Here is a 72,089-nt window from a genome sequence, read left to right as displayed (position 1 = left end):
AATATATCCTTAGGGATTACACTCAAGAACGATGGGGGAATGGTACGGCCTAGTTTCCTAGCTCCTTAGGGCAGAGGAGGGTAGAGTTCGACCAGGCCCAGTAAGTAGAGTCAAGATCCGATTCTAGCTAAGGTTCCATCCTTCTTTCGGATGGGCTAGGAGAGAACAGTTGATCCAAGAATGATGAATGAGTTAAAGAAGAGCTCCAGGTCTTCCTTCTCAGTGCTCCATAAGGTAGGTCTTTTTCTAGATTGGGTAGATGGTGTGAAATGGCCCCCTGGCCCTCTAGGGTCTTTATCATCTGGCCTTAGTCTTCGTCTTCCCATCTTTCTTTTCTTAACTTTCATTTTTTGAATGAGTGGCAACAAGGGGTGTGAGATTGCATTAGCTGGGGGAATCTGAACTCGGTCTGCTATGATCTGTTTGAGACTCTCATTCATTAAGTGTGGAGTAGGGAGAACTAGTGGATGATGAATTCAAGGGTAGCCTAGCTCTGAAAGTTAGCTAGATGAGGCTAGCCCTCTCCTTCATTAGTCATAAGGGAACTCTCGGGTCAAATTGCCTCTGTAACTGCCCGGATCAGATGGATAGGATAGTTTTGAAAAAGAGGTTCTAAGTTCGCTAGCCCGGCTCCTTCTGTCTATTTCTTCCCGCTCTTGGCTCTGTTAGCTTACCCTAGTGGAAGACCTTACAAACGAAAAGACTAAAACAAACTAAACAAAGAGAGTAAAAACCAACCATCTTTACTTTATGAACCAAGTCCTAACCAGCACGAGTCAAAAGCATCTTGACAACCTTCTCACACCACCTCTAAACTTTGAGAACGAGCTAGAAAAGCAGCTCTGCAGCCCAATCGAAGAAGCATAGAGTACAACCAGGACTAATCAAAGCCCTTCATCCCCATCCCTGTTGACTTGACGGACTTCATTCACAGTAAGTCGCAGCTAGAGCGAAACGGACTTCTTCTACCAGATAAATGAGCCCAATGCCTGACTTGAAGCACCTGCCTCTTGCGTGGGTCTCTTAGTACGGCACGAACCTAGGAAAGTCCCTTGTTCTACCAAACGAGCAATCTTTTACTTCGCACATCGTTAACTTCCTTTCGGAATATCTGCTTAAAACCCGAATTCAACGAAAATGAGCTTAAGACTCTCCCGTTGATTGAGTGCTTTACTTCCTTCGGATCTGTCAGCTGCACTTGTATCGGAGCAGTCCGCTTGACTTCAAGTTCCATTGGAGAGGTGAGTCAGGTGGGCTTCTATATACGAGATAGTCGATCCGCTAACTGATTTTTCATTGATTCTGACTTCAAGTCCTGGTTCTATCTTAACTTGACCGAGATGAGATCTTATTTTTAGCTCCCTTCTATTGGTACTTCTTTGCCTTGGGAAAGCCTCTTAGGCCTTCGAGTGGACCTTCCTTTCATCGATAGAGCTAATAAATAAGAAGGATGTCCGATAGCGACTCTTTTGCTATGGATTCGAGTAGGGGGCCTCTTGACCTTTACGCCTTAACCCCCTTGATCCATAGGACTTCAAGCCGGCTGTTGACCTTGGGCTTCCTTATCCGAAGCTACTCGACATCCTGGGGGGGAGGGATAAGGCCTCTATTTCCCTTTCTTGCTATTCCAGTCACTTTGAAAGTTGTTCGGGTCTTTGTAAGTCTATAGAGTAAGGTCAGGTGAGACCGGGCAGGAGGCTCATTCGGGTCTTTGAAGATAGTTTCCTAATTGGACTCTTCTCTTTTTTTCTTAGACCAAGCCTTAGATCAGAGCACCAGGCTGATACAAAAGATCACGCAGGAGATAGAACAAGGTGGCAAGAAGATGGGTTTGAGTGATAGAAAAATTCTCTGTATCCAGTTCAAGAAAAGGGAGCTCAGTTCAGTCCCGGTTTGTTTGAATAAGGATGTAGGGATAAAGAAGAGCCCTAGGGGGAAGCAGGAGATTAAGCTAGACCAGACCTTGATACTCACCTTTGTCGGGAAGATATCTACTTTATAACTGCCTTGATCTTGATCTAGCACTGACCTTTGACGGGTGATCTCCCCTTTCCCAAATAGAGGACTTGGGTGAGTTTGATTGACTGATTGATCGGGAAAATATGGGGCATTAATTAAAAATTTCGAGAATAGTTTACGTACAAGGAAGGGAGAAGGAATCTCTGAGTTCTGGATCTGGATCTCATTTCTTGACCATGCGAATAGAATGCAGAAAGCTCCGTTGGCAAGATTATCCACTGATGTGCCCAAGGCCTAGTCAGGGTTGCTAGGTCAAAAAGTCAGTGCCAACTCCTTCATTGTCCTGTGCCCTTTACTTTAAAGCAAAGCTCGGTGGCCTGTCATTGAATATAAGTCTTCTCTCCTTTTGGTATGGGATGCAAAGTCACCTACTTCTTGGTTGAAGGAAAGCATTTGACCGACCTTGGTTGGATAGCTTTGAGAAAGATAGGATTCTCTGAGAAAAAAAGTTGACAATTAACTCCCCAAAGAATAGGAAACCAAAACAAGAGTCTCAAAATTCCACTAGTTACGAAAACATCCAAAGTGGAAAGATACCATCCCAATGGAGACTTGTCAAAGAGTGCAGATCACCTGATTTGATTGTCGAAGATGACCTTCTGTGAGTCTGAAGTGAGGGCTCATGTGCACAGTGATCCCCGAGCATTTCGATTGATGAATTCCACCGGGATTCAAATCTTGGTTTTTTACTGAATCGATCATGGTCCAAAACATTCTTTGGATGTTTTAGTTCAAGTTTTACTCCTTGAGGCTAAAAACCACCCATGACCCCCATTTTTTAGCCCTCGAATTGACATCTCGACCACTGGACCAAGAGCAACTCAAGTGGAGTCCGCTCTCCTTGCCTTGAAATAAGTCTTTAGCTTTGGTGCTATCCTTCCCTTTTACTCCCGATCTCCTTTTTCCCGATCCACAGATCGGGTTTTTGAGGCAGTCGACTTTCTCATCCACCGAGCAAGCGGGTTCCACGGGTTAGGGAAGGTGGGTAAAGGCAAGCAACTCTTTTCCCGACGGCCTTAACGGATAGAAGGCAATCACTAGTCTAGGGCCCTCGCTCGGTGGCAACTATTTCCTCGTCCAAAGCAATCCCATTCCAACAATAAGGGAGAGCTCTTAATCTGTCTTTTATACCATGAATCGCCTTTTAGAGAAAAAGATTGTAGTAAGGTCTTTGCCTCACCAGTCCCATTTTGGATTCTTTTGACTATTGGGATAATAGCTTTACCTTTCCCACGCATTCCTTGCCCAATTCTTATACTATTGATCAAACGGAAAAAATTCCATTTTCTATTTCATAAGGGTCACCTATGCCTATTCTGTGCTGCTCTATGATTCACTTCCTCACTCGGAGATAGCCTTTGAACCCCTTCTTCCCGAACTTGAAAACACACGCCTTTCTTTATTATTATATTATTCTTCTCTTAGCTTACCTCACTTGACTCGAGATAGCCTATCACTCTCTAAGATACAATAGAAAGTGATTGAGAAGAAACTGTGAGGCAAGACCCTAATGAATAAAAATAGAAGGTGGCTGAGTTATTAGCTACCATAAGCGCTCAAATTCCTTCATCCTTATTTATTGCCTCAGGGTCAGCTTCTATAATCGATCAACCCCACAGCACGCTTAGGTTTTGATCGGAGGCCATCCTGGTCTGCAGGGACCTAACACAAGTATTCATCATTAAAAAAAGATGAAAAAAAGGTGTTGCCGAAAAGCTTAACCTCTTCCATACGGATGCTACAACCGCTATCACTTTGGCTGCCGGAGGGGAATGGAAGAGAAAGCCTCTCGATATCTTGTTTGGTAAACGGGATTTTAGCCCAGGCGCCGTAGTCTTGGCTAACCGTTTGGCCGGGGATGTCAGATGCGAGATCTTTAGCTACTTGTATCGATTTCCAAAAGTATGGTTAGATACAATGCACTGGCAACCTCAGCTTGCTTGGCAGGATGGGAGTGAAGGTCGAAGGAGCAGAATCCGCTGTTGGAGCGGAAGTATGAAGTTAAGGTTGGTATGAGGTATGATGTAGTGTGTTCTGGGGATTTTTGTGTAGCATCAGACGAAGGAAATAAAAAATGTAAAGAAAGTTAAAGGTCTTAGTTCGCCGAGTCTTAGGTCTGATGAGGCTTTCACTAAGGCTACTTGTTCAGCTGGTTGTGTGTGTAGTCCTGTATGGTAGTAAGCTTGCTCGAAGATGGCAAGTCGAAGACTGAGGGTGCACCAGGAATAATGGTAGAGCAGTCAGCCGCATATTGAATAACGGTGAGGTGGTACGCTTAAACAGTCGCAGCTATTCGGTTAGAGCAGTCAGCGGTAGTGAAAGGTAAGCAACCTCTTGTAGCAGTGAGGAAATGAACAGCAAAAGGGTGAAAGAAACAAGGAAATAATCGGGAAGTTATGGCCTTCCTCGACTCGGGGTCAGATTATAACTGTATTCCCCCGGAATTGGTTCAAGCAGTATTTAGGTAAAAATGCTGCGAGCAGGCCAATGCCTTTGAGAGATAAGAAAGGGGTGCGCCGCTCTTTCTCATTTTGTGCTAAAAGAGAGAAGGGCCAACAGCTCTACACCATGTAGTCTTAGCTTATTCAAGCATGTCTGATCGGTCATCCCTTCTGTAGATAGCTAATCTATGGTCTGAGACTCGTCGATGTTTATTGATACACGAGTTAAACACCTGCGGAAATTCCATCACAAACGGGGACATAGACGCCCAACAATCATACCAGTAAGAACAAACTCTCCCATTGCCTACTTTAATCAAAGTGTTCCTGAAAAAGACCTCTTCGCAGCCTCTCCAAAATTGTGAACACCTTTTTGGATCAGCCCTTGAGGTATTCCTGAAAGGCCATCTAGAGTAGTATTTAGTAGTGAAGACACTCATACACGGCAGCTGGGCTTGGAGCAAAGTCTTTCCCACCATTTGCTTAGCAGACTGATAAGTGCTTGTGCGATATGAATGCGAAGCATTCATTCCTTATGTTGTGCATTACTTTTCTCAGTTTTTTAGATTAATATGTGTGTTTTTATGTTACTTTTATGCAGTTAGGGTTGTGAGGCCGAGTATGAAGGAAATGGGCCAATGTGGATCATAATGCACCTATTTTGGAGGAGATCTTGCTAAGGTTCAAACGTGAAGACATAGGACAGGTGTGAGATGCTAGAGTGTGTGCCAACCTCCTCGCATTTGAGTGCGTACATCCATTTGGAGGGGCACAAAGGCAGCCACACTCGAGCATTCCGTCTTATGCATACAAGAACAAGAACCCCACCAACATATATATCATTGAAGAAGCAAGTGATTCACGACGTGAAAGTGTGCCCGTTTGTGTTACCCCGATGAAAGTATGGAATTGGGAAGTTATTTAGGTCGAAGACAGTAGAAGAGCACTGTAGCAACACTGTAGCAATTACTATAGCAACATTGTTGACAGTCGGCCGAGAAATCAGAGACACAGAGAATCCACATGGGCGTGTGGAAATTATCCACGCCCGTATGGAAATTCCGCACGGGCGCGTGTACCGTCCACGCCCGTGGAGTTGCCCGATTCCAGCCCTATTTCAAGCCGATTCAGCCCCGATTTTGGTATTCTTTTTCTCCATCTTTTTCCCCAACTTGCGAGAGGGCTTCGGCTAGGGTTTCGAGGAGTATTGGCCAAGGTTTTGGGGAGGTTCTACATCTCTGACATCGTGATTCCATTAGGAAGAAGGTTGGTAGGGGAGCTTCGATCGAGGCGTATCCTATACCGGATGAAGGAATCCTTGGACGACGAGTAGAGGACTTTCCACAAGACCATCGACACGACCATCGAGGGGGTTTCTTTATGGATTCATTGCTTTTACATTCGATTTCTTTGATTGTACTTAGCTCCATGGAGAGCTAAACCCCTAGTGGGTACTTGGGTGATTGTGAACCCTAGGATGTATTCGTTTCATTGAACTTCTTTATTATGCTTTCAATAAATTGATGTTTATTATGAGTTCTAACCTTGAATGCTTGATTGTATGAACATTTCCCATAGAGTGACACTAGGGTTGAGAGTTCTTGTTGGTAACCTTGTGAGTGAGTGACACACCACGAGTGTTAGAGAAAGCTAGGTTGGAGAAGGTTGAGAGGGTGAGTCGAGAGGTACAGGAGCGTCCTCTTTCCCCTCCGACGTGATAGATTCTACCTCCGTTCCTCGAGTTCTTTGCGGCCATAATAGAGTGAATGGTCTAAGGGATGAACCTCCGCTGGGGCCTAGTTGCGCGTGCAATAGAGTGAAGCGTTGAGGTGATCTTAGTATCTAGGGCTTAATTGTGGCTAGGGACCTTCCGCCTGGACCAAAGGGTTAGGTCTAAATCTAGGAAGAGATTTATCACTTGGAATCCCTAGAGCTCATTGCAACTCTATGCGAGTGCGAGGTGTTGAGATTGTTTGATTTCTCCTCCGGGACATGTATAGAGTTAGGCATAGTTGACCTTAGATTTGGGACTATGTATGTAAGGATTTCCATGACTCACCATTGCATTGATTAGGAAGCATAATAGAGAGTTCTTGCACTTGAAGTGATTATCCTAGGTGAAACATCATCCGAGTACCCCATCTTTATTGATTGCCTTGCCTCCTCCTTACTTTTGCTCTCTTACTTGTGGCTTTTAATTTCTGAGAATTGAATCATTACCACACTTATCATTGTTGATACTCCACATAGCTAAGAATCGAATTAAGTGTCTTTACTCCCTAATCCCTGTGGATTCGACCCAGCTCATCCGGGATTATTACTTCGACAAACCCGTGCACTTGCGGGATATAAGCAAGGGGAGCTTGTCACATACTAATGTTGAACAACTCCATGTTAATAACCCCTAGACCATTAAATTGTTTTGGCCTACACACCCGACCTCAATTCATAGGATTCAACCCGCTTACATATCTAGATAAATCTGCTCCTTACTCTGTCCAAGTATTGAACCAACCACTTTGGAAGTTTGAAGAAACCCATGAAATGAATAGCTGGGATGAGAGCACTGAATTAGTGAGTACCAGTCTTCCTCAAAGAGAAAGACATGAACCTTTCCAACAAGCCAGCCTCTAATCAAACTTCTCTTTAACATACATCCACTCCCTTCTTGTAAGCCTGTTTGGGCTAATTGGGATTCCCAATTATTTAAATGGGAACACACTAACCTTGCAGTTCAGCCAAATAGAAAGTTCAGCTTCCCTGACGCCCACCGAGATAGAATACTGAGCTTTTACTAAAATTCAGTGACAATCCATACATTGCTTCGAACCCCAAGCGGATGCATTTGAAAGCAAGCACCTGGTCCATCACACAATTGCCGAAAATTAGTGTGTCATCCGTAAACTGAAAAATGAGGATCTCGGTACTCTGATTATGTTTTATGTGAAACCGCCCTGCCTGCCTGGCTCTATGCAGAAATAGAGTCAATGAGTCAGCTACCAGAATGAAGAAGAATGTCGCCAAAGGCATCAATTTTTGCCTCTTGAGAATCTATGAGTTGGTATCCCATTCACAGAATAACAAACATCAACCGTCTAACTATTCCATCCATCATATTAGTCGAGTCAATCTGATTCGTTCTTATCTATATATAACGCAACAGAGAACTTACGACCTCGCGGATGTAGAGGGATTCAAACCCCCGGTATTCCTATCAATACTTCGTTTTTCAAGACCGACTTTTTCAACTGTTCAGACATCCATCCCTTCGCGCTTCATACGCCCTATCAATCTACACGCTGGCAGGTAGGGGCAACTCTATGTGATTCGCTAAGCTTACTTGCGCCCCACCCCATAAGCTTACTCTATTGCCTGTGCCGGTTAGCGAAACTTTTCTGGTAGTATGAATCGCCACGCTTTGCTTATTTCTATATGATAATATGCATCGTCGCTTGCTACGCTCCCTGCGTGTAATAGCAAGCAAGAGAGTGAAGAACGAACGATCCAGCCTCCAAAAAAAAAAGAGTGATTGAGTCCCGACTCAAGCGAGTAAGTAAAAGGCGTGGCAAGAGAGCGAGTTCGACTCACGTAACGATCCGCGAAGTGAAGGACCCGATCCTTTAATGCCAGATCTGCTGTGAAGGACCGATCCTTTAATGCAAGAGAGTGAGTTCGACTCCCTCTCTCCATTTTGAAGTCCCACCGCTCCCCCTTTCATTAAGTACCTATCCCGGCTTGAATTTTGGGGTGAGTACTAAAGTGCCTTCATAATCGCATCGCTGGCCCGACTGCAGAGCGACTCTCTCCCGTGCCACAACAAGGTGTGGAATCTGGATCTACTATGTGTTCTGACTCTATTGGATCAAGTTACATACTCAGCGTTCTACTACCACTACTACTATGGATAGAAAATGTTCTCTGAAAGAGATTGGACTCTCTTACTAAAATTAGTCTAGGTTGTTCCTGAGATAGGTTCCCTGGATCCATTCTAACCTAAATGGATGAATGAAGAAGGGGGCGGGCAGATATGACGGCCATACACACTTCTTTTTAGCCGAAGAAAGCCAGATCTACTACACAGCTAGGATCAGAGAAAGATTGAGAAAGCAAGATTAAACCTACTCTACTATCCATTCCAAAGGCGAACAACCCCCTCATAGTCGATCAATGAACGGATCAAAGAAGGAGGCTCTATCTATGTCATCGTATATAAGGGAAGAAGCCCGTCCCTGATCGAAGAATGAAGAAGCTAGCCCGGGTAGACTTTCAGAGCTCTTGCTCTGCGTATCCGTCTTGGGGGTTATAGAAAGATACGAACCGCCTACTCTTTGAAGCTTGCTAAAAAAAAGCAATCCCGAACTCAACCTTCTGTTACCTACTTTGACTCATATCTTCTGTATGCCTTAATACAAGACAAGCACAGGAAAGGATATTCAATAAAAACCGGGCTATCACCCTATTTAATTAAGTTTAATCGAGTTTCCCCTCTCTTCTACGGAAGTCGTCTTTTAGTCTATTTCTGTTCTTGTGTCTATCACTATCACCCTATTCTCTCTTAATTGCCTATCCTTTATAGATGAGGAGGAGTACTTTAGCAGTAGTTTCCATCATGAAAGATTGACCTCCTCAATCAAGTGCCAGATATGAATTTTCTACGGGACTACTTACTTACCTAAAGTTCACTTCTAACTTACCAAATAAGTTTACTGAAGGAACTGACCTAAGCATAGCTCTATCTCTCAAATACAAATACCTTCAAATGCATTCCTTGGATAAGCTAATCTCTTTGAAGTCCTTTGTTTGTTTGTCCTACTTATTTATAGTCTCAGTCCTCCATCCTATCTTTACTCGTGTTTTTATTAACCAACAACACATGCACTTTGTTGTCACTAAAGAAAAGGTTATTCAATTCAATCCACTAGTGCAACTGAAGTGAAGGAATGACCTATTTTGAACCGGAACAAGAAAGTGCTCATAACCACTGCTTGTGAACAGCTCTCCTCAACTAAAGGCGCACCTACTGTTACTAGAAGTCTAGTCTCTCTGAGGGACTCTTTCGATCTCGAACTAACTTTCTTAATAGGCAGGCAAGGGCAGAGGCCGGGAGAGACAAAAAAAAGGCACCCATTCTTTCAACACAAGACAATTGGATTCATTTATTTGGTTATAGGAAAAAAAACAAATTTCTCATGCTGACTCTATAGTTGAACTGTGGTTTTCATCATTTCTCGGTATATGAGCATTCAAGTTCCACAATAAAGGAGACTGTCTCTAGCAAAACATTTTAAATCCACGTATATGATAAACAATCCAACTGGATATGGGATGTTCAGATGTAGGCAAAAGAACCGAACAATAGCTATTTATTTATGAGAATTTTGAAAGCGGATCCGATTTCAGAGTCGATGTTAAAGAGTCAAGATGCAGAGGAACCACCGCCCCAAGTGCCCTATAGATAAAAGAAGAATTTTTGCTAATTCGATTTATATATATAAGGCCTCGTCTTCGATGGCTAATTGTTTTTACTTTTTTGGACCAAAGGAAATGAAACCCGAGCCTTTCCTAAATGGAGATTGGGTTGATGTGAAGTCTTTATTACGAGAGTAAATTCTTTCCTTTTTTTCTCATCGTCCCATTTTTGCGCTCGCTAGGGAAGGGTTGGTGAGAAAGACGGAGGTCGTCCGACCGGGTAAAAGGGGAAACTAATGACCCGTGATAGCTTGGTATTAGAGCTACCTTGTCAGAGTAGTTGGCTTGTGAAGCACACAATGTCGACCTCGGAGATTCTCATAACCGACAGACATGCTAACTGTGTACTGTTTATTTAAAATAAAATATCTTTTAGCCAAGCCAATAAATTATACTTACTAAGTGATCACAATCATACAGAATGGGGCTACAATGGTTGTTGTTGGTATGGCTTTCCCTCATTCTCTTTTTCTTGGACGCAGCACCAAGCCGTCCTTATCCAGTCCCTCCCAATTTCCTCACCTTAGTGGTCCCCTTAACACTCTATTCTTTTTCTCTGCCCAGCTCCAACTATTGGTTGGGAGGGATACATGTTCCCATCCCCACGGAGTGGAATTGAATAGATTCGGTTGGGTCGACCTTATATATTACCTAGTTGCTCATCTTTCGTCCTTATCCCTCGTCTGGAGCCACTATCCAAAATTAATAGTTACTCCATTCCCGGTCTGGCTAAAGCAATGAGGGGAGTTAGAGTGGGGTCTTCCCTTGCGCCCAACGCATATCACTACAATGAGTATGAGGCTGCAGCTAGCGATGACTGAGAAGAACATGTTTTATCCTACCCATCACAACCATATTCATTAGTCGATCCCATCCCGAATCCAGCTGACCCGACTCCCCTCTTTTCATTCCCATCCAAAAAAACCCATTTTTTTGAGAATCGGACAGATTCCTAGCCTCGAATGACTGGAATGAAAACAAAGAAAAGCAACAACAAGGTCTGCCTTTCCAAAGAAGTTTAAGGTCCGAAGAAAGAATGCTTAAGATGAGCGGTAGAAAGCATATAAAGTTGAGAATCCACTAAACAAACAAAGAAATCCCCCTTTAGGGATCCTCCATTCGTGCCTAATGGTAGCTTTTATAAAGTAGTCTTTACTGATTGGGTGTCGATTCAAAACAAAACCTAGATAAGAAACGGGCCATTAAAGCATAACTTATTATATCTCATTTCTGTGTTCGAGGATTCTTACTATGGATTGTTAACCTCGCATAGATAGATCATCTCGTTATACTTTATGTCTTCCAGTTTGAAGTGAAGCCTAGGTGATCTCATTTTACAAGTGTGCTCAAGTGAGAATAAAAGCATGGGTAAAGGAAAAATCCCCTACTATTGAAGTGAAGCTGGGTGGCTGCCCTTTAGCTGGTGAGCGATCAGAGTATATTAGGGCTATCACTTCACACTACGACAAGGGTGATCAAATCTTAGAATAGCTTGATCTATCTAAAAATCAGAGCTCCCAATGAGTTGCTTTTGCACCTCTTATGATGCTCCCTCCCAAGTCATATATATCAAATAAAAATCGTCACGTAAGTTGTGCACATTGAGCTAAGCGATAAAAGGGAAATAGCGAGAAAACGGCCACCCACCCCACTATAGAGAGTAAGCTTTTTTTTGGCGAGCCTTGCTAGCTTCTTTCTCAGTATTCTCAAGTGCCTCAATGAGTTCAGAATGACACTTCTTCTATTATTTTTTGTTCCGGAGAAAGAAATGGATTCAGCGGATATAGGGATTCATGGGATTCTCTTGATAGAAGCCTAAGTGCATGACTCAAATAGTCTAATTATATCCAATAAATAGGTCTTTCCCTCTATCAGACTCTATGGAAGCCCCCCTTCTACCCCGCGGGACTCCTTGTTTGGATAAAGCCCTAGTCCTTGGCTTGGTACACTGAGGTAGATGATTCACGATCGGTTATGAGAAGTAGCCTAGCCACCCAATCCCTTGCCCTGAAAGGAAGCAGGCGCAAATCGGTTTGGCAACTGTCTAAGCTAAAGATTTGACTATCAGAACATGAGTTTTATTTGCATCTTACAAGTCAAAATTTTGAAACTCAGCTTGATCCCATGCTAATGATTCTGACCTTGGAAATCAGGAAGCGGTAAAGGCCCCCTATCATCCTACGAACCAAGATCCGTGGACACGGAATGAGAGTTCAAAGGCCTTTTTCTTTGTAGCCGAATTCGACTTTGATCGGTATTGTATGCGCTCGGCGGACAGTCTGACCTCACATCATAGCTTTCATTGCTCTTTCCCTTTCTCTTCAGTAGGAGAGCTTATTGGGAGTCATTATTCGACCCCGTCTATGGATAGGAAAGCACTAGTTCCGGGTAAGCGGTTTAGAAAGTCTGTCTTTCTTCTCTTGGACCTGGACCTTGGCTTACATCTTTGGCTTATAAAGGCTTTACGAGCCCCCCTATAAATCGAGTTTCACTAGCACTTGAGCTATTAGCCTCAGCTTTGTCTCAAGATTAAGCCCATTCTCTTTTTCATCCTGCTGGTCATTCTTCTGATGAGTCAAGGTGGTTTTCAAAAAGGCAAATTATGCGTTATTTACTAGCTTTCCAAAAACATGACAGTAAAGTCAAAAAACTCTTAAGCGGTATGAGACTTGACCTTCAACTCTCGTTCTCGGGTTATATTACTCTAAAACAACCGAGTCACGCATGAAACTAACTCGATCGGTCTCGAGATTACTTAAAACTACTTTATTTCAAATCAAATCATTAACATTCTTTCTAAAAGGATGAATGGCTTCAATCTTCATTGTCTAATCTTAATCTTCTCCACAATGCACTTACCGCTATCATTCATGTGATTAAGACTCATACAAAGTGTTCAGGAGGTGAATGAAGCAAAAATATACACATGAGTCATGCCTACTTCCTCTGTGAATGCCCACCTCATTTGCTAATTGATAAATATCTGGTTTCAGATGAGTTCAAAGAAAGACTGCCTTCGAAGAAGCTTTTTTTCAAGACCCCTTTTTCCATGTGGTGATGGCCTGTTAGAGCTCATAGAGGATCCTCCGCAATCATGCATAAAAGATCCGCCTCGGGAGGTCATTGTGTTCTCCCCGAAGAGGCCATTCTGATACAACCAATGTCTAGGCCTGACATATATTCTTTCTCTCAGCTCTACAGTGGAGAATGGCAGTAGTAGAATGTCCTTTCTAGGTCTTGAAAGCTCCTATTTTTGCCTTGACAAATGACATGACTTTTTGGTTGTCGGTGAATTGGTCGAGCAAAGAAGAAATCATCATATAATAATCGAGAAATTGCAATAGAAAAGAAAAAAAGGGAGGTTTGCGATGATTTTTGAAATCTTTTTCTACTAGGTAATCTATTATCCTTATGCATAAAGATAATAAATTCGGTCGTTGTGGTCGGACTCTATTATGGATTTCTGACCACATTCTCCATAGAGGCCCCTCTTATCTCTTCCTTCTCCGAGCTCGGGTTATGGAAGAAGGAACCGAGAAGGAGGTATCAGCAACAACTGGTTTTATTACAGGGACAGCTCATGATGTTCATATCGATCTATTATGCGCCTCTGCATCTAGCATTGGGTAGACCTCATACAATGACTGTCTTAGTTCTACCATATCTTTTGTTTCATTTCTTCTGGAAAAAAATCAAAAAAAGCTTTTAACAGTATTAGAAATACCAGTACCAGAAACTCAATGCGTAATCTCCGCAATCTCAACATTCAATGTGTATTCTTGAATAATCTAATCTTTCAATTATTGAACCATTTTTATTTTACCAAGTTCAACGTTAATCAGATTAGTCAACATTTATATGTTTCGATGCAACAACAAGATCTTATTTGTAACAAGTAGTTTTGTTGGTTGGTTAATTGGCCACTTTTTTTATTCATGAAATGGCTTGGATTGGTATTTATTATTCGGATCCGGACAAAAATAGATGAATCGGAAGAAATCCGAGCAAATGGAAAGGAAAAAACAAAGGATGAATTTGACTTTCACTTTATAAAGACATGCTAGAATGATAGCCCTAGTTACGATCTTATCTCCCTAATTGGCAATTGGGAAGACTTAACAAAGATAAAAAAGAAAAGACTTAAGAGTTCCGTGCAGCGAGCCACTCCCCGAGGCCAAGGATGGGGTCGAACCGTCATTCCATGATTTGCAGTCTGATACATTTCCATTATGTTACCTAGCCAAACCCACCACCCCATGTGCCAAAGTAAAATGGTTGTTCTTCCTTCCCCGCTCCTTCTTTTTCTACATATGCAGTGGTGGGCTCCGTGCACTATATGACCGGTGGCGGGTTACCGAGAGAAGAGAAGAGGGATAACTTCTTTTCTCCCTTGTCTTGCTCAATCTTCCTTTTCTCGATTGAAAGTTGCAAGCCACTCCACTCATCTGGGTACAGAGGCCAGATAGAAGGTGGCTTCTTCTAGATGTATGTTCAGGCGAAGAACAGATAGAACTTGCTCTTCTTTTGGTTGCAAAAATTGATGGTATGGGCGACCTTTTCGCAGCAAGGAAAAATGATCCATCTTTTCAACCGGATTCACCGATAGGAACTTCTGCCAGGTACGTTCCGACAAAAAATGATTTCCACGCCTTTTTCTTCTGTCAACAACAAAGCAAACCAAGGAGGGAGGGAGCGATAATGGCTGGAGGGCTCCCTCGTGGCGCCCCTTGACTATATTCCTTTAAGGAATAGCAGGGACGGTTGGATGACTTCGAGTACTGTTTAGTAGCGATACCCTTTGTAGTCGGGAACCACTTGTCGCTTACAGCTTGCCAGCGGTATCATTGACTGGTTGTCCCTGAAGCTTGGGTGCCCGGGCAGGGCAGATGCATACATCTTCCTTTCAGCCGGAGCTAGCATAGACGCCTGCGATCGAATCCACAGCTTCCACTGGAGAAGCATAATTTCGGTATTGATGCTTACCCACTCTCCTGATACCCTTCGAAGAGAAGGAAGCAAGACTTACTGTACTGGCAAAAAGCATGGCAAATAAAAAAGAACGCGCGCTCTCCGCTCCTTATTTCCTGAAAGTAGACAACAAGTCAAAAACCAGTTAAAGGGTGTTCTGTGGAAGCACATGTTATTTACAGACCGTCTTTGTGGGTTCGGTCATTGGTTCTCGCGTCCTTGTGCTCCCCAAAATGATGAAAGTCAGTACCATCCCGTTAAGGACAGGTTTTTTATAGGAGATTTTTGTCTGTCCATAACTCCGTAACGCTCAATCATTCCATTGAGACGCTCGGGTTCTTCAACAACCAAGGGATCCTGTTGTTATCACTTGATACGGACGACTTTCTGCTCACTAAGTCGGAAGCCAACGCTATATCTCTTGCTATGGCCTATAAGGAGCGAATTCCAATAATTAATTGGTAAAACCACCTCCCCATCTCAAGGAGGTCCTCCACTCTTCCATCGATCGATATAACCGATCCATTTGTCGTAACGTAAGGATGAAAAATCGTTAAAGAGGGCAAGAGAGAACTTGACTTCACTCTTTTCAGATGGTGTTCCGGGAGGAGGGGGTTAGACCTTTTTAATCTTACCATCTGACGCAGTCCAACTTCTCCCTGCTAACCTACAACTAAAGCACCATGACTCTTTGATTCCGAAATGCGGCCGAGGGCATTCCATCGGAAAGGACCCATCACACACCCTAACTCCACGAAGGGATGGAATAGACAGGCACCGTTGACCCTACGATTAGCCCTTGCTAGTAGGAGAAGACATACCTATTGCACTTGCGAAAATGCAAGACAAGAGAATGAAAAGAATTCCTCAAGTTAAGTTCTCATCTAAAAAGTGACATCTCTTTCTTGTTTGAAGAAAACACAAAGAAAAAGAAAGAAAAAAGGTAAAAAAAGACGCAGCTGGATCGACTATTTTACTCATTTTCTAAGAACTCTATAGCGAGAAAGAAGAACACGGGGCATCGCAAGATGAAAATCAAGAGTGACCGGCCATTCTAACAAAAGTCGTAGTATAAGTGCTCAAACGAGCGCTACACTTTCCGCTCTTTTTCTAGCAATGGCGCCTTTTTTTTTTTCTTTTTTCTGAAAAAGGTCGCCAGAGCCGTCAAAACAAGAAAACGAAAAAGTGGTTTTGGCAATAATGCCAGGAGAAGGGTGAGCCAATGCTTCTCTTCGTACGTAACAGATGCTTGCTCTATAGAGAGGCAGATTCACAAGCAAAGTTACATGAAAAGCGGATTCTTCTTATTGATAGATACCCGAGGCCCAGTCAAAAATTTGCTTCGGAGATGGGAGGAGTGACAGACCATAGAACCGAAAGCGGTCAGGAGATATGCCGTTAACGGGAATCCCCCCAGATTAGCACGATTGGCATTCCGACTGATATTTGCACATCATATATAGTTGGTTGCTTGTGTCAAATCAAATGGTTGCTCCTACACGTGACCCGTGAGCTTGGCCGGTAAGTGCGCCCGAGGCGACTGGGGAGCGAAGATGCTTTCCTCGACCGGAACAGATACCTGTTACCTATGGGCAGAAGGTTGTTTCCTATCTTTGCTATTAGGTAAGGGTAGCCAGTAGTAAGAAGCTATCTCTTTCAAAAGTGATTTATTTGACAAGACCAGCCCGTAGTCTTCTTCGGGTGTTTCCGATAACGCATTGACGGGTTCATTCAATGCGGAAGGATGTGACTGATTAAGGGCCTTAATTAAGAAGTGATTGATGGAGTAGATGCTTATCTTCATTCATACGCGCTCGCTGTCCTTCCTACCCCACCCACCTAGCTGAATAGGCGTAATAAAGCTACCTGAAAAAAGACAAGGTGCACCTTGGATTGAAATCGACGAATTGCGTTTTGCTTTAGAAAGATTATCCGGATAAAGTATAATATTGAGAATCTAAATAAAGGCGCATACGTGGGCGGGAAGGGGGTCCCACTACTTCTTCATTCAGGGGGGGACTAGCCTCATGACTTCCCACTGGGCGAGAGGTGCACGTAACCCACTCATCAATCACGGTGTTCAGCTTACTTGCACAGATAGACCCCTATTGTTTGTATAGTAATTAGGCGCCGCATCTTTTGACTCTTGTCAACTAATCTTTTCAATGTTCGATTCTACTCTATGTTAGAACATTTCTGTGAATGCTATTCCGATCTAAGTGGTCCTATTCCGTGTCCCGTGCTAGGAAGCATTACTCTTCTTTTCATTCCAAATTCAAGAATACGACCGATACGATTGATTGGTCTGTGCGCTTCTCTTATTACTTTTTTGTATCCCCCTGTTCCTCGGATACAATTCGATCCTTCTACGGCCAAATCTCAATTTGTGGAAAGCCTTCGATGGCTTCCTTATGAAAACATCCATTTGTATATGGGTATAGACGGTCTTTCATTATTCTTCGTGATATTGACCACATTTCTGATCCCTATTTGCATTTCAGTGGGTTGGTCTGGTATGAGAAGTTATGGGAAAGAGTATATTACAGCATCTCTAATTCGTGAATTTCTAATGATCGCCGTGTCCTGCATGCTGGATCCTCTACTATTCTATGTTCTTCCCGAAAGCGTGCCAATCCCTATGTTGTGCGGAGCTGAGCATCTTCTATTCGCTGGGATAAAGCTTTTCCTCTGCAGGGGCCTTGTGCAGTAAACCCCCCACGGGCGGTCCTCCGTCGTCGTAAATAAAGAGTCAAGTCGTCTCCGCGAAGCTTTCGGGAAGAGGGGTAGTCTTGTGCGTAAGCATAGCATTTCTGGTCAAACCACCGAACCACACATCTCTTTTTGGTGGGACGGTACTCCGAGTAGTGGGTACCTCGTAGTACCTCGACCCTCCTACTCGGGTCTTGTATGGATATACAGGAAGGGGTGCTAGTAAGGTGTGTGTAAGGGGTGTGTTTGTTCACGAGAATGGATTCCTCGTCAAGTTAAGTTAGTGGGTGTGGACACACTTGCGCCAATTCGGATAGTTTTTTCAACAATTCCAGCGAGGTGAGATCAAACCTTTCTAAAAAGCATAGCTCTTGCAAAGCCATTCAAAGAAGATATGTACTAATGGAAAGCTGGCTCAATCTCGGTCGGGAAATCACTTAATCACCGAAGTCTGAAAGTCATGAATGCAGAAAAGACCTGAAAGTCTGTTAGGAGGGAAGATCATTCTTCTTCATATATGAAGCTTGGCACCTTCTCTTTCTTATAGAGGCTTAAGACACCTTGATTTGGAAAGCGATCGATGAGCTAAACAGAGGATCCCTACTTGATACGAAAAAGAACAGGAACTTCACTCATACTTAAATACTTCAATTGAAGAACTCCTTGCTGCATCGATGCTCGAGGAAGCAAGAGTGGGATGAGGGCCAACTACAACTACTAATGCTAATGGAAGCCCCTTTCTTGCTCTGCAACTCTCGAACTAGAGGAAGGAAAGCGCTATACCGACCCACGGAAGAAGCGAGGATGGGAATCTTGTACGGAAGACCGATCTATTTCATTAAAGGAAGAAGGGGATTTGCAGGCAAGAAAAGATCAATAAACAGAAGGCCAAAGAGCCCACTCATCAATTGCTTTTGAAATGCGGATAAGCATGGGCAGGTTATACACTTTCCCGAAGCGGTAAAAGAAAAAACAAGAATATATATATAATTTTTTTTTTCTTATGTATATATAGTCATAGACGGTTCGCAAGCCAAGATAAGCAGGACACTTATTCGCCACAGAGCGAGATCAGATCAGAAGGAGGAAGCAAGGCCACCAGGAGCCTCGGTAGCTACATTCTGCTCACTCTCCACAGCAGACTTCGGTGCAGGACAAACGTTCCCCCTACCAAGCATTCTTTCATTCATTTCATTGCCACCTACTCCAATGCTCGACCGGATCATTTTGGATGCCGACACCAAATGGGGAGTTCCACAATGCCCTACGCTTTGAATTCGAACAAAAACCTTTTGGTTCCTTGGTCCGTCGCTTTGTTTGCCCTAACGCCCAAATTTGCCTATTGTACATGGATTGCTTGCATGGACAGAGTTACTCGACTCGAGATCGACGAACTCAAGAGAGGGATTCTATTATTCTCAAGATGCGTCCTCTGCTAGTCCACTAGTGAGAATTCCGAACACTTGTTCTTTAAATGCCTATATGCAGCATATGTGTGGATATGTTTGCTTCTGAAATATGGTCATCCGATGAAGGTCGAAACCAAATATTTTAGTAGAAAGAACTCTACTCCTTCTGCTTGAGGCTGGTAAGAACTTATGCATCTTCATTCTCTCTTTCTGGATTGATTCTCGACTCACCCTGCCTGATAGTCGGCTTGGCCCATGAGACCTATTATCTTATTGTCCCTGGCTCGGGCTCACTACTTTGGAGAATGGGTTTTTCCCCTTTCTGGTTCACAAACACTATAACCCATCGGGAAGCTCCATCCAAATTCTAGTTGATGTGAGCACTTCCCCAGAGGCAGAGTCTGAATCGAGCAATGAAGTCTTGGGTCTTTTTTCTAAGGGCCCTTAAATTCCACTAGCCTTAATTCACTTTTCAGAGTTGCCAAGGTGGCGTTGGTGGTCTCGTTTTATCATAAATAGATAGAAAGAAAGTGCTATTCTTCCAATTTTTAAAGAGCCTTAGCTATATGCTTAATATATGCAAAGAGGCCACTTACTCGCCTCTAAAATTAATTATTATTATATTTAGTAAACTAGTAAAGAGGATCTCTCCCTTGACTCTATCATCGTCTTTCTTTGTTCAAGTATGGAATTATCTCCCAGAGCTGCGGAACTCATGACTCTATTAGAAAGTAGAATGACCAACTATTACATGAATTTTCAAGTGGATGAGATCGGTCAAGTGGTCTCAATTGTAGATGGGATTGCACGTGTTTATGGATTGAACGAGATTCAAGCTGGAGAAAGGGTGGAATTTTCCAGTGGTAGGTATTGTTGTCTTTGGTAGTGATACCGCTATTAAAGAACAAGATCTTGTCAAACGCACTAGATCTATTATGGATGTTCCTGCTGGAAAGGCCATGTTAGGCCGTGTGGTCGATGCATTGGGAGTACCTATTGATGGAAGAGGGGCTCTAAGCAATCACGAATAAAGACGTGTCGAAGTAAAAGCCCTAGGAATTATTGAACATAAATGCATACGCGAACCTATGCAAACAGTGCTTAAAAGCGATGGATAGCCCGGTTCCTATAGGCGCGGATCAACAAGAAGTTATAATCGGGGATGCATAAACTCGAAAAACAGACTATAGCTATCGATACTATATTAAACCAAAAAGCAAAATGAACTCAAAGGGCACCTCTCGTAGTGAGACATTGTATTGTGTCTATGTAGCGATTAGACGTAAAACGCTCGAGTGTGGCACAATTAGTTCAAATTCTTCCGTGTCTAATGCTTTGGAATATTCCATTCTTTGATGGCGACAACGCTCGGATCCCTCGCCTCTCGCAATTTCGGCCCAATATTCGGGTGTGCCATGGGGGAATATTTCCATAATAATGGAATGCACGCATTAATAATATATGATGATCTTAGTAAACCGGTGGTGGCATATCGACAAATATCATTATTGTTACGCCGACCACCAGGTCGTGAGGCTTTCCCAGGGGATGTTTTCTATTTACATTCCCATTTCTTAGATAGAGCCGCTAAACGATCAGACCAGATAGGTGCAGGTAGCTCGACTGCGTTACCCATCATTGAAACACAAGCTGGAGACGTATCGGCCTATATCCCTACCAATGTGATCCCCATTACAGATGGACAAATCTGTTTGGAAACAGAGCTCTTTTATCACGAAATTAGACCAGCTATTAACATTGGCTTATCTATCAGTCGTGTTGGGTCTGCCGCTCAGTTTAGAGCTATGAAACAAGTCCGCGATAGTTCAAAACTAGAATTGGCACAATATCGCGAAGTTGCCGCCTTCGCTCAATTTGGGTCAGACCTTGATGCTGTGACTTAGGCATTACTCAATAGTGGTGCAAGGCTGACAGAAGTACCCAAACAACCACAATATTCACCACTTCCAATTGAAAAACAAATTATAGTGATTTATGAAGCTGTCAAGGGATTCTGTGATCGAATGCCACTAGACAGAATTTCTCAATATGAGAGAGCCATTCCAAGTAGTATAGATCCCGAATTACTAAAATCCTTCTTAGAAAAAGGTGGGTTAACTAACGAAAGAAAGATGGAACTACATGCTTCTTTAAAAGAAAGCGCTTTGCCTTACCTATGATGCAAGAAAGATAGGAAGAATTTCATTGACAACAAAAAACGTGATGAGTGTAGCATACTTCTTATAGGTTTATAGGTAGGGGCGTGCTACAGCTTTCTCATTCTTGTACTACACCAACCTCTCGATATGCCCGGGAAAAAGGATGGTGGGAAATCGACCATTTCCCTGGGTATCTTAGAACCCCATCTCTAGGATACCTCCGCATTGCCATGCTGCTGGGACGTACAAGTGCTATATATATATTCTTATAAAAATATAAAAAAGTCTTTCTTTTATTTGTCTTATCATTACTTTAAGAAGTAAGTGATTAGGGAATTAGTCTATGGTATGAACAAATCAAAGGATTTTGAAGTTCTCCAATTACTTCTCTCTTTACCCACCAAAGGCCTTAGCATATGTTCCATCATGGGTTTGCACCTTTTTCCGGGGTAGGAGCCGGCCTCCTACTCTCTTATGCAGCATTTATTAACTTAGCGGGTGGATCATGCAATAAGCCTCTCTCGAACTTCCCTTTCTCATACGTCTTTATGAAAGCCTCTCGGCTTTCGAGATCCGGTCCATCATCAACTCAGTCAGATCTTCTTGTTTGCCCGCTTTAATTAGGCTTCCTTTTATCAGCTGCATCCCTGCAGAATTCAACCTTTTATCAGCTGGGCTGGTTCGGTAGTGTAGTTGTTGTAAGGTTAGAGGCTCGGGAAAGGTGATAAAATGCTCTTCGACAACAAAAATGAGAAAATCGAGTCCAAAATAAACCAAGTGAATATGGACTTAAAGGCTTTAGCAAAAACAAAAATGTAGTTGTGGATGGAGTGAAAGAAAGTAATCCAGTTCAATTATGTTTGTTGAGCAAAAGGACGGAACACTTAAGTCTTTTCTTTTTTATCTTCTATAAGTCTTCCCAATTGCCAATTAGGGAGATAAGATCGTAACCGTGGGCTATCTTTCTAGCATGTCTCTATAAAGTAAAAGTCAAATTCATCGTTTGTTTTTTCCTTTCCATTTGCTCAGATCTCATCCGTTTCATCAATTTTATACTGATCCAGAATAATAAATACCAATCAAAGTCATTTCATGAATAAAAAGTGACCAATTAACCAACCAACAAAACTACTTGTTACAAATAACATCTTGCGAGGCCTGTTTGAGTCCATAGAGAGCCCTCTAAAAAGTGAAAAGACTTTTGGATCTTGTGAATCAACAAAGCCCGGTGGCTGAGCTTACATTAACTCGTCCCTCCCACCACTTTCTTTGTTTGATAAGCACAATGTTAGGCGTGCAATCCAGTCCAAAGTTTCGATCGGAGGTCGCCATTTCTTCTCCCTGGACGAGGGATCACCGAAGACGTCTCCTTGAAGTCGAGTCCTGATAAATGCTTGAGTAGACATATTTTTATATATGTTTTACATGCATTGAGCATCATTTTTACCATGGTTTATGTCTCATATTGTGTATTTGGTGTTCTTTTTATGCATATAGGTTGTGAATGCCTTGAAGAGTAAAAAGGAAGCAAAGATGGGCTATAAAGACATAATGTTGGGAGTTCTTGTTCAATTCAAGGACCAAGACACGAGAGGAGTTCATAAAGCGTGGAGATGTGTGCCAACTTCCAAGAAGATTCAAGTCAATTCACTAGTTGGAAGGGCACAAAAGGCAGCCACATCTTCATGTTCCTTCTCTTTGTGAAGATTGCAAGACCTCTCAAAGATACGTCGATGAAGAAAAAGTTTTTACTGACCTAACACATGGACGTGTGCCCGGACATGTGGCCTCAAGAGAAGAGTGATTGGACCGTGTTTTGTGAAAAGCAATGTAGCAAAATTACTGTTCACGCGCATGTGTTGAAATTCCACGCGCCCGTGTGAAAATTTCTGCAGCTCACGCGGCCGCGTGGAAAATCCACATTGGCGCGTGAGGGCACGTGACAGGTGCGATCTAAGGCCTATAAATTGCCGTTTTGCCCTATTATTTCTGATCTTTTGTGCGGCTCTTGAGGGGTGAGACAGTTAGGGTTTGGAGAGGAGGCCTTTGCGGCCATGGAGGCGCTTCGTCACCAACTTTGATCGATTCCTCCTCCGTCATAGCATCAAGGAAGACACCGGTGAACCTAGCTTCGGAGTGGGTCCATCAAGACGTCGAAGCTCTCCATCAAGGCCATCAGTTCATATATAAGGGGGTTTATTTCTATGGTTTTAATGTACTTTCATTCATTGATGGTGTGTTTTTGTATGTTGCTCTATGGAGAGCTAAAAACCCCGAGAGGATATTTGGGCTTGTGAACCCTAGGATTCTCATCTTTTTGTGGATTTGCTTAGTGTTTCTATTTAATCCGAGTTTGATTAAGTTTTAATCTTGTATTCTCATTAATTACTTGTTTAATTAATCCTTGTGGTTGATTGGATTTGCATGATTTGTTACTTTGATGTGAGAGAGGTCTCCATTAGAGTTAGAACTTCAAGGTTAAAGAGGGTTGAGAGGGTGAGTTATGAGATAGTGGAGTGTCCCCTCTCCATTCCGATTGAGTTTATTCTATCTCCGTTCCTTAAGCTCTATGCAACCATATTTGGTGTGAGGCGTGAGATTGAGAGATTTGTCCACCGGGACCTTGTAGGGGGTTAGGATCCTTCGCCGGGAATTAGGGTTGGATCAATCTTTAGGAATCGGATACAACTCTTGGAATCCCTATAGTGCTTTGCAGTCATATGTGGTGTGATGTGTTGAGATTGAGCGATTTCTCCACTAGGACCTCGTAGGGAACTATTATCGGTGATCGGGAGGCCGGATCTGATTATATTTGGATTTCCATGACTTAACTTACTCATTATAGAAACACTTTGCTTATTCGGTACCTAATACCTGAATCCTAGGGGGAGTATTGCCCGAATACTCCACTTTTACTGATTGAGATCTCCATCCATTTAACCCTTGCATATTTGTCTCTCGTATTCATTTCTTCGCACATTAGATCACCACACCTTTCCATTTATCATTAGGTTAGAAAGCAGAGAATAAGTTAGTACTAGTATCCCTGTTCCCTGTGGATTCGACTACCCACTCACCGTGGTAATTATTACTTCGACACCCGTGCACTTGTGGTTTACATGCATATTCGGACACGTGTCATGTCCCATACATATGTGGACGCAGTGCGGAAAAGAACTAACTCCCACGATTGGTTGGGTTCGCCAAGGGGGAAGGAAGACGAATGACATCTTAGCACTCTTCCACCCTTTCTTTAAAGTAAAGTACTTTCCGTTTAGTCAATGTTCCAGTTGAGTCAAGGGGGTGGCTAGGTGATCCAACATTCCTTTCCCTACCATGCTTAGAATCCTTTGTTGGGGTCTCTCTATCCAGTGACTTCCCATCTCATCAACCCTTATTTCTTTCGTTGAAATTTTTTTTTTTAATATGAAATTCTGCACAGGTTCGCGGACGGCCCTTCATTCTATATACACGAGCATTGGATCACTCTCTGGGAGCGATGCTCGCGCAAAAGAACGACGAAGGTCAAGAGGTTGCGTTAGACTATCTTAGCCGGATGATGGTCGGTGCTGAGCATCGATATCCTCCGGTTGAGAAAGAATGCTTTGCCCTCATGTTCGCCGTCCAGAACTACTTGTTGGCGCATATGGTTTACCTAATCTAATCTCTCGGGTAAACCCGCTAAAGATCTTAGTCGCTAAGGCAGGATCACTTAGCGCGAGACTTGCCATTCTATTGTCTGTCCCAATTTGACTTACATAAGGTGTATGTGCCACAAAAAGCTGTAAAAGGACAAGCGCTAGCAGATTTCCTTGCCGCACATCCGTTCCGGATTCTAATCTGAATGATGATCTCCCGGATGAACCAGTCTTCCACATTTTTACTTTTCCCGGACATCCCCGTGATAGATGGGAAATGTACTTCGACGGTGCAACGCGTACCAATTCCAATGAGGAGTTTACTTCTGGGGTCGGTATTATTATATTCATAACCCCGGAAGGGCACATGATACCACACTCCTTCTCATTAACTGAGTCGTGCTCCAACAACGTAGCCGAATATAAGGCGTTATGGGTATGGAGATGGCTCACGAAATCGAAATCGATCATCTTGAGGTTTGCGGTCATCGTAACCCAGATGAACGGCAAGTATGCAGTTAAGAAACAAATATCCTCCCCTACCATAACTCGTCGCCTCGCAAGGAACTTCAGATATTTCAACATCGAACATATTCCTCGCGGACGAAATGCCCGAGCAGATGCATTAGCAGGCCTAGCAGCCTCAATGTCCCTCCCAGACGGAGAAAGCCTGAACGTGGTACTTTGTGAAAGAAAGATTCTGCCACCACTAAACACGCACCGCAGCACCAAGTTTGGACAAATCGATTGACGGTGAATGAGGTTGTAGTTGGTGATTAGTGTGATTCATTCATCGACTACATCCTATTTTTGTTTTGATCCAACCTGAAGATCCAAAAGAAAGAGAAAGTGTCCGACGAAGGGCCCCTAGGTTTCATTACGATGTTAAGACAAAGACATTGTATAGGAAATCTTATGACGGCATCATGTTTATCAGACAAAGAAGCTGAACAAGTTCTACACGATATGCATAGCGGTACTTGTGGAGCCCATCAACCCGGTCCAAAGTTGCACTTTAGTATTAAACGAATGGGTTACTACTTACTGGACTGGCCAACTATGATAAGGGATGCAATGGAGTTTAGTTCGCAAGACGCTGTCAAGCTTGCCAATTTCATACTAACTTCATCCACCAAGCACCTGAACCGCTACACCCAACGGTAGCATTAAAGCCTTTGTCTTTTGCCTGGTATATAATAATGCTATCCCTAATTAATAAGAGTTTTTCCATTCTTTTTTTCTCTTGGTATCCACTATCGTGACTCCTAGGGCCCTGAGCTTGTTGAGCCCTTCCTGCGTGGAATCTTGGTAGCCTCCAACTCCCTCATAGTATCCAAAAACATTGGTAAAAAAACAGCAGACCCAGCGGGTGGAGTCGTTAGCGCAACGAGCCAATAGCGAGTGGAGTGCATAAGCCCCGATAAGCTATAAGGGAAGGGCGAGCCAGCTTTGAACAGCCAGCCTTCAATCCACAATTGAGTGTCTCAATTTTCAATAGCAAGACTGATTTAACAACTGCAAGATCAAAAATAAGCCATCCAACTTGTCTTATGACCAAGAGCTAATTGAAATCCCTGATAAGTGCTTGTGTGATATGAATGCGAAGCATTCTTTCCTTATGTTGAGCATTACTTTTCTCGTGTTTTTACACTAATATGTGTGTTTTTATGTTAATTTCGTGCAGGTAGGGTTGTGAGGCTGAGTATGAAGGAAACAAGCCAATGTGGATCATAATGCACCGATTTTGGAGGAAATCTTGCTAAGGTTCAAACGCGAAGACATAGGTCAGGTGTGAGAAGATAGAGTGTGTGCCAATTTCCTCGTATTTGAGTTATCACAACCACTTGAAGGGGCACAAGGGCAGTCACACTCAAGCATTCCGACTTATGCACATAGAAAAAGATCTCCACCAACTTGTCCGTCATTAAAGAACAAAGCGATCCACGACATGAGCGTGTGCTGTTTGCATCACCTCGATGAAAGTATGGACTCGGGGAAGTATTTTAGGCTAGGAAATCGTAAAGCGAACACTCGTATCGAAAGTAGTGTAGCAGACCCTGTTCTACAACGGCCGAGAAAAATAGGAATTCGGAGAATCCACAGCTGGCGTGTGGAAATTATACATGACCAGTGGAAATTCCACATGGGCGTGTGTAAATCCACTGGGCCCATGTGATCGCTCGATTCGACCCTCTATTTAAAAGTCGATTCAGCCCGATTTTTGGCATTATTTTCTCCATCTTTTCCCCAACTTGAGAGAGGGTTTCGGCTAGGATTTTGAGAGATATTGGCTAAGGTTTTGGAGAGGTTCTATGGCTCCGACATCATCATTCCTTAGGAAGAAGGTTGGTAGGGGAGCTTCCATTGAGGCGTATCCTATACCGGACAAGGGAATCTTTAGATGACAAGTAGAGGACTTTCCACAAGACCATCGACACGACTATCGAGGGGGTTTCTCTATGGATTCATTGCTTTTACATTCTATTTTTTTGATTGTACTTAGCTCCATGGAGAGCTAAACCCCTAGTGGGTACTTGGGTATTTGTGAACCCTAGGATGTATTTGTTTCATTGAATCTCTTTATTATGCTTTCAATTAATTTATGTTTGTTATGAGTTCCAACATTGAATGCTTGATTGTATGAACATTTCCCCTAGAGTGACACTAGGGTTGAGTGTTCTTGTTGATAACCTTGTGAGTGAGTAACACACCACGAGCGTTAGACAAAGCTAGGAGGCAGGTTTTTCCACACACAAGTGTATTTGTATTTCGAGCTCATCCAGAGAAGGCACAAGGGCATGCACCTACCCCTGTGAATGACCATGCGAATATCGTACGCCCGTGGGTAATTTCTACACAGGCGTATGAATTCATGCAGATTTTGGCTAATTATCCCGAGAGCACACAAGGGGCGTGAACTCGCCTCTGTGGGTGACCTTGTAACAAGTGCACGGGCATGGGTAATTTCTGCACGCCCGTGTGAAACTCTGCAGAGGAGTCCTCTTCATCCCGAGAAGACACAGGGTCGTGTGGGTGCCCTTGTGAGTTGGGCATGTGAATGTCCACGCCCGTGTGGAATTTCTGCACAGGTGTGTGGAACACTTAGCAATTTTTCTCGGATGTCCAGAGAAACCACAGGGGCAGGCGGTGCGCCCTCGTGGGTCGGCGCACGGGCGTGGGTATTTTTCTCACGCCTGCGTACGCAGTGTTCGTCAGTCGGGTGAGAATTTTTTTCCCGAGGCGCCCAGGGCGTGCACCGCCTCGTGGGTCTCTCCTATGGGGCGTACGGGCGTGGGTAATTTCCGCATGCCCGTGTGGATGTATAGAATCCCAAGAGGCGCGAGTTTTTTTTAAAGAATAGTCATTTTCTTCTCCCTCACATCCTCCATTCATCTGGGAGCACTTTCACATCAACCCCCGACCTCCTAGCGCCGATTTGGTAGGATTGTTGCAAGGTTTTCCGGCCGATTCATAGTTCTTTCATTTTAACTCGTCGGTAAGCCCTATTTATGATTTCCTTCATCAATTCATGATTTTCATAGATGAATCTGGTTAATAATGCTTCGTTTCTTCAATTAGAAAGATTATTTATGTTTAAAACGAAGTTAGAAGTATTTTTAAGTTGTATTTTTGGATTCTTGTGGTGCGGCCGTACGACTTTCACACCCCGTGGATCCACATGGGCGAGCGGAAATTCCACATGACCGTGTGGATTTCTGCAGCGTTAGTTTATCAACTTGTTTGATCGATTTCGTATCAAATTTTGCAGATTATGGCACCTCGGTCGAAGAAGCAATCTGATAAGAGGCCGCGTGTGTCATCCCGTGAGTCATCCCCTGAGCCTGAGGGCATGAGTCCGGAGCATCCCGCACAAGACGCACAATTTTGCAATTCCAGAGCATCAAGTTCACTATGAGCACTTGTCGAGACTCTGGTTCGGACCGACTCAATTCATGGACACGTGTATACTGAGAGATCTACAGCGGGGAGATGAGTTAGCTGATGAGGTCGAGGATCTCATTTCAGTAGGTGGTTGGCTGCAGTTATTGACGATTAGAGAGCCAGCCATCCGAGAGTTTGCACTGGAGGCACTATCATCATTCGAGTTTGATAGATCGTATACGAGATTCGACAGTTTGGACACCATTTAGTTTAGAGCACTTGGACACCACCATAGCTTGAGCATCACTCAATTTTCAGTTCTGCTTGGCTTGTATGAGGAGGCATTCACAGACACTGAGGAGTACTCTCAGTTACCAACTGATTATCCTGGACCTTTGACCCGCAGAGGGCTTACAGGGTGCTATGTGGTCAGGGTCAGTACGAGCCGGGGTTGTCCAAGGCCACGTGCCTTTCCCGACCTGCATACCGATACTTACATGCCATCATGAGCAGATTGGTGAATGGTCGTGGTAATAGCACTGACGTTCTGAGCCGGCAGGAGCTTCTATACTTGTACTCGATAGTGCAGCGCGTACCGATTCACTTAGGACACATCATGGCAGAGTACATCAAACATCAGGGGCATTATGCTAGACTGGGAGCGATCTTCTTGGGCCCCTACATTATGAGATTAGTGCTGGGCATGGGTCTCTTGGATTCGATTCGTGGGCTGAGAAGACGAGTATAACTACCGCCCTGAGTTTAGAGACACTGAGATTGATGGGCATGGTCCGTAGAGTTCAGACAGGGGTTTATGCGTTGGTGCTACCAGCTCTAGAGATAGCTGAGGGTGAGGGTGATCATACCGAAGCTTCCCAATCTGTCCCTCAGCCTCAGTCAGCATCGATGGAGACCGAGGCACCTTCGGCGGCAGAGGACACTCCCCCGGTACGTATGTTTTCATCATCTCGAGCCCATGATCACTTCGAGAGGCTCGAGAGTGCGGTGGGAGTAATATGGACAGAGGTGGCTGAGGCTCGAGCAGAGATTGCCGAGATTAGGGCTACGCAAGTTACTCAGTACACAGAGTTCATGGCATGTTTCGCCGTATTACAGTAGATCTTAGAACAAGACGTCGCCTCCTCATTTGTCTTGCGATCAAGGACTCCTCAGCCCCCCTCAGCATCTCTGCACCCCCATCTCCTATACCAGCACCGGTGGATCCACCTTATATTTCCCCACCACCGGCAATAGAAGAGGAGCCGACAGAGCGTGACACCGACATTTGACTTTATTTTTCTGCATTTTCTTTCTTTTGCATTTTATTTTAGACTTGTTCACTCAGAAAGGATTGTCCTTCTGAGTTTATTTTCATTTTGCATCTCGAGTTGTATCCATTATCTATCTTTTATATATACTCGAGTTATTTTTGTTTTATTGAGCTTCACTGAACCCCCTCGTGGATGCGTGCAGATGGTCTTGTCATCATGGGAATTGAGACTCTGCCATGGGCACAGGTAAGGTGCTTCGGTACTTGCCCGTGTGAGCTTCACAACCCGTCAGAACATTAGTCACAAGGACTTAGCTCCATCAAACACGACACTAGGAATCAGGGGAGTATTGTTTTGATTGCTTCTCCCACATGTATTCTTCATTGATATACATTATGAGTGAGCTTGCATGTGTACACGGGGACAATGTACAACTTAAGTGTGGGGGAGTTTCATAGTGCACATATCTTTTTATATTAGTTTTTGATTATTATACATGCTCACATAGCCAATGGCGGTTCACCTTAATTGCAATGATTGTATTCTTGAGTTTAGGAGAATTTTTTTAACATTGAATGTTTTTCATGCTTTTAGTTCTTGCTTGAATTTCTAGGAATTTTTACCCGATTTACACTCAGTGCACTGCTCACTCTTTAAACTCTATTGGAAACTCATGTTCGATGTTAAAGGGACTAGTTATAGTTGTTTCTTGTGTTAAATTCTAAAAATGATGAAAAGAAGGAACAAAATAGTTTTCTTGTTTGTTTTGCATTTTGGGTGGAAAGAGCTACCACCTATGTAGTATGAAGCAATTCTCATAAGTCGGATACTAGCTATGCCCGAATGAGAGAAAGAGCTATCTCATAGGATGAGTGAAAGCTACCACTCCGGTAGAAAGAGCTACCACCTCGAAAGTGTAAAAGGCACTTTAGCGCCCGCTTTGGAAAGGGCTACCTTAGAGGATGTGTGAAGCTACTACCATCTTTGAAATTGTTGTCACTATTGTAGATAAATAAGTCCCTTGTACTTAGAACTTTGAGGAGTATACCTTGGGTTGTTTTGAGTGAGTTCACAGACGTACACGATTTTGGGTTTTTTGTCCTTTTTGATTCATGTTTTTAGCTAGAGCTTTGATTTTCTTTGTATTTATTGTTGAAATTTCCCTTACTTGTAGAATGCTCTCTCTGTACACTTTGGTGAACCTAAGGCCAAGCACTTCCAATATTTCTTTCATCTATGCACAGAATGTTTAATTTTTGCTGGAGGACAAGCAAAAGCTTAAGTGTGGGGGAGTTTGATAAGTGCTTGTGTGATATGAATCCGAAGCATTCTTTCCTTATGTTGAGCATTACTTTTCTCGGGTTTTTACACTAATACGTGTGTTTTTATGTTACTTTCGTGCAGGTAGGGTTGTGAGGCCGAGTATGAAGGAAAGAAACCAATGTGGATCATAATGAACCAATTTTAGAGGAAATCTTGCTAAGGTTCAAACGCGAAGACATAGGTCGGGTGTGAGATGCTAGAGTGTGTGCCAACCTCCTCGTATTTGAGTTAGCACAACCACTTGGAGGGGCACAAGGGCAGTCACACTCAAGCATTCTGACTTATGCACATAGAACAAGATCTCCACCAACTTGTTCGTCATTAAAGAAGCAAAATGATCCACGACGTGAACGTGTGTCCGTTTGCGTTACCTCGATGAAAGTATGGACTCGGGAAGTATTTTACGCCAAGTACAGTAGCAGATCACTGTAGTGAAAGTATTATAGCAACACTGTTCACAGCCGGCTGAGAAAACAGGAATTTAGAGAATCCACATGGGCGTGTGGAAATTATACACGACCGTGTGGAAATTCCACATGGGCGTGTGTAAAATCCACAAGCTCATGTGGTCGCCCGATTCCATCCTATTTAAAGCCGATTCAGCCCCCATTTCAGCATTCTTTTCACCATCTTTTCCCCAACTTGAGAGAGGGTTTCAGCTAGGGTTTTGAGAGGTATTGGCTAAGGTTTTGGAGAGGTTCTACGGTTCTGACATCGTCATTCCTTAGGAAGAAGGTTGGTAAGGGAGCTTCCGTCAAGGCGTATCCTATACCGGACAAGGGAATCTTTGGACGATGTGTAGAGGACTTTCCACAAGACCATTGACATGACTATCAGGGAGGTTTCTCTATGGATTCATTGCTTTTACATTCTATTTCTTTGATTGTACTTAGCTCCATGGAGAGCTAAACCCCTAGTGGGTACTTGGGTATTTGTGAACCCTAGGATGTATTTGTTTCATTGAATCTCTTTATTATGCTTTCAATTAATTGATGTTTGTTGGGAGTTCCAACCTTGAATGCTTGATTGTATGAACATTTCCCCTAGAGTGACACTAGGGTTGAGAGCTCTTGTTGGTAACCTCGTGAGTGAGTGACACACCACGACCGTTAGACAAAGCTAGGTTGGAGAGGGTTTAGAAGGTGAGTCGAGAGGTACATGAGCGTCCCCTTTCTCCTCCAATATGATAGATTCTACCTCCATTCCTTGATTTCTTTGCGGCCATAATAGAGTGAATGGTCTAAGGATAACCCTCCACTGGGGCTTAGTTGCGCGTGCAATGTAGTGAATCGTTGAGGTGATCTTAGTATCTAGGGCTTAATCATGGTTAGGGACCTTCCACCTGGACAAAAGTGTTAGGTCTATAATTAGGAAGAGATTTATCACTTGGAATCCCTAGAGCTCATTGTAACTCTATTCCAGTGCGAGGTTGAGAGGTTATCTAATCTCTCATCCGGGACATGTATAGAGTTAGGCATAGTTGACCTTAGATTTGGGACTATGTATTTAAGGATTTCCACGACTCACCATTGCATTGATTAGGAACCATAATAGAGGGTTCTTGCACTTGAAACGATTGTCCTAGGCGGAGCATTATCCCGAGTACCCCATCTTTATCGATTGCCTTACCTCCTCCTTTACTCGTGCTTTTTTTACTTGTTGTTTTTTTACTTTTGAGAATTGAATCATTGTCACACTTATCACTACCGATCTTTCACATAGCTAAGAAGCGATTAAGTGTTTTTATTCCCTCGCTCCCTGTGGATTCGATCACCCGCTCATCCAGGATTATTACTTCGACAAACCCATGCACTTGCGGGATATACGCAAGGGGACCTTGTAAATCCCCTAACCTAAGGAAAGCCCCTGTGCGATTTCTCAATCTTCCTCTTTCCCCGGCAGGTCCTGGGTTCCCCCTTTAATAGAAGAGCCATCAGAGCAACATCTAGCTGGGGACTACTGGAGTTTTCTTTCTGGTCTTCCAGACTTGCTTTCATCAATGATGTTGGTGTTGGGGCGAAGGGGAATGCTAAGAATGGAATTACCAGATTTTCGAGAAGAAGAACTCTAGTCTAGCTGCTCTAGAGTCTTTCTTTATTTCCTAAATTAATTTTTCCTTCCTTAACGGAGAGGGGCCCCTTTGTGAGCAGGTCTAAAAAACACAAAAATAGAATGAGGGCTCTAAAAAAAAAACTGACTATCCAATCTTTCTTGACGTGGTCTCAAAATATAACGCTTCCTGAACAATTTTCTTTTCCCATCTACAAAAGGAAAGGGCTAGGTTGATCAACTGAAGCATGAAAGGGGATGCCAAGAACAGAGGCAAGCTTAGAAAGAGAGGTCCTCCCAAGTTCATAAGGGTCTTCTACCATACTCATATCGAAAGCCATAAGTTAGTTAAAAGTCACTCTGACTTGCAGCTCCACTTTACACTTTTTGATCCTGGTTTTATGGTCCACCTGTTGAAGTAGCTTGGCTGGCTTGAACACAATGCTTGGATAATTTGGCTTGTTAGCTTGGATAGACTGACTGCTCGATTGGATTGGATTAGCTTGGCGATCGTGTAGTGTAGGACTTCAACAACTGGAATTTCAAGCTTGACTTGTTAGCTAGTAGCCCGAACACTTAGTAGCTTACTTTTAGATCGTTCCACTATGAGCTACTGTCACTCATGGAGACTTGTTCATGTACACTAAGAAAGGAAGGCGAGATTGCCGACACTTACTCTGATCCATCCAAATAGCGCGGGCTAGCTAGGTTGGATTGAGTAGTTCGTTTCTTACACTACATTGTGTATTAGATGGCGCACAAAAGGTTAAGGGAAAGTGTGATTGCTCACTTCTCTGCGCTATGAGAGTTTAGCCTATGAGAAAGACTGCCTAAGCGAACGAGAGCGGAGGTAATGAAAAGAGTTAATCATCGTATCCAAAATCACCTATGCTCATCTCCTAGACATGGCCTTTTCTGGTAACCTCTGAATGAATGTAGTCCTATTGGGCTAGTTCGATCCTATCCCAACTCTTTGGCTTGGTATATCTTAGGCCATCCACCACCTTAGCTCGAGAAGCCTACGCTCCCGTAAAGGGGAGTCAATCTTTGAAATAAGACGAATAACCTGCTCATTGGGATGCCGAGTTCTAAGTCTGGGTCGCCTCTTGCCTTTCAACTTCCTTGTGCGGTTGGTAACCATTCGCTAGCTTTCTATTTACCCGTATCGACATTTGCTAACCTAGCTGGACTGGGTCGGTCTTTAGCTTGAAGTTATGAGATGGCCATTTCTTTGATTTGATGAATAGGGCAACTCGAATCGGGATCGGAGGGGCCGTGCTCTTAGGCGTAAGGCCTTTGTGACCAAGCCAATGAGATGGTCGCCAATTTTGTTCAGAACTGCAACTTCCCAGACTAAAACCAGCTTTGAAGAGATGATGCGAGCCCGAGTCCTGTGATCATTCCACTATGCGATCTGGCTCGGGTATGGATGAGTATCACATTTGTTGCCATCTTCAAGATAGACATCATTTTGATTTATCCAAGCTTGTTGATCATGCCGAAACAAAAAATGATGTTGTTTATGTCATTCAGTCTATGAAAGGGAGGATAGGAAAGTGTCAGGCCAAGGAAATAATTTTTTTTACTAAGACAACACGCAACATTGACAATATCGGGAATTAGAGTTTTCATAGTTTTGTTGTTCCGACCAAAAAAACCCACAGAAAAACGACCTCTCTGAGATATACGATTTATGCCAGAAAGGTACGAAGTTGGACTAATTTGTTTGGAAAAGAAAGGAAGTTGCTTTGTTGGAAAGATTGGGCCATTGACTTTACGCTTTTTGTATCAAATCAATGGTAGGGTAGGTCAGCTGGAGGGGACCCCGATGGTTAGAGTAACTCGCCGAGAAGGTGAGCGAGGTTCCTACTTTTGTGAAATGATAGGTATGCTTAAACAAAGTAGGAGAGGGCACGTGGAAGCGAGCGGAGCGAAAGCAAAACAAGCTCTTAGTGGTGGGGTGCCTTCCTTCCTGGTCCCACTTTAGTCTTTTTCATCGACATAATGTCTATATCAATGAATCTTGCAAAAGCACAAGCGAAGGACCTTAGTTAGCAAAAGTCAAGTAGTACATATAACAAGTTTTTGGTTAAACGAGCGGAGTTTTCATTAAAATTTCTTTCTTAGTACCTTGGTCTAAGGTAAGCAGGCGTAGGCTTGGGTACTCGAGATGGAAGTAATAATATATATATATTATTGCTTTTTTGATGTTCGTTATTACATACAGCATAATGCAAGGATGTGATCCTAGTCTATTGAAAGAAAAATCTATCCTAACTCTCAGTCAACCATCTATCTAATGACATGAGGGTCGCCGGTTTCACAGAGAGAATCAGTCCCGGTCTTCTCCACTGTGAAAGACAACGGATCCTCAGCCATTCGCACAATGTCATACAACTTTCATAACACAACGTATTGAAAGATCATTATTTTCTTTCAAGAATGGCTATACACAAGGGTACGACTGGCGGTTTCAGTAAAGACTCATCTGCGACTGTAATCGAACTGCACAGAATCTACACCAGCACACCCGCCGGAAAGCCCATCGCAAGAAGCACGAAGGGGCACAAAAGCAATAGGCACTCGTGAGTATAGTTGTAGGAGCGAGCAGGAGCTCTTGAGTTGGCTTGGCTTTCGAAGGCAAGGCTCGGGAGAGGAGGTTAGGCATTAAAATAAGAAATAGAAGGTGCAGGAGATGGAAAGGGAAGCTCAAAAATGAAATAAGCGAATGGTAAGGATGTAAATAATCCAAGACTCATCGGTCGGGAAAAAGATCGACGTAATTCAGCGACTTAGCGCTCCGCGAAATAAGATAATGCCATGATAACTATCACCAAGATACCAACCCTTGATCCTAACCCATATATTCGCAAAGGAATTGGGGTTGGGACATCAGCAGGAGATGATCTAGCACATTAGCTTGGGGGAATATATGAATTAGGTTATAAATTCCTATGCTTGCAAACTACCTATGATTTTCTTCGTCACCAACCATTTCCGGTGACTCAAGCATAGCATCTTTCCCCAAGCCCTTATCATTTCCAGGATCGGTGTTCCATCCCCTACATCTGGTTCTTCTTCGTATCCCATCGATACATCAGGCAGGCATAAGAGAGCAATCGATTAGCCCAATCATCAGAGCGGGAGCAAACGTAGCTGGGTCAGATTACTCCTATCTCTCCCTGTATATATAACGAATGAAGTAATTATTAAACACTCGGATCGTGACCTTCTTGAATGGTGGAAACCGGGCGAGTGGCTTGCTTAACCGGATACACGGAATTGGGATCTCTCTCGCATGCAAATCTTTCTATCGAGAAACCCTCAAAACTTGTATCTTCCTTTGGTAGGAGCGAGCGGATCGGGATGATGAGTGTTCATTGATTATAGAATATGAATATAAAGAAATATATATATATTGATACCAATAAGAAAAAATGGCAAGAAAATTATATATAATATAGATGGAGGATAAAATAACGATGTGGAAAACAAGACAGGGATTTCGTACAATGACATTGTACAATAATTTTTTTTTAAAAAGGGATGTAGCACAGCTTGGTAGCTCCTTTGATTGGGGTCAAAAATAGAACTAAGGTTAAAATCCTGTCAACCCTACCCATTACTTATCCTATGGGTAGTAACGAGGGCTCAATTAAGATCGATTCAAATTGGACAAAATTTCTTGTTTTCTTATACAACAATATGCATGTCGTACAAAAATCATCCTTTTCTTTACAATTTGATCTCCTGTTGTAAGAAAGTGCTTTTAGTTCAGTTCGGTAGAACGTGGGTCTCCAAAACCCGATGTTGTAGGTTCAAATCCTACAGAGCGTGATTTCGTTTATGTTATGTCGAATCACAATAAAAAAAACTTAACTTAACAAAGTTAAATTACAATTAAACTTTTACCTATGCTACAAGGTCAATTCGATAAAAAAAAGAAAGATTACTCAATAAAATAAAAGGTCCAACTCGATCACCGCTGTCAGATTGTAAATATGCGCTACTGAATAATCCCGCCAAAGTAATAGGAATTAGACCTAAGACGTATTCAAAATATAAAAACTCAAATTTTTTTACTAATATTGAACTACTTGACTTTTAGTATTATATTATAGTATGACCAACCAATTACTTGAATCAAAAATAAAAGGATCACTTTTAACCCTAAATTAAAGGGCTTTTTATTATTTAACATTATATAGTTATTTATAATAAAATAATTATTTGCAGATAATATATAATGAATTATTTTTTTCCCATTGATTCACACTTCACCATAATCTCTATTACGAAGCCAATAATGGAACCCTTTTTGAGGTTTGGAATTTTCTATTGGTCTATTGAATAACATTGACAAGGTCCCCTTTGCGATATCCCGCAAGTGCACGGGTTTGTGGAAAGTAATAATCCCGGATGAGCGAGTATCGAATCCACCGAATAGGGAATAAAAAAACACTTAATCGGCTTCTAGCTATGTGAAAGATTAGTAGTGATAAGTGCGACAATGATTCAATTCTCAAAAGTAAAAACAACAAGTAAGAGAGTACGAGTAAAGAGTGAGGTAAGGCAATTGATAAAGATGGGGTACTCGGATAATTCTCCGCCTAGGACAATCGTTTCAAGTGCGAGAACCCTCTATTATGCTTCCTAATCAATGCAATGGTGAGTCATGAAAATCCTTAAATACATAGTCCTAAATCTAAGGTCAACTATGCCTAACTCTATACATGTCGCGGAGGAGAGATTAGATAACCTCTCAACCTCACACTCGTATAGAGTTGCAATGAGCTCTAGGGATTCCAAGTGATAAATCTCTTCCTAATTATAGATTTAACTCTTTGGTCTAGGTGGAAGGTCCCTAACCACAATTAAGCCCTAGATACTAAGATCATCTCAACACTTCACTCCATTGTACACGCAACTAAGCCCCAGCGAAGGGTCATTTCTTAGACCATTCACTCTATTATAGCCGCAAAGAACTTGAGGAACGGAGGTAGAATCTATCACGTCGGAGGGGAAAGGGGACGCTCCTGTACCTCTCGACTCACCCTCTCAACCCTCTCCAACCCTCTCCAACCTAGCTTTGTCTAACGCTCGTGGTGTGTCACTCACTCACAAGGTTACCAACAAGAACTCTCATCCCTAGTGTCACTCTAAGGGAAATATTCATACAATCAAGCATTCAAGGTTGGAACTCACAATAAACATCAATTAATTGAAAGCATAATAAAGAGATTCAATGAAACAAATACATCCTAGGGTTCACAAATACCAGAGTACCCACTAGGGGCTTAGCTCTCCATGGAGCTAAGTACAATCAAAGAAATAGAATGTAAAAGCATTGAATCCATAGAGAAACCCCCTTGATAGTCGTGTTGATAGTCTTGTGGAAAGTCCTCTACTTGTCGTCCAAAGATTCCCTTGTCCAGTATAGGATACGCCTCGACGGAAGCTTCCCTATCAACCTTCTTCCTAAGGAATGACGATGTCAGATCCCTAGAACCTCTCCAAAACCTTAGCCAATACCTCTCAAAATCATAGTCCGAAAATCCCTCTCAAGTTGGGGAAAAAGATGGAGAAAAAAATGATGAAATCGGGTTGAATCGGCTTTTAAATAGGGCTGGAATCTAGGCACCACACGGCCTCGTGGATTTTTACACACGCCCATGTGAAATTTCCACACGGCCGTGTCTAATTTCCACATACCCGTGGATTCTCCTCAATTTTATTTTTCTCCGGCCACGTGAACAGCTGTCGCTACACTACTTTCGCTATAGTGTTCTGCCACAAGCATCCGCCCTAAAAATACTTCCCCGAGTCCATACTTTCATCGAGGTGACGCAAACAGGCACACGTCACGCTCGTGGATCACTTTGCTTCTTTAATGACGTGACAAGTTGGTGGAGATCTTGTTCTATGTGCATAAGTCGGAATGCTTGAGTGCGACTACCCTTGTGCCCCTCCAAATGGTTGTGCTAACTCAAATACGAGGAGGTTGGCACACACTCTAGCATCTCGCACCCTGACTCTATGTCTTCGCTTGAACCTTTAGCAAGATTTCCTCCAAAAAAATCGGTGCATTATGATCAACATTGGCTTCTTTTCCTTCTGACTCGGGCCTCACAACCCTATCTCGCATAAGAGTAACATAAAAACACACATATTTGTGTAAAAACCCGAGAAGAGTAATGCTCAACATAAGGAAAGAATGCTTCACATTAATAACACACAAGCACTTATCAAACATACAGTTATGCACAGACAAGAAAGAAAAAAGAGTATAAAGGAATTATATAGCGCTTTCGGATACCGCCTTTGATCGTGCGTGAGGAAGTATAGCTATACTGATTCAAGATACTCTAAAGACACCCCTTTAGTATAGTAAGAAATTTTTTATCTCACAAACAAAGATGAAATATCGCTTGTTTTCTATTTACCCGATCCCATCTTTCATGTGAATCGATTCCCCTTTTTATCAGAAAAGAATTTTTTTGAGCTCAACATGTCTAGAAGCATGGGAGAACGCTTTCTTTTGCTGATATTATTACCAAGATTGATCATCGGGTCATTTTTCGCATTCAATCTTTCATCCACCGCCTAGGTGGCATATCTTCCAAAAATACATACCATACTCCTGATTTGCTCTATGCCCCGATTCCTCCAAGGCATCTTTTTGCTTTTGGTCCATACAAGGCGAGGGCTCTCTTTGTTTAAGGCAAAGGAAATATGTTTCCATAAAGCCTTTTTAAGTTAAGAAATTTTTTCATATGAAGGGGAATTTGAAAGCCATCTCTTAAAAGAGAGTTCGTTTTAACACCTTTCTTTACAAGAGAAACAATAAAGCAAGCTGAGGGATAAAGTAGAGATAGAGCTTTTCAAGGGCGGAATAAAGATTTCATGATGTGCATGTGATGTGTGCTAAGTTTATGTTAGTGCATAGTATAGAATACAACATTGGAGGCCTTTTACCTTTGACTGTGAGCAATCAAAATTTACTATTTTAATTTAAGTAGGTAGTGGGGAATAGGGCACAATCTATCCCGTGGAGAAAGCCTTTGATTTGAAGAAAACCGCTTAGATATGTATTTATAGTTAGCTCTTATCAAGCTTTTTAAAAATACCCTATAGCAAGCCTATTTTTGAAGAAGTCTTTCAGAAGGGTGGAGTATCTCCACTCTATCGAATAAGGTAGTAGTAGGGAGAGCGGGTGTTCTAGGTCAACAGATTATAGGGCTAGTCTGTGAGTAAGCAATTTTGAGCACTGTGCCCATGGATCCAATTTCGCTACCGCTATTATCCATTCAGCTTGGTAGTATTGAGACTCTTAGTGCCCCTATAGCCTATTCGAGCCCAGAAAACTATATGTATCAAAACCTGTTGAAAGCTCGACGTTAAAAGGACACCAATCGCCTACTACTTCAAAAAATCTAGAAACGGCCTTAGTGTCGCACTCATCCACTTTGCTCCTCCAGATTAAATTTTTTCATAACCTCGCACCGTGTTAGAAATTTCAACCTTCGAATCGCAAGCTAGTATGACCGATCACTCTATCAAACTCGAACTTTCATGCGATAGAAGTAGCAAGTTGCTTTCAACCCCGTGACTCAAACTCTAAGAAGGCGCTACTCTGGGCGAGATCTACTTTGTTATCTTGGCTACTTTATTCGCATGGCCGAGAGAGTGAAGCAACTTGGGATCGTAAATGGATTCGGGTACCATTCTGATCGTTTCTTTCATGATCTTATCTACATGACGCCAGAAAAACTCGTGATTGGTGTGGAGGGAGGATCCGCTTATGAAATAGTTCAAGAGAGACTCAGATCATTTCCTTACTTCTTCGCTCTTTTCAAATTCATTCACTTCGACGGGTCGGGTTCTCGAACGCCTCATAACGCCATCTTCTTCAACCAACTTCCACCGCCATTTTACACCGAGGGGCCTCGCTCGCCCACTAAAGAATTGCTTTATACACTAAACAAACTCGCTATATATGCTTACTTGCTCTCCCGTGATGTGACTTTTTCAATTCTCGAGTAACTAAACGGACCATAAAAAGAGATCGAGAGAGCAATGCTTTCAGGTCCTTAATAGTATGAATCGGAATGCACCATTTCTCTCCCTAACGCCTTTTGCTATTTTTTCCGCTCATCGCTATGCCTTTATGCTGTCGAATGAGAAGAGAAGTAGTGTGGACTTTTAGCTTTTTGTCGAAAAATCTTTCAATGGACAGTTGAAGCACCTCATTGGAACCTATTGACCTATTCTTCCCTTTCCAACCAAGAGTAAGCCATTTCTAGTTATCTTTACTATAATATTAAATATTCTAGTTTAGGCCCTCACTGATGAGCACCACACACGCCAGCGTCTACCTCTTCCATGACTTGCCGAGCTTCTTTATGTCTATACGAGAGGCCGATTAGGAAGAGTTGATCAATGGATCTCTGGTAGAGGATGTTGTTGATGTAAGCATATCGAACAGCACGCCTCTTTATCTCCATCCTATTGGGAGCTTCATCGGGCAACCTCCCGTTTCTAAGATTTTCTATAATATAAAAGGCTCTCGCAAGTCCGCATCTTTTTCAGGATCGTGTGGACCCTCAATTTCATTTACCACCTCGACGGGATTCGCCGAGTAAACACGGGTCCCTCAGCCCGAAAACAAAATCTAACATTATTATCTTAAGAAATGGACAGAGGCGCACCAGCCTCAGAGATCTAGAAAGAAAAAGAATCAAGGGCATGCCCCGACCCGAGCTACTAGGCTAGGGACCAGAGGAGAGGAACTCTTTCAAGCAAGGATGTCATGACCCTCGCACTCGAGACCAATTGAAAGATATAGGAATGAATGAATCCAATGTAATCTATACCTTGTTTTTGGGCTGAATAATGTGACAGCTTTCGACTTCCATCAGCTGACTTCTATCGCTTTCTGCTTTATTCCGTTTAGGGAATGGAATATTTCATTCGATTTCAGAAATATGTAAACCCCCACACTCGCCTAAAAAGCTCCTATCACTTCTTGCCGGCTCTAGTGATCAAATCTAGTTTTTGAGTTGCCGGTGCGAATACCTTTTCTTTGCTTTGTTGAATAATTAGCTCATGCCTTGTTGCTTGTTGTGCCCTGGCCGTGCTCGCCGCGAATCCCTGCTCCTTCCTCCAAGATGGAAGTTTCGCCTCGGAAAAGGGATTGATCTTTAGGAAAACCCCGTTGGAACCATCTTTTGGCCATAATAAATAGGGACCAAGAGTGTCTCATTCTCGGAGTGGTCTCACTCACCTCTTCATAAGGTGTGGTTCTCTCCCCTGAATCTTCTTGAAGAGAAAGATAGGCCCACTAGCATGGTTTAGTCAATTTAACGTCCAACGACATCAGATCTTAATCACTAAACCCCATGGATGCACAAGCCTTACACATACACTCACCTATACTATCTAAGATAGCACCTATACGATCATTAGCATGATAGCCCGTAAGAGGTAGAGTATTTTGCTTTTAGATTTCTTTCTTTATAAGTCTTTGAGAATTAAACTCCTTTTCCGTGTCTATACTATTTTTCTACTTGAGGAACTTCCCGATTGCTCGTAGTAGTACGCCTCGGCTAGTGTAGAAATGATACCGATCGTGAATGAGCGAGTCATTCCGTACTATGATTCTCCCTACTTCATATGTGGGCTTTCACTCGGGCTAAGCTAATCATTGATGCTCCAAACTAAGACACTTTTTTTCGTTATCCCGAAATCGACACATACTGATATAGGATGTTGAGTTTGCTTTATCCCCTGACGATACCCTATTTGTATCATCCTTTGTTTCGACCAACTATGCAACATTCTCACTTCGATATCTCCGGTGTTGTCACCAAAAACCTTCCCCGATTGACGAAAGTCCCGCCATCGACACTTGAAAAAGCAACTTTCAAGGTCTCTTCGCCTGGTGAATCACTTGAGCCCCTAAGACATTTTCGGTGCCATGGAGCTAGACCAGTGAGCTATTACGCTTTCTTCAAAGGATTGCTACTTCCAATCCCACCTCCCCGGGTTGTCATCGCCGATCACTTTCTTTTCCACTAAGTTCTTGCTTAGGGACCTTAGCGCACGTATCCGGGTTGTTTCCTCTTGACTTTCGATCTTAGCACCCAATCACCTGTCTCAGCATAAACAAAGACGGCCTCAGATTCGTAGTATCCTTGGGGTTGGTCAAGCAAAATGGAGGCCACCCTAGCCCATTGAGTGCTCTACCGGGCCATCAACATCATACGCCTCATCGAAATAGATTTCATGGAAAACAAGCTATATCCGAGCTTGGTCTGCCCTTTCTCACCCTCGAGCCACAAGTCATCCCTCAGTATTTTTGCCACATACGTGGGTCTCGGGTCATCCAAGACATGTTAGAGCCTCTTCAACCCGCCATGGCTAGATTGATCGGTTTTGGGTCAAATAGGAAGAACTAGAATCTTCCACCTCTGGAAAGTGCCTACACCTAATGGGTTAAGCTGCTGTTCCCATTTCCTCGCTGACCCATCATGCGAAAGGTACGCAATTAGAGTGAGTGCGCCTCAGGCTCCGCCTCCTTCGATCGATTGTTCACATCGGATATCGTGATCTCTATTTCACTCGGCTGGGGGTTCTTGAGGAATACTTAGGCTTAGAAGGTGGTCCCCCTTTCTCACGTAAAAGCGATCATCATTCGAACATGCTGTGTTTTACAGGGAATGATCGAACCATGGGAACGAATTCACTGTGGCTTTTCATCTTCTTTGGTCTTGATAAAGATGTATACGATAAGTCATACGCCTTGGGTTACAGAGGTGCTGAATTCTGCTCCTTCTTCCATATCATAACCTAATTCATCTACAAGATTCTGGTTCGGGGTAAGCCCTGGCAGTTCTTCATAACCTTCCTCTTCAACGGGATATTCATCTTGCTTGATTGGAGCCCCTCACGCCTTTTGGTCGGCTTGAGTCTTAGATCGCCTCTTTGACCTCGATAACTAGTATTGCCTCCCCCGCCCCATCTCTATCACGGGTCCCTTCTTTTGTAACATTTAATAAGGTCTCTCCTGGCCAACACTTATTAAAGCCTCTCTATCATAGAATTCGCCTTCGGGTCAACCCATGGCTTCTATGAGCAAGGCGCAGGAAAGGAGGCTCGAGGGCTTGTTAAGGAAAAACGGCAAGGGTCACTGAAGGGGAAAACAAAAGGTCTTTTATGGTTCCCCTTCAGGGGGTGCTTGTGGGGTGTGCCAGAAAAGCTTCTCATAGAAATATAAAAATGTATCACCCACTTCCAATAATCCGGCCCCGAACCTTTGGGTAGGCTCGTAATCAACAACCATAGCTACACTGAGTACATGAGAATTCTCGGTATGGTCATTCGGGAAGCTCCCTCCGGGAAGACCTCCATACAATTCTTGTAGAGCTCGGAGAAGCCGCCTCACGGTAAAGCACCGTATCCATATAATCGCTGCCACCCTACTTCCACCATCCATTCCAAGTTTAGGGGACCCAGTGTTATAGTATACCGATAAAAGAGTCGATAAAGGGATGAGCGGAAGAGGTCGCTCCATCGGACGCTGTTCAACAAGCGGAGACTCTTGCAAATATCCGGAGTAAGAAATCCCCAAGTTAGCATATTATGGGGGCCATCAAGCACATCGGCAAGAATCAAGGAGGATCTCATTCTTGCATAGCTCAGGTCAGAGCAACGTCCCATTGGATGTTCAACAGGCAATCTCACGGTCAGGCATGAGCAATGTTTCATTGTATACTCCCGCAGGTCAGAAGGTGATGGAGGAAAGAGGGGGACACTGGGCGGGATCTTTCAGCAGCGAATTCCCCATACAGATAGAGGCGCCTATAAAAAGGCATTTAGAAGGCTTCGGGATCGAGGTCTCATTAGCCGAAGAAGACCTAGGCTAATCCACGTGGCCTCTTTGATGAACGCCAGCGATGTAGACATAGTAAATCGGGTCCGCGGGCATCGCGATAAGTCCTATGTCATACTACAAAAGCCGTGACAACCATTGCCAAGTCTCGAACGATTGTCGACTCACCGTGATTCACTCGGGTCTCGCTATATTCACCCCAGCACACAAGCAGAAATCTTCGGCGTTGAATATAATCCCAAAGTACCCCAAACACTCAAATTCAAATATAGTAAATCAAGAAGGTAGTAAGACCCTTTGCAGAGTTCCCAAACAAAGATAGAGCATGGGAAGCTCGTGACCCGGTCAAGACCCGAATAAGGACGTGAGAACTCAACTACATTTAATTTAATAAGTAGTTGTCTTTTTTTCTATTAGTTTAGTTGCGTAATGTATTTTATATGAGATTAGTTGAGTAGGCTTGCTGCTAGTTGTTTGATATAGGATAGCTAGTTGTAGGGCTTTCAATAAACTCAAGGCTTGGCTTTGCTATCACTCATTACTTGTATTGTAATCCTAGTCTTGTGAGTCTGGCCTTCCATGCCTCTTTAGTCTTTTTTTAATGCGGAGGTGACAAGATCCCTTGCGATATCCCCCAAGTGCGTGGGTTTGTCGAAGTAATAATCCCGGGTGAGCGGGGTTGAATCCTTACATACAAAGTCCCAAATCTAAGGTCAACTATGCCTAACTCTATTCATGTCCCGGAGGAGAGATTAAATAACCTCTCAACCTCGCACTCGAATAAAGTTGCAATGAGCTCTAGGGATTCCAAGTGATAAATCACTTCCTAATTAAAGACCTAACCCTTTGGTCCAGGAGGAAGGTCCCTAGGCACAATTAAGCCCTAGATAATAAGATCCCCTGAACGCTTCACTCCATTGCATGTGAAACTAGGCCCCAGCGGAGGTTCATCCCTTAGACCATTCACTCTATTATGGCCGCAAAGAACTCAAGGAATGGAGGTAGAATCTATCATGTCGAAGGGGAAAGGGGACGCTCCTGTACCTCTAGACTCACCCTCTCAACCCTCTCCAACCGACCTTTGTCTAACGCTCGTGGTGTGTCACTCACTCACAAGGTTACCAACAAGAACTCTCAGCCCTAGTGTCACTCTAGGGGAAATGTTCGTACAATCAAGCATTCAAGGTTGGAACTCACAATAAACATCAATTTATTGAAAGCATAATAAAGAAGTTCAATGAAACGAATACATCCTAGGGTTCACAATCACTCAAGTACCCACTAGGGGTTTAGCTCTCCATGGAGCTAAGTACAATCAAAGAAATCGAATGTAAAAGCAATAAATCCATAAAGAAACCCAGTCGATGGTCATGTCGATGGTCTTGCAGAGAGTCCTCTACTCGTCGTCCAAGGATTCCCTCGTCCGGTATAGGACACGCCTCGATAGAAGCTTCCTTACCAACCTTCTTCCTCAGGAATGACGATGTCGGAGCCATAGAACCTCTCCAAAACCTTGGCCAGTACCCCTCAAAAACCAAGCTGAAGCCCTCTCACAAGTTGGGGAAAAGATGGAGAAAAGAATACCAAAATCGGGGTTGAATCGGCTGTAAATAGGGCTGGAATCGGGCAACTCCACGGGCATTTACGCTACACGTGCCCGTGTGGAATTTCCACACTGGCATGGATAATTTCCACACGCCCGTGTGGATTCTCTGTTTCTCTGATTTCTCGGCAGGCTATGAACAATGTTGCTACAGTCTTGCTACAGTGCTCTTCTACAATCTTCGACCTGAATAACTTCCCAATTCCATACTTTCATCGGGGTAATGTAAACTGGCACATGTTCACATCGTGAATCACTTGCTTCTTCAATGATATATATGTTGGTGGAGCTCTTGTTCTTATATGCATAAGACGGAATGCTCGAGTGTGACTGCCTTTGTACCCCTCCAAATGAATGTGCTCACTCGAATGCGAGGAGGTTGGCACACACTCTAGCATCTCACACCTGTCCTATGTCTTCGCGTTTGAACCTTAGCAAGATATCCTCCAAAATAGGTGCATTATGATCTACATTCGCCTATTTCCTTCATACTCAGCATCACAACCATACCTACATAAAAGTAACATAAAAACACACATATTAATGTAAAAACCTGAGAAAAGTAATGCTCAACATAAGGAATGAACACTTCGCATTCATATCGCACAAGCACTTATCAAACTCCCCCACACTTAAGCTTTTGCTTGTCCTCAAGCAAACATTAAAACATTCTGTACATCAATGAAGAAAATATTGAAAGTGCTTGGCCTTAGGTTCACCGAGGTATACAAAGAAAGTATTCTACAAGTAAGGAAAATTTTAACACTAAATACGAAAAATCAATGCTCTAGCTAAAAATTTGAATAAAAAAAGACAACAAACCCGAATTTCGTGTAAGTGTGTGAACTCACTCAAAACAACCCAAGTTATACTCCACAAAGTTCTAAGTACAAGGGACTTATTTATCTACAAAAGTGATAAAAATTTTAAAAGATGGTAGTAGCTTCACACATCCTCTAAGGTAGCCCTTTCCAAAGCGGCTGCTAAGGTGGCTTTCACACTTTCGAGGTGGTAGCTCTTTCTACCCGAGTGGTAGCTTTCACCCATCCTATGAGATAGCTCTTTCTCTCATTAGGGCATAACTAGTATCCGACTTGTGAGAGTAGCTTCATACATCATAGGTGGTAGCTCTTTCCACCCAACAAACACAAATAAACGAAAGAAAACTATTTTGTTCATTCTTTTCATTTTTCCAGTAGCAAAAAGAAGTAAACCTAACTAGTCCTTTTTAACAACAAACATGAGTTTCCAATAGAGTTCAAAGAGTGAGTAGTGCACTAAGTGTAAATCTGGCAAAAAATCCTAAAAATTCAAGCAAGAACTAGAACATGAAAACATTCAATGTTAACAATTCTCCAAGACTTAAGAATACAATCATTGCAACTAAGGTGAACCGCCATTGGCTAAGTGAGCATATATCAATCAAGAACAATAGAAAAGATGTGCGCATTATGAAACTCCCCGCCCCTAACACTTAAGTTGTACATTGTCCTCAATGTACTCATGCAAGCTCACTCAAAATATATCATTCAAAAATAGATGTGGGAGAAGCAATCAAAACAATACTCCCCTGACTCCTATTGTTGTGCTTGATGAAGCTAATTCGTTGGGAGTAGTGTTCCAACGGGTTGTGAAACTCACACGGCCAAGTGCTGAAGCACCTTGGCCGTGCACATGACTAAGTCTCAATTCCAAAGATGACAAGACCATCTGCACGCATACACGAGGGGGTTCAGTGAAGCTCAAGAAAAACAAAAATAACTTGAGTGTATAAAAGATGAAGCAATGAATACAACTCGATAAATGCAACATAACATAAACTCAGAAGGAAAAATCCTTTCTAAGTGAACAAGCCTAAAAACAAGAAAATAAAATAAAGTAAAATGCATGAAAGTAAAAGAAAGGTCAAGTGTTGGAGTCGCTCTCCTGGCTACTGCCGTCGAAGTGGAAGCATATAGTGGGTCCTCCGTGTCTAGGGGTCGATGATGGAGGTGCTGGAGGAACTGAGGGGGCCTGAAGAGTCCTCGGCTGCAGGACAAATAATGAGGCAATGTCTCACTCTAGGATCTGCTATAATATGTCGAAACGTGCCATGAATTCTGTATACTGAGTGGCCTGCATAACCCTAATCTCGGCAACCTCGGCTCAGACCACTCCTATAGCATTCTCGAGCCTCTCAAAGTGATCATTGGCTCGAGATGGTGAAAACATACGCATCGGGGTGGTTCCATGCCGCCCGCAGTGCCTCGGTCTCCATCGATGCTCGGCCGAGGCTCGGGGACGGGCCGACATGCTCCGCTTCATCACCTTCATCCTCGCCTATCTTTGGGTCCGGTAGGACTAAAGCAAAAACCCCTGCTTTGAACCCTCGCGGATCATGCCCCATCAACCGCATCGCCTCTAGACCCGTGGGAGCTGGGTACACTCATCTTCTTGGCCCCGTGAATCGAATCCAAGAGACCCATGCCCAGCACTAATCTCGTAATGTAAAAGCCCGAGAAGATCACTCCCAGTCTAGCATAATTTCCTTGATGTCTGATGTAATCAGCCAAGATGTGCCCTAAGTGGATCGGTACACGCTCTACCATCGAGTACAAGTACAGCAGCTCCTAATGGCTCAAGACACCAGTACTGTCACCACGGCCATTCACTGATCTACTCATGATGGCATGCAAATATCTGTAGGCAAGTCGGGAAAGGCATGTGGCCTTGGACACCCCTGGCTCGTACTGACCTTGACCACATAGCACTCTGTAAGTTCTCTGTGGGGTCAAGGTTCAAGGATAATCAGTAGGCAACTGTGCATACTCCTCTATAGCTGTGAATGCCTCCTCGTATAGGCCAAGCAGTACGGAAAACCACGTAATGCTCAAGCTATGGTGGCATCCAAATACTCTGAACTGAATGGTACCCAAACTTTCGAAGCTTACATAAGCTCCATCAAACTCGAACGAGGAGAACACCTCCAGTGTAAACTCTCGGATGACTGGCTATCTAATAGTCAGCAACTGCCGTCGACTGCCTTCTGAAACTAGATCCTCGATCTCAACGGAGAACTCATCACCCTGCTGAAGTTCCTGTAGTATAGTAGCGTCCAGAAATCGAGTCTGTCTGAAACGAAGTCTCGATAATCGCTCATAACGGACTTGATGTTCGGGAATCGCAAATCGCATGCCCTTAGGCTTAGAGGATGACTCACGTGGCCTCTTATCAGCTTGCTTCTTTGACCTAGGTGCCATGATCTGCAAAATTTAAATAAAATTAGTCAAACAAGTTGATAAAACAATACTGCAGTAATTCACACGGTTGTGTGGAATTTCCGCACGCCCGTATGGATTCACGGGGCGTCAGAACCGCACGGCCACGCATCAACAATCCAAAAATACAACTCAATAATATTTCTAACTTCATTCTAAACATAAATCATTGTTCCAATTGAAGAAACAAAGCATTATTAACTAGATTAATCGATAGAAATGATGAATTGACAAAGAAGATGATAAAAAAGGATTTTCCGATGAGGAGAAGTGAGAAAATGAAGAGCCGGCCGGAAAACTTTGCTAAAATCCCACCAAACTAGCGCAATGGACTCGGAGAGTATTGTGAGAATGTTTTCAAGTGAAAATGAGTCATGAAGAGATAGAGAAATCATCCTCTTTTAAACAGAATTCGTGACTTTTGATGTTCTGTGCATCCACACAGGCGTGTGGAAACTCCCCACGCCCGTGTGCCTCACTTCAAAAGCTCCACAGGGGCTTACGCACGCCCCTGTGCACTTTCGGGAAAAACTCTCACTGACTTAGAACGATCTCCCACGGGCGTGCGGAAAATATCCACGCCCGTGCGCCAGACCCACAGGGGTAGACGCACGCCCCTGTGGCTTCCCTGGACAACCGAGAAAAATATCAAGTCTTACGCATGCCCGTGCGGAAATTCTCCACGGGAGTGGACATTCACATGCCCAACTCACAGGGGCAGCCGCACGCCCCTGTGCCTTCTCGGGATGGAGGGAACAACATGCAGACTATTGCATGGGCGTGAGGAAATTACCCACGCCCGTGTGTGGTTCACAAGGTCACCCACAGGGGCGAGTCCACACCCCTGTGTGTTCTCGGGAAAATCTGCCCAACTCTGCAGGAATTCACACGCCCGTGCGGAAATTACCCACGGGCGTGCACCCAGCCGCATGGTCGTCCCACGTGGGCAACCGCGACGCCCCCCGTGCTCCTCTCCGGATGAGCTCACGAGACATAACCACGGGCGTGTGGAAATTCCACACGCCCGGTGTTTTCTCCGGATGACTTAGAAAAAAACCTACAGTGCTCGCAGAAATATTCTCGAACATGTTTACACACTCGTAGCCCCGCCCTAGTTTGCAAAATTTACCAGATAAAAACATGAAATAGAACTCAAATGACCAACCTTCGCAAATTCTTCATAAAACACATGATGAATTTGAAAAACCCACAATAAAATGGCAACGCAAACATCTAAACATTAAAACACCAACACTTAACAGTTTATTCATGTAACAAACTAAATGAAAAAGTAAGAAAACAGTAAACACTTGGGTTGCCTCCCAAGAAGCGCTTGTTTATTGTCACTAAGCTTAACGTATCTTTCTTACCTCACGGGGTTCATAAATGAAGGTTGCCCCTCTTACCCATGGCTTGAAAGCATGATGAGCAAAGTCTCTTGAGGATAGAGGGTGTACTCTCGGGCTTCGGACCACCTAGCAATGGTTCATCCAACTTCCTTAGCTCATGTACGTCTCCAACAATCTTGGAGAATTTTCAGTGGCGTCTTCGAGCCCTCTTCATTTTCCGGAGCACCTTCTTCAAGATCCCCGGTGTAGATGTTACTTTTTCAGTCGAACCAAGAATCATTACTTCTTCATTGCTCTCCTCTTGGTCTAACAATCCTTCATACGCATACGGGTTGAACGTTCCCTGCATATATTCATCAATAATTTCATCAGTAGTGTCTAGAAAGTATAGAGTATCATCAAAATCGAGAGAATGCCACATGGCTTCAGCAAGGCGGTATGTGAGCTTATCGTCTCCAACTTTCATAGTGAGCTCCCCGCCGTCCATGTCAATCAATTCTTTAGAAGTCCGCAAGAACGGTCTCCCAAGTATCAAGGGTACATCTACATCCTCATCGACATCTAGCACTACAAAGTCAACCCAAAAAATTACTTGTCCACCTTGACAAGCACGTCTTCAATGATGCCTCTCGGATGTCGTACCATTCGGTCCACCAATTATAAAGTCATCCGAGTAGGCCTAGACTCACCCAAGCCTAGCTTTTGGAAGAAAGTATATGGCATGACGTTGATGCTCGCCCCTAAATCCGCCAATGCCATTTCCTCACCTAAGTTGCCGATGTTACACGGAATGATGAAATTTCCCAGGTCTTTCTTCTTGTTTGGCATGTTCTTTTGCAACACCGCCGAGCATGAAGCATTAAGCACCACTGAAGCACTCTCCTCCAATTTCCTCTTGTTGGTCAATAGGTCTTTTAGGAACTTCGCATGCATTTGAGCCAATACCTCAACAAAAGGAATGTTGATGTGGAGTTGCTTGAACAAACTCAGGAACTTCTTATACTGTTCATCCCCTTGGTCATTCTTCAATCTAGAGGGATAAGGGATTCTTGGCTTGAAAGGTGGGGTTACCACCTCTTTCTATTTGTGTGCTCCCTCCTCAACCTCTACAACCTCGGGTGCGTGTTTTTTCGGCTTCTCACTCAGAAGCCTCCCTTCAACCTCACGACCACTTTTCAAAGTGATCGCCTTCACATGTTCTCTAGGGTTGGTTTCCGTGTTGCTTAGTAAACTTCCATGTGGCCTTTCGGAGAAAGACTTCACAATTTGCCCCACTTGATTTTCAAGATTGTGCAAGGAGGCGGTGTGATTGCGAAGTGTAGCCTCGACTGATTCAAACCTTCTATTTGCCGATTGAACAAATTTAGCCAAGTGGTTCTCCAAATCCGTCAATCGGGTTTCCAAGCCTGAAATTCTGTTTTCCACTTGAGGGGCTTGTTGTTGTTGTTGGAAACCCGATGGCCCCATGGTCTTCTGTGGTCCTTGATTACTCCATGAAAAGTTGGGATGATTGTTCCAACCTGAATTGTAGGTGTTGCTGTATGGATTCCCTTGAGGTCTCATTCCATTACCTACAATGTCAACGTTCTCAATTAAAGAAACATCACCAATGACGATTGGGTAATCGGAGGGAGCATGTCCTCCACCACAACCGGTGCAATTGGTCACGGCCGCAACTCTATTCAAAGCTATAAGATCTAGCTTCTTACTCAAACTCTCCACTTTGGACGCCAATGAAGTTACCGCATCAATTTCATGGAGACCAGCCACCTTTTTCTTCTCCCTAGCATTCCACTGGTAGCTATTTAACCCTATTTCCTTAATCAATTGACGAGCCTCATCGGGGGTCTTGCTACCTAAGGTACCTCCTGCCGCCGTATCCAAGAGTTGCCTTGTACTCGGGTTCATACCATTGTAGAAGGTTTGAACAATCATCCACTCTGGGAATCCGTGTTGCGGACAATTTCGCAGGAGTTCCTTGAACCTTTCCCATGTCTGAAATAGAGACTCCAATTCCAACTGCACAAAGGATGAGATCTCATTCCTGAGCTTTGCTGATTTTTCGGGAGGGAAATAACGGGCTAGAAAAGCTACTACCATCTCCTCCCATGTAGTGATTGATGCTCTAGGTAATGAGTGTAACCACTGCTTTGCTCTCCCCTTTAAGGAAAATGGGAAGGCTCTCAATTTAATGGCATCATCCATCACACCATTTATCTTCGACGATGTCGCACACCTCGAGGAAGCTCTCTATGTGATCTGTTTGATCCTCATTGGTCAAACCGATTTGAATTGTGCGGGACTCGCTGCGACATATGGATGAATGTCGGCTTTTAGCTCGAAGTTACGAGCTGTAATTGGGGGACGCACAATACTCGATTGTGTCCCCAACACTGAAGGTCTGGCATAATCGGATAGTGTTCGTTGTTGTTCATTTTGTTATGCCATGTTTTTAGATCCTTCTATATCCAAATTAGCTGGATTATGCTGTTCTTGCACAGATTCTTTCCCTTTTCTTCTAAGTGTACGTTCAAGCTCAGGGTCTCCTTCAATCAATATTGATGGATTTCCTATGGTCATAACCTGGAGCCGCACCAAAAATAAAGAAAAAGACAATCAGAACGATGATAGAATAAGAAGATATGAATTAGAATGTGTGGTGAAATAGCTAAGAAAACAAAGTGCAAAGTATCTCTAAATGCCTAGCTCCCCGGCAACGGCGCCAAAAACTTGACAAGATCCCCTTGTGTATATCCCGCAAGTGCACGGGTTTGTCAAAGTAATAATCCCGGGTGAGTGGGGTCGAATCCACAGGGAGTAGGGAGTAAAGACACTTAATTCGATTCTTAGCTATGTGGAATATCAACAATGATAAGTGTGATAATGATTCAATTCTCAACAATTAAAGGCAACAAGTAAGAGAGCAAAAGTAAGGAGGAGGTAAGGCAATCGATAAAGATGGGGTACCCGGATGATGCTTCCCCTAGGATAATCGCTTCAAGTGCAAGAACTCTCTATTATGCTTCCTAATCAATGCAATGGTGAGTTGTGGAAATCCTTACATACATAGTCCCAAATCTAAGGTCAACTATGCCAAACTCTATTCATGTCCCGGAGGAGAGATTAAATAACCTCTCAACCTCGCACTCGAATAAAGTTGCAATGAGCTCTAGAGATTCCAAGTGATAAATTGCTTCCTAATTATATACCTCACCCTTTGGTCCAGGCGGAATGTCCCTAGCCACAATTATACCCTAGATACTAAGATCCCCTCAATGCTTCACTCCATTGCACGCGCAACTAGGCCCCAGTGGAGATTCATCCCTTAGACCATTCACTCTACTATGGCCACAAAGAACTCAAGGAACGGAGGTAGAATCTATCACGTCGGAGGCGAAAGGGGAGGCTCCTGTACCTCTTGACTCACCCTCTCAATCCTCTCCAACCTACCTTTGTTTAACGCTTGTGGTGTGTCACTCACTCACAAGGTTACCAACAAGAACTCTCAACCCTAGTGTCACTCTAGGGGAAATGGTCATACAATTAAGCATTCAAGGTTGGAACTCACAATAAACTTCAATTTATTGAAAGCATAATAAAGAAGTTCAATGAAACGAATACATCCTAGGGCTCACAATCACCCAAGTACCCACTAGAGGTTTAGCTCTCCATGGACCTAAGTACAATCAAAGAAATCAAATGTAAAAGCAATAAATCCATAAAGAAACCTCCTCGATGGTCATGTCGATGGTCTTGCGGAGAGTCCTCTACTCGTCGTGAAAGGATTCCCTCGTTCGGCATAGGATACGCCTCGACGGAAGCTCCCCTACCAACCTTCTTCCTCTGGAATGACGATGTCAGAGCCATAGAACATCTCCAAAACCTTGGCCAATACCCCTCAAAACCCTAGCTGAAGCCCTCTCACAAGTTGGGTAAAAGATGGAGAAAAGAATACCAAAATCGGGGCTGAATCGTCTTTAAATAGGGCTGGAATCGGGCAACTCCACGGGCGAGGACGCTACACGCGCCCGTGCGGAATTTCCACACGGGTGTGGATAATTTCCACACACCAGTGTTGCTACAGTGCTCTGCTACAGTCTTTGGCTTGAATAACTTCCCAATTCCATACTTTCATAGGGGTAACGCAAAAGGGCACACGTTCACGTCGTGAATCACTTGCTTCATCAATGATATATATGTTGGTGGAGCTCTTGATTTTATATGTATAAGACGGAATGCTCGAGTGTGACTGCCTTTGTGCCCTTCCAAATAGATGTGCTCACTCGAATGCGACGAGGTTGGCACACACTCTAGCATCTCACACCTGTTCTATGTCTTCGCGTTTGAACCTTAGCAATATATCCTCCAAAATAGGTGCATTATGATCCACATTGGCATATTTCCTTCATACTCAGCCTCACAACCATACCCGCATAAAAGTAACATAAAAACACACATATTAATGTAAAAACCTGAGAAAAGTAATGCTCAACATAAGGAATGAACACTTCGCATTCATATCGCACAAGCACTTATCAGGAGGCCTTCTTCCTTCATTCATTTTGCGGTAGCTTCCACACCAGAAAAAAGGCCTTCTTCCTGGCCCGAAACATCGCTTCGCTTCTGGCGACTAGCTTCTACCGCTTCAATCAATGGCTAAAGCTATCTTGAATCAATGAATTCATTAATTCTTTGTAGGTTCGAGGACCCGTTGGTCAAAGGAAAGGGGGGTCCAGATTCCGGGACAGAGCCGTATGACGCAAGAGTCTCACGTACGGTTCCTTTGAGAAGAGTGTGACCCACCACCTATCAGGCCCGACGAGCGGTCCACAGAGCTGCATCCCTACTCACCCGGTCCATGCACATCGCTCTCTCCATGAGGTTGGCCGCTTATCCTAGATCTTTCCATGTCCAAGAAGATTCCGAGCTCGATCAGGTTTAGTATCAAGGTGATTCCTTTTCTATTCCTATATATATGGGTCCGTGCAACATTTCCACGATATCATTATGATCAATTAATGGGACCTGGGCGGAAAGTGTTCGTGGCTCTATCATTAGCTCGGGTAGTCCCCGTTTCTGGTGTTTCAGTCACTTTTCGATGGCTCCCTAAATCTATATGTCAGGTAGTTTCTGAAGAAGCGGGCTATTCCCTGAAAATGCCCCACCCCTTTGTCGTTGGGGATTCATTGCTAGTTCTGCGGTTATCAGTAAGGTGGCTAGCCTAATTTAATTTTTTAATTTAATTGAAATTTCTAATTTATAAAAGAGGGCTTTGTTTGTGCAATCTTGCTCACAAGACCCTCTCCTGTGGTGAACCTGTGATCACCGTCTCTAACTGAATGCTCAACTGAGGTCGTGTACAACAACATTAAGCGCACAAGCCTGGGCTGGGCCTACCCCCATCCCTAGAGGAGCCGTATGAGGTGGAAGCTCCACGTACGGGTTTGAAGCTGAGCCTTTCCAGAAATGGGGCCTAGGGACCGATATGATGATTGCTTTAGGTAGGGCGGCCGGCCTACTATGGGCACCTGTAGGCATTAGTGCGTGAGACCAATATCCACAACAAACTGACGCATGGGACTCACCCTTGACTTGGGAATGGAGAAGGGAAACATAGCATGTCACAAGAGCGAGGCGAGGGAGAGATTCCCTACAACGAGAGGGACGCCTCGCGAGCCGGGCTATGGAGATGAGGCCTTTTAGCGAAGCCAAGTCAATTTCGGGCTACCAAACCCTGTAACGGATGAGAAGATCAGGGAAGCGTGTACATTGTCACACTCCCTGCCTTCCAAAGGTGCCTAAAGGACGGGCCAGACGCAGCAGAGCGACGACCCGGGAGTGGATTACCCACCAGCAGGGGGACAAGAGACGGCCATCTCGAGGCACATCATGACCTATAGGCAAGACCGGTGAGACCCGGGAAGGCAACCCAATTGGGAGTTAGAGCATCCATAGTACCTGCAGCCTTATATTCATCATTTTTTAAGCGGGGGTAAGGGATCTCTTTTCTACAATGGAAAAATATAAGCAGAGCAGATTTGACTTGGCACAACCTAACAATACATCCAATACCAATGATCTTTGCCTACCGATACTCGACTCCTTTCAGATATCATACTCTTACTAGATAAAGAGCTAGTACAAAAAGGCTAATTACAAAAAAGAGTGAATCTTCTTTCCCCCTCTAGCGGGAAGTATGTATATATATAGTTCCCTTTCAACCATTTTAGGAAAGGAAAGACCTAAAGAATGAACATCCAAAGGCAAGATCAAAGAAATCTTAATTAGGGCTCGAGCGTCTATCAAGGAGGTCTTGTACCAGACTTCTAGTCTATGGCCTGAGGCAGTGATTTGAAAACTTCCTTCACTTAATCTTGATTCATGTAGAAATAAATGATTTCTTATACCGGCGAAACTGGATAGACCCGAATTCCCATGGCACGGATATCACCTAATCTAATTTATTAGTTTAGATAGCGTATGAGTAGGCCCGACAAAACCCCTGTACGGTTCTAGATAAAAAGAAATATGACCAATGGTGGTTCGAATGTATGGCCTTCTGTTTCAATGTTATGAGAAAGACAGATTAAGTCATTGCATAAAAGGATCTTAATTAAGATGCCATGGAGACGCGATCTAAGACTCAAGCTGACAAAGGCGTAGAGGGCTCCAATCAAGAAAGATGAATATCCTATTGAAGAGGAAGGTTATGAAGAACTGTCGGGGCTTATCCAGAACCAGAATCATGTAGATAAATTAGGTTATGATATGGAAGAAGGGGCAGAAGGAGGATCTCTCTTTCAACATTCAGCACCTCTGTGACTCAAGGCATATGACTTATCATATGGCCAAAGCAAGAAGGTCAGAAAGTGCACTTCGTCTAAGGAATAAGTTTGAAAGTAGCCACTGTTGGATCGATGATTTCATTGCTCAGGTTGAAAGATTGTTTATAGCAGCTGATAAATGCTTGAGTAGACATATTTTTATATATGTTTTACATGCATTGAGCATCATTTTTACCATGGTTTATGTCTCATATTGTGTATTTGGTGTTCTTTTATGCATATAGGTTGTGAATGCCTTGAAGAGTAAAAAGGAAGCAAAGATGGGCTATAAAGACATAATGTTGGGAGTTCTTGTTCAATTCAAGGACCAAGAAACGAGAGGAGTTTATAAACGTGGAGATGTGTGCCAACTTCCAAGAAGATTCAAGTCAATTCACTAGTTGGAAGGACACAAAGGTAGCCACATCTTCATGTTTCTTCTCTTTGTGAAGATTGCAAGACCTCTCAAAGATACATCGATGAAGAAAAGTTTTATAGCCTACCACATGGACGTGTGCCCGGACATGTGGCCTAAAGAGAAGAGTGATTGGACCACGGTTTGTGAAAAGTACTGTAGTAAAATTACTGTAGTAATACTGTATTAAAATTATTGTTCACGCACCCGCGTGAAAATTCCTACAGCCCACGCGGCCGCGTGGAAAATCCACACGGGCGTGTGAGGGCACGTGACAGGCGCGATCTAAGGCTTATAAATAGCCGTTTTGCTCTATTCTTTATGATCTTTTGTGCGGCTCTTGAGAGGTGAGACGGCTAGGGTTTGGAGAGGAGGTCTTTGCGGCTTTGGAGGCGCTTCGTCACAAACTTTGATCAATTCCTCCTCCGTCATAGCATCAAGGAAGCCACCGGTAAACCTAGCTTCGGAGTGGGTCCTTCAATACGTCGAAGCTCTCCATCAAGGCCATCTGTTCATATATAAGGGGGTTTATTTCTATGGTTTTAATGTACTTTCATTCATTGATGGTGTGTTTTTGTATGTTGCTCCATGGAGAGCTAAAAACCCTAGAGGGTATTTGGGCTTGTGAACCCTAGGATTCTCATCTTTTGTGGATTTGCTTAGTGTTTCAATTTAATCCGAGTTTGATTAAGTTTTAATCTTGTATTCTCATTGCTTGCTTGTTTAATTAATCCTTGTGGTTGATTGGATTTGCATGATTTGTTACTTTGATGTGAGAGAGGTCTCCATTAGAGTTAGAACTTCAAGATTGAAGAGGGTTGAGAGGGTGAGTCATGAGATAGTGGAGTGTTCCCTCTCCCTTCCAATTGAGTGTATTCTATCTCCGTTCCTTAGGCTCTATGCAACCATATTTGGTGTGAGGTGTGAGATTGAGAGATTTCTCCTCCGGGACCTTGTAGGGGGTTAGGATCCTTCACCGGGAATTAGGGTTGGATCAATCTTTAGGAATTGGATACACCTCTTGGAATCCCTAGAGTGCTTTGCAGTCATATGTGGTGTGAGGTGTTGAGATTGAGTGATTTCTCCACCGGGACCTTGTAGGGGACTAGTATCGGTGATCGGGAGGACGGATCCGATTATATTTGGATTTCCACAACTTAACTTACTCAACATAGAAACACTTTGCTTATTCAGTACCTAATACCTGAATCCTAGGAGGAGCATTGCCCGAATACCCCACTTTTACTGATTGAGATTTCCATCCATTTAAGCCTTGCATATATTTCTCCGGTATTCACTTCTTCGCACATTAGATCACCACACCTTTCCATTTATCATTAGGTTAGAAAGCAGAGAAGAAGTTAGTACTAGTAGCCCTGTTCCCTGTGGATTCAACTACCCACTCACCGGGGTAATTATTACTTCGACACCCGTGCACTTGCGGTTTACATGCATATTCGGACGTGTTAGCAGCACAACAACCGTTCTCTGTCTCACCCTCCCTAGTTCAGAATGAGGTCTCTGTGCCTCAGGCTCCGTTCGCCCCTCCACCCATTGCTAATCTTTTGGACATAATTATACCTTTGTATATATAGTAGTTGCTTTCTAAAATTCTCCGAAATCTCAACACAGGTAGCACCAGCTCTATTACGAGGTACGAGAGACTATACCCTACATATCATGATATTGTCCCTTTTCCTCTAGGATAGGGACGCCATGCTATACTGTGATGTTGGCTCCGTACGTGGAGTATCACTGAGCTTACCAAGATTAAACAGGAGCCCAGCGAATCTGCTGCAGATTTTCTCACCCGGTGGTGAAATGCAAGTGTTTACAGTGTCCAGTCCAATCTGAAGGGGTAAAGATCTGGATGTCTAACCTACAATCCACGGGTAGATAAGCAGATACATGATCTTGCGCTTAGCAAACATTTTAAGAACTATCTTTTTGCGCCACCATCTACCTCAAGTCCTTGGATAGTACTAGGCCCCCGAAGAACAAGAGAGAGTAGGGAAGGGGTACTGAAGTTGTCAAGGTTGCTACTACCATGACTGTGAGATATTAAGGCAGAAAGAGGGATTCATTAATATCTAACTCTCCTAAGCCTGAGAAGTTATTTTTGTCTTGAACCTCATACATAATACATATAAGTAAGGATGTCGGGTTGAAGGGGGCAGTCAGCTGGCTGCTTCTTGGCCAAGCCCCCCTACTTATAGATACGAGATACTTGATCTACATTCTCAAGTAGGAAATTGCATACCATTAGCTAATATACGTATGGGAACATGGGTACATGATATTGAATGTCATCCAGGTCAAGGCGCAAAGCTGGCTCGAGCCGCAGGAACTTATCCAAAAATAATTAAGGAGCCAGACCCCACAAATGTCTTGTGCGGCTACCTTCGGGTCTTGAAAAAAACTCATAGATTCCCGATGCCGAGCTACTATTGGTATAGTTTCCAATCCCAACCATGGTGCACGTAAGCTTAGAAAAAGCAGGACAAAAGCCGAGTGGTTAGGCAGACGACCCCATTGTTCGTGGTGTTGCAATGAATCCAGTGGATCATCCTCATGGAGGAGGTGAGGGGCGCACGAAAGGAGGTAGACCTTCGTGTCACCTTGGGGAAGCCCACCAAAGCAGGATTTCGGGCAGTAGTGGGGGTGGGGAAAGGCAGAAATTTAGTTCATGCCACGACGATCTATATGGAAGGGAAGTTTTTGTTGATGCTTTCCTGTTTAGAATGAAGAAGAACAGAGAAAGTCTTTTTTTAGCGAGGAAAAATTTGGTCACGTAGATCTTCTATTTCACTCGGAATTCGTTGATTGCTCCGTACTCATTTACAATGGAAAAAAACTCCTGTTCGTTGTAAGATCACTGAAGGAAAGGTTGGTCATAAATTTTGAGAGTTTGCTTTTACATGGAGACGAGACCTTCGAGAATAAATAAAGGAAAAGGAAAGGGGAAAAAGGGGATAAAGTAAAGTCAAATCGCCATATGGCACGAAAAGGAAATCTGATTTCGGTAAGACTTGATCTGAATCGTAGTTCAGATCCAAGTTGGTTCAATGAGGGCGACCGCAAAAGTCACCGAAAGGGCCTGGTCCTCCTTTTCCTAATCTTTGTCCCATATTTCTTAAAATAAAAAGGCGTGGGAGGACGTTGCAGATGTCTGGGATGGACACGACTTCTTCTAACAATAGAAGACCACATGAAGATACCCGGGACCAGTGCATGTCGGGAAAGACACACACTGGGCGGGCGTGCTTCGACCGTGTCTCCAGGATAGAGTTGAATGTAGATATCATTAACGTGAGGTGCAAGATACCAGGCCGAGAAACCCGGGCAAGCACTCCCCTAATGTGCCGGTCGGTAGCCCTAAGAAATGAGTTGGAGAGGCCAGGCCGTCACTGATCTGAGAAATGAGTGCGTCTCCGGTTCGGATAGACTGATTCTGCGAGCGCCTAGCCCTAAGAAAACAAGTGCTAAGTTCATTTCAGATCAGTGAATAAACCGAAAGAAGAGACCTTTCTTGCTCGGCGCTGCACTATGCTCCGCTTCAACAAATGAAAGTTTTCGGTTGAACCGGTGAACCACAGGAGCTGGTTAGATGCATGGGACAGAGGGCTCGTAGTACCTGATATCGCAACTATGCAGTGGAAGGGAAGGAGCCTAAATGAACCCCCTTTCTTTTATATTCAAAGACACAAAAGCAAAGTACAAAGAGATTGGACTCTCGGATGAGACCTTGCAGCTACCGTTCCGACGCGCCCCTGACCCTATCTTGATTAAGACCGAAAACCCTATCCACAGTAGAGCCTAGTTGAAGATATCATTTAAATCACCGAATAGAAAAAAAAAATAAACTTTTAGGGATATAGATAGAGTCTCGCTCAGTAAAGAGAGTTGTAGATTTGTAGAAGAGAATCAGAGTATGCGCTCAACAAAATGCAGTTAGCCAGTTCAAGTTAGTGGAAAGAATATAGTACTTGAGTACTGACCCCTCCCGTGCCCCCGGTTGCTTTGGCGCGCCCCATCCCGTCAGTCCTGTGTTGCCTACGCTTGCTGCTTGCAGCATGGATTCTTTAGATCTAAAGAATCCATGCTTTCCCCGTAGCGAGACTCTATCCAGATCTTAAACAATAACGAGCTAGGTGGCCGGTGGGCAAAGAAAAGGGGCCGGACGGCCGGTCAGGGCCTTAGCAATATGTTCTTCTTTCGAAGCGTTTTGCCAATAGAGTGAGGGCATCCATCTGGGGTGTGGCCTTGACTTTCAAATAACAACCGCCTGTTCCTGCAGCGAGGGCCTTTAACGAAACCAAACCACCCCCCCCGATTAAGTACCAGTTTCTTTGTAGGTAAGGCCATTTTGGTTAGGGGAGCATTGTCCCTCAGTTCTTACCAACCTCAGGTATGTAATCGACATCTAGCTTATTATCGGTAAAGTTTCATGCAAGCCTGACCTCAGTTATCCATTTCTTATTCATTTAGGGCGCCCCTAGTGGACTTGGCGGTGCTCCTTTCTCAAACCAGAACAACTCTGAAAATTAGGGAAGACCACCTGGTCGATCCAACCGAAGGCACTTTCTTCTTACTTATCCGAACCGAACGTTAGCGGCTTCAACTAAGAGCAGCGTCACTACTTGATCGGTGGGGAGGAGCATCTCAAAGTATGGGGCAAAGGATCAAGCGCTTTTACTTTGCCCCCCGGGATCCACCACGGGTTGGGTTTGAGAGCCGTGTGATGGGTGACTATCCAGCACGGTTCGGAGAGCACTTGTATGTAGTATGCACTAGTGAATGGAAGCCTCCGCCACAAGAAAAAAGTGGCTCTTCCCACGGCTCCGTCACCATTGAGTCTCTTTATTATTATGGTAAATCCATCTATCAAGATGTCAATCTGAGATCTTATTTCGGTTCGATACGTTCACCTACGATACTCACCTTTGGCTTTCATCTCGGTAGGTGTATTATTCTACATTTTCCAAAAAGGACATTCATTCATTCATTTCTTTCTTCCCCGTCGACCACTATGACTGAAACGACGCGACAAATCAAGACCCGGAAAGGAGAAGTGCCGGTGGTGGGCATTTGGGAAAGTCGTGCCGATCGGGTATCTTCATTTAAGCGATGGTACAGAGGAAGAACAAAATGAAGTGAGAGGCCGGGGGGAAAGGAAAAGAGTCGAGTCGATCAAGCTCGACGACCTAGAGAAGCAAAACGAAAGAAGGATTTGGCTGAAAAAAATGCAACGCTACACCAGTCCATGACTACCATTTGTCACTTACCTTCTCTGATCCCTGTCTACTTCGTAAACTTTTTGTACTTCAGGAGCATTTAGAAAAAGATGGATTGTATGGTAATCACTTTGGTTAAACTTGGAAAGGAAAGCCGGTTTTTTTATTCACTCTGGGTTTACTCAAACAAAAATTGTACCATGTATGAAAGAAAGTCAAGTCTGGATGGAATTGAGAATGATAAAAAAGGGTTTTCAATTGGCTTATTCTACCTTAGAAAAAAACATTCTTTTCTATATGCTATTATTAGTAATTCGAGAAAGAAATCTAAAAAGGCTGAAGGTCTGGATGGATAGCCTTCCTTTTCCATTCGGATAAGGAATCATTTTAATCTTGTTTCGTAGTGATATATATCAATAAAGAAAACAATAAATAACATAGAAAATTCTTTCTTGAAGAAGATAGCAGAGGTTACATCACTCTTGAATACACCCTGGTGAATGATTCAACAAAGACGATGCTCCACAAAAGAAATGGCAAAAGAACTCAGTATTGGCCTACAAAAAAGGTATGGTATAAGGTTGGATGGAATTTTTTTTTTCATTTTGTTAACTCATTTACCTTTACCTTGCGGTAAAAGAAAAGAGACATGAAATGGGAAATGACCTATACCTAATGAATATCTATTCATCTAGATTCAATGGTTTAAGATCTGTTTTGGTGCTTTTTTGATGTTAGTTATTACATACAACATAACGCAAGAATATGATCCTAGTCTATTGAAAGAAAGATCCATCCAAACACTCAGTCAACCATCTATATAATGACATGAGGGTCGCCGGCTTCACAGAGAGAATTAGTCCCAGTCCTCCCCACTGGGAAAGACAATGGATCCTCAGCCATTCACACCAAGTCATACAACTTTCATAACACACCATATCGAAAAATCACTATTTTCTTTCGAGAATGGCTATACCCAAAGTGCACGATGGCGAGTTCAGGTAAAGACTCATCTGCTGATCGTAATCGAGCTGCACGAGAATCTACACCGCACAACCAGCCGGAAAAGCCCATCGCAAGAAGCACGAAGGGGCACAGAAGCAATAGGTACTCTCAAGTATAGTTGTAGGAGTGAGCAGGAGCTCTTGAGTTGGCTTGGCTTTCAAAGGCAAGGCTCAGGAGAGGAGGTTAGGCATTAAAATAAGAAATAGAAGGTGCGAGGGAGATGGAAAGGGAAGCTCAAAAAAAGAAAAGAAACGAATGGTAAGGATGTAAATAATCCAAGACTCATCGGTTCGGGAAAAAAAGATGGATGTAATTCGATGACTTAGCGCCAGCGAAATAAGATAATACCGGCTGGAAATGGAGTTGGGACATCAGTAGGAGATGATCTAGCACATCGGCTGGGGGGAATAAATGGATTAGGTTATCAATTCCTATGATTGCAAGCTACCTATGATTTTCTTCATCAACAACCATTTCCGATGACTCAAGCATAGCATCTTTCCCCAAGCCCTTGTCATTTCCAGGATCGGTGTTCCATCCCCTACATTCAGTTCTTCTTCGTATCCCATCGATACCTCAGGCAGGCATAGGAGAGCAATTGATTAGCCCAATCATCGGAGCGGGAGAAAACGTAGCTAGGTCGGATTACTCCTATCTCTCCCTGTATATATAACACATGAAGTAATTATTCAACACTCGGATAAGGACCTTGTTGAATGGGTGGAAGCTGGCGGCAGGGCTTGCTTAACCGGATACATGGAATTGGGATCTCTCTTGTATGCAAATCTTTCTATCGGGAAACCCTCGAAACTTCTATCTTCCTTGGTAGGAGCAGCGGGATCGGGATGATGAGTATTCATTGATTATAGAATATGAATATAAAGAAATATATATATATATTGATACCAAAAAAGAAAAAATGGCAAGAAAATTATATATAATATAGATGGAGGATAAAATAACTATGTGGAAAACAAGACATGGATTTTGTACAATGACACTGTACAACAATTTTTTAAAAAAGGGATGTAGCGCAGCTTGGTAGCGTCTTTGATTGGGTCAAAAATAAAACTAAGGTTAAAATCCTATCATCCCTACCCATCACTCTATCTAGCCGTTTGATAAGCCTAGGTTCTTTTCCTAAACCCTTCCTTGACCTGGCGATGGGGATAAGAGAGTTCCCCATTTCACAATTCTCGTTAGGATGATCAGAGGGGCTCGAATGAAGGTACTAGCGCCAATCCCAGGCCCACCTTGGGTTATATCCCGCAAGGAAGTGGTACCACGAAGAAAAGACTCAGTAAAAGAAGGCTGACTAGGAGGAGGATGTCATCTGATGAAGCGAAAACACAGAGCAGAGTTATGGAAGGTCCAAAGGAGGAAGAAGGACTAAAAAAGGGAATGGGTTGGCTACTTAGAGCCGCGATACGGGGTTCCTTATGATAGGTTACGGGATTCCTCTTTTAGGACATAGGACGGTCTCGTCTGGGTACCTACAATGCTTTCACAAAGTACTAGCAATCAATGTGATGGCGGCGATATCTCCTACTCAAATAGAATAGACTAAAAAAGTCTTCCTCATCATCATAACTTCTAGGGGACTCGGTTGACTCATACGAGGAACTAAAAGGGGACTCACTCTTCAATGACAAAGTTCACAGGCTCCCTATAGAAAGTGGTACTATCGTCCGTAGATGAGAGGTGCATATGAGGGTCAGCACATGTAGATTCTCGGGAAAGAAAGACGGGTACACCCATACCCCCCAAAAGTGAGAATTGGGATGATAGTTCGGGCATGAAACGAGGTGCCTGTAGGAAAGGCTCTGACTTCCTGTCTTCTTTCCCTTTATCAAGTCAAGCCTCTGGAGGCCTCCCAGCCGTGGTCAAAAGGAAGCCAGCAAGTGCTAAGGACCTACACCCGGTCTTGTCTAGCCGGCGCCCTGGAGCCATCCAGCCCAAGACCTACAAAATTCATAACCAACAAAGGGAGCTGAAGCTCCTAAAATGAAAGAGGAATGTAAGGAACTCTTTCGTTTTTGGATCAGACCACCGTCAAATCCTTTCACATCTCTCAGAGATGGAATGTTCCCGTCACCTTGAAGATCGGTGACCATGTGATTCATCTCACTGCATGCGTCGACTCCGGTTCAGACCTCTGGCAAGATTGTTTCTCCCCAAAAAGATGGACAAATTACACCGAAAAGGCATTCATTCACAGTGAATAGATCACCGCTCCAGATTCCTGATATGGTGCCGGCACATGTGCAAGAAAAGGATCCGCCAACAGCTTGACATTATCCTGATTCGAAACCTTTAGAATGAGTGCCTCTTGGGGACTCTGTTCCTATAAGCATTAGACAGAATGGAAGTAATAAGAGGAGAGAAGGGTGGAATCAAGGGGCTTCCATGAGAGGAGTGTCTTATTCCTATTCCCTATTCCTCCTCGTGTAGCGAGGATACATCTCAAGGAAGAGGCCAAGAATGAGGTGTTGGACCAAATGAGGAAGAGCCAAGCCAGAGGATAAGCTACGTCTTTTAAAGATGGATGGAGGGGTGGGATCCTGTGTGACCATGAAAATAGTTGTCATTCAAGTACATAGAAAGATGATGGGAGCCATTCATAGGTGAGTTTCTTTCTCCCATTATGTCAATGCCTCATTAGAACAGCTAAGCCCGCCTCGTTATTCTATTCGGATATATTCTCAAGTCTGCACGTCACCTTTACCCTTTCCCATTTAAGAGAATCAATGGGAGGGAGTCTTGGAGCTATGAGTCGACGAGAAGGTTTTATTCCTTATGTGTCCCAATACCTTCCACTTCCCTTTGATAGAAAATGCTAATGCCAACTAGACTTTCTAGCTAATGTAGCTGAATGATAAAGATCAACTTTTTTTTTGTCTCTTCCGGCCTCTAGCCTGGCTTGCCTATTAAGTAAGTTAGTTTGAGATTGAAAGAGTCCTTGAGAGGGACTAAACTTCTAGTAACAGTAGGTGCACCTTCAGTTGAGGAGAGCTGTTTACAAGCAGTGGTTATGAGCTCTTTATTGTTCCGATTCAGAATAGGTCATTCCTTCACTTCAGTTGCACTAATGGATTGAATTGAATAACCTTTTCTTTAGTGACAACAAAGTCCATGTGTTGTTGGTTAATAAAAACACGAGTAAAGATAGGCTAGAGGATAGAGACTATAAATAAGTAGGAAAAACAAACAAAGGACTTCAAAGAGATTAGCTTATCTGAGGAATCTCTTTGAAGGCATTTGTTCAAGATTACTTCCCAACCCACCGGCCTGGTTCTAGGTTCAGATGCGTCTTTGGATGCTTCTTCTCTGTCCGCTCAAATGTACCTTTCTTTGGGTGAACATAACATGTATTCTTTTCGATACAGTATAGTAGGCTGAACACCAACCGAAACGTAAAGCACAGTACATTAAGTCAGTCAAACAAGACTCAAAACTAATCACTAAGCAAATCAGAAGCTACTAAATCCTCATATTATAAGCTTCACCTATGAGTGTCCTACTCTTCCAAGTCAGTTTCGAATCTTGACCCACAGTTGTAGTTTATGTTACAGCTGGATCGGTTGGTTCGTGCCGAACAAGAGAAATCCTTTTCTGAAGTTTTGTTTCTATTTGATCGATCGGTGTAGAGCTGGCTGCATGAAATTGCCGCCGAGATCTCGGTGCTACTTACCTACCATAGAGCATTGAGACTATCACAGGCTAGCAGTAAGAAGTCGAACCTCGTGTTTTTAATCCTGCTACCTATAAAATATAGACTCCGATCGCTCACAAACTTGCCGCCCTCCCCGCTAGCTTTTTTCTTTGTTCTTTGTTATTTTGTCCCCTCAAAGGGTGACCGGGTTGGCTCAATGGTTTGTCCATCGGTAGTTTCCGACATTGTTTCAGCTTAAGATTACGATTGATCAGGTGATAAGTAATGTTTTGAGGGTACCATGACTTAAGAAAGGTTGGAGGAACTCTTGTCCCAGTGAATTTCTTCCTACTATGTTTCCTTCTCTATCAATGGCGGTGGGTCTCATAGCAAACCAGTCGTTCATCTCGCTTGTGTTGGTGTTAAGTATCTGGTGTTGGTTCCGAGAATGCAAAGAAATCAATGCTTTGAAACATCAATCTTTGAGTAAGGTGGGTTGGTTCGGGTGGGGAAGGAAGAAGGAAATAGCTATAGAAATAGCTTTAGAAAAGCGTTAAGAGAATAGTGTGAACTAAACTTTATGTAGAAAAACCCAGATGTGAAACTCTATAATCAAACATCCCTAGCCTCTCTCTCCCTACCCCTCGACCACTTTGTTGCGAGTGATTCTAGTGTATGCTCAGCTCCTACCAAGCACTAAGCACAAAAGGATGCTGCACTACCTGGATCAGCCCTATTCTAGGTTACCTTCTACGCTCTTCCTCTGCTCTGAGTTTCCAATGGAAAGAAAGTGAGTGGGAATGTACTATTAAATTACCTACCAATCTCAGAACTCACTACATCGAGGTTGAACTCGTGCTTTCGATCTCCTGCTGTGCGAAAAATAAGAAAATGTTATATTATAGAAGGAAGCGCGATATAGGAGCATCTAACGCACATTGAGCGAGTAGTTTAGGTCACAGGCGTAGAGACTTTGTTCCATCAGTTTATCCTTATTAGATAGAAAGAAGTTACTAGACTAGAAAAAAAAAACTTAGATCTTCAAGCTAGGTCTAGAGAGATTGATTCCAAATCTGAAGAGACAGAAGAAACGATAACGAAGAACAAGGTCGGGCAAGCCTATTTCTATGTAAAGAAGGTCCCAGACCTCTCTGACCTACTGTGAGCTTAGCAACGGAGTATGCCCAGTATAAGGACAGGTGGCATAGCGATTCCTCATCTAAGTGATTTGACACCACATCTCGACCAAATCATCCCTGTAGAGCATCTTTTCTTTGGAGCGAATTACTTTTCAGTAGTTAGTGTTAATTGAGCCGTGTATCATGAGTCTTACGGATCTGGCTCTTCACAAAACCTTGTTGGTATGGCTACCATAAGACGGACAATGCAAAGTCATAGGTTGACCTCCTGAGGATTTTTCTTTGATTCCGTCTTTAGAAGTTGAAGCTAGCTTTGAAACAAGGGCGGTGGGCTTGGAAGGAAGGACGATAATGATGAGATCTACTATTGAAGGAGCGAATGAAAGAGCGGCATGCAAGCATTTCGAATATAGTGACGCTAAAAAGAACTCAGCAAGCAAGAGCGCACCGCAGCAGCGCAAGCATAGCATTAAGCCGCCAATGTCACTTGAAGCTACTAATATTGGGATCTATACTAATCCAATGCCAAAACATCAAAGGGGACAAGTCACCACTCGAGACCTATACCGGTACAAACTAATCCGGGACCTTATGCCGTAGCGTACACCATCCAGAGCTTGCCTGCCACTCGAGAGAGATGCCTTTGAGACCCATAAAATCAAAGAAAAAGGTAATTTTAATTAAGCACTCCAGAGTCACTTTCTTTGTCCCCAGGAATTGAAGTTCCAAAAGCAGACAAAATAACTATTAAACCGGACCTCCTCGCTGCCGCGCAATTCAATACCACGAAGAGGAAAATTCAGTAGGTTGAAAAGGGTAAGAAGGAAGAATGCATCTGAACGAATGCATCGGAAGATGAAAATGACACATTTTTTAAATCCCTTCATCATCTACTAGTGAGCCGGAAAGCTTAGGGACACCTCTCCTTCCTCTCCCCCTTATCTTATATAGATAAAGTTCCTTTGCTTTCTAGCAGCCTTTAGCGCTTCTCCTTATTCCCTGCTTTCTCTGCCTGCCGCTTTCCCTTCCTCAAATCTTCTTTCTATTGGCACCTCAATCATGCCAAAAGATCACTCCCTTACATACCCACTTCACTTAGACTAATGTTTTCATACAAACAAATTAGCATATTCAATCTAAAGCTAAAGGGATTCAAATGAAATCATCATATAATATTTACATCACATTCATCTTTACATCCAGCTTTTAAAAGCAGAGAGTAGGTTAGCATAGCTTAGTCAAGAATGTCTTCATTGTACTTGTCATTTTTTTTTCATTCAAGTGATTATAATATCTAAAGTACCCTACACTTGTTTGTGTTGCTTAGAAGAAGAAGAGAAGACAACCCTAAAAACATCTTTAGAAAGTGAACTCTATGCCTTCTGCCACAGCCGGCCATGTGTAAGAAAGGGAAAAGCTCACAGGTCCATTATTATGCCAGACTGCCCCCAAGACTCCAATGGTTGAAGGATGATGAAGAACGCTAAATTGAAGAACAAATGAGAAGAGCGCTAAATAAAGATGGTGAGAAAGCAAGGAAAATTCAATGAAGAATCTTGTTTGATGACGGGCCACCAACACCGGTAAAGGGACGATCGAACTATGACAAAGTCCCCTTGCGTATATCCCACAAGTGCACGGGTTTGTCGAAGTAATAATCCCGGGTGAGCGGGTATGGAATCCACAGGGAATAGGGAATAAAAATACTTAATTTGATTCTTAGCTATGTGAAAGATCAATGATGATAAGTGTGACAATGATTCAATTCTCAACAATAAAAACAACAAGTAAGAGTGCAAAAGTAAAGAAAGGGGGTAAGGCAATCGATAAAGAAGGGGTATTCGGCTAATGCTCCACCTAGGATAATTGTTTCAAGCACAAGAACCCTCTATTATGCTCCCTAATCAATGCAATGGTGAGTCGTGGAAATCCTTAATTACATAGTCCCAAATCTAAGGTCAACTATGCCTAACTCTATACATGTCCCGGATGAGAAATCGAACAATCATAACACCTCGCACTCGCATAGAGTTGCAATGAACTCTAGGGATTCCAAGTGATAAATCTCTTCCTAATTATAGACCTAACCCTTTGGTCCAGGTGGAAGGTCCCTAACCACAATTGAGCCCTAGATACTAAGATCACCTCAACGCTTCACTCCATTGCACGCGCAACTAAGACCCAGCGGAAGTTCATCCCTTAAACCATTCACTCTATTATGGACGCAAAGAACTCGACGAACGGAGGTAGAATCTATCACGCCAGAGGGGAAAGGGGATGCTCCTGTACCTCTCGACTCACCCTCTCAACCCTCTCCAACCTAGCTTTGTCTAACTCTCGTGGTGTGTCACTCACTCACAAGGTTACCAACGAGAACTCTCAAC

At 43.4% G+C, this 72,089-nt stretch overlaps 1 protein-coding gene, 2 non-coding genes and 3 pseudogenes across 3 annotated transcripts; all 6 read left to right on the top strand.

Annotated features, from left to right (window-relative positions):
- Positions 1-13,320: 13,320 nt before the first annotated feature.
- On the top strand, positions 13,321-14,660 carry LOC120268527 (annotated as a pseudogene).
- Positions 14,661-15,569: 909 nt separating this feature from the next.
- LOC120268698 (NADH-ubiquinone oxidoreductase chain 4-like) lies at positions 15,570-17,717 on the top strand. Its single transcript, XM_039275986.1, has one exon. It carries the CDS (start codon positions 17,080-17,082, stop codon positions 17,605-17,607), a length of 528 nt encoding a protein of 175 aa, XP_039131920.1. The 5' UTR covers positions 15,570-17,079; the 3' UTR covers positions 17,608-17,717.
- Positions 17,718-19,700: 1,983 nt separating this feature from the next.
- LOC120269267 lies at positions 19,701-21,237 on the top strand (annotated as a pseudogene).
- Positions 21,238-37,100: 15,863 nt separating this feature from the next.
- On the top strand, positions 37,101-37,174 carry TRNAW-CCA. The gene has a single exon. It is a non-coding gene; the product is annotated as a tRNA-Trp (tRNA).
- Positions 37,175-44,036: 6,862 nt separating this feature from the next.
- Positions 44,037-45,549, top strand: LOC120268525 (annotated as a pseudogene).
- A 7,832-nt stretch (positions 45,550-53,381) lies between these two features.
- On the top strand, positions 53,382-53,488 carry LOC120269571. Its single transcript, XR_005539220.1, has one exon. It is a non-coding gene; the product is annotated as a small nucleolar RNA R71 (small nucleolar RNA).
- The last annotated feature ends 18,601 nt before the right edge of the window (positions 53,489-72,089 follow it).

Source organism: Dioscorea cayenensis, chromosome 9 (assembly GCF_009730915.1).
Source record: "Dioscorea cayenensis subsp. rotundata cultivar TDr96_F1 chromosome 9, TDr96_F1_v2_PseudoChromosome.rev07_lg8_w22 25.fasta, whole genome shotgun sequence".
NCBI classification, from domain to species: domain Eukaryota; kingdom Viridiplantae; phylum Streptophyta; class Magnoliopsida; order Dioscoreales; family Dioscoreaceae; genus Dioscorea; species Dioscorea cayenensis.
The sequence above is the reverse complement of the archived record's forward strand: the minus strand, read 5'-3'. Positions and strand labels throughout refer to the sequence as shown.

Excerpts from the sequence above, each read along its gene's own strand:
- LOC120268698 (XM_039275986.1), top strand. The coding sequence starts at position 17,080 with ATGTTAGAACATTTCTGTGAATGCTATTCCGATCTAAGTGGTCCTATT.